A 72089-nucleotide genomic window follows, 5' to 3' on the forward strand; every position below is an offset into this window, starting at 1 on the left:
GCTAATGCACACTGCCTCACGTGCACACACACAAGCGCGGAAATGCACACAATATATACAGCGAGCTATTTATTTGTACATTTTGTAGATACGACAAAAGCAGACAGTTTTGATAGGCAGCTCGCTGATAGTCGGCGAAAGGGTGCCGCTAGCGAACGCACGAAATGACAGCTAAAGCAGCACCAGAGGCAGTACAGAGAATCTGATTCACGTACATCGCTCCTTCCAACAACTGCATGAATGGATGCCTGCCTCTGACACGCGCTGCCTGAATAGCTGTGTGGCTAAACTGCCCCATGCATGTCCCACACAGCCTGCTGCAGCTAGCTAGCGTTCATTTGTGTCTCCCGTTTGTCATAGCTTCACCGACAAACCATCTTCCCCATTAATTAGCCGCGGAATTTAATTCCGTTTGCATAATTCAGCAAAAATGATATACAGAGAGAGAGCTTCAAAATTATTCAGAAAATTTCGAAGCCAACATCAGCTCTGCATGTTATTGTTGTTGCTGCTACTGCGGCTTCTAGGAGAGGACTAGAAATACAGAAATTCAGTTTTTAAAGACAAACGGATAAAATCTGTTTAGCTGTTTACGATAAAGACAAATATAGAAAAGGGAAAACTTATAAGGGATATAGGCGCATAGTGACTAGTTAGGAAATGCGGAAAGAAAAAATATGTTTGCAGGTTATGAAATTCTTTAGACGGGCGTAACACAAACCTGGTAGCTCGTCAGATTTTATTACTGAAGGAGAATCGTAGTACTTTAATTTCAATCTCACGAAAACAGGACTGTTAATAGCACTATTAATGGCATTTCGTATGAAATCTGTAAAACGGAAGCGTGCCAATGTAACTTTTAAACTATTTTACTAATTCAATTCTAAATAACTGCATTGTATGGGTTTATAATATTCACATAATCGTGTCATACTTTGTGTTAATTTCCAGGCGAGTTGAGGTATTGAAGAAAAGGTAATCGGCTCCAAATCAGTCGAATTCGCCTTGATAACCGTTTGCCCGTCCATATATGTTTTCCTCTCAGTTTTTGCTTGACTACTTACTTACTTAGGTGGCCATAACAACCCGTTACCGAGTTACGGCCGACCTCACTAGCTCTCTCCAGGCGCCTCTGCTCCGCGCGCGCCTTCTCCAATTCTGTACACCAAGCGAGCATAGGGTTTCCTCCACCTGGTCTTTCCACCGGAGCAATAGGCGTTGGATGGCGATGCGTTGAACTACGTCAATGTCGGCGTAGAGCTCATACAGCTCGTGGTTCATTCTTGAACGGTAGTCTTCGCCAACGCGCACAGGACCGAAGATCTTACGAAGAACTTTTCTCTTGAACACCCCAAGAGCGGCTGCATCGCTTTGTGACACTACCCATGCCTCTGCGCCATAAAGCAACACGGGTGATGATAAGCGTCTTGTAAAGTGTCAGTTTAGTCATGCGAGAGAGGGCGCGACTACTCAATTGCTTACTTAGTCCATAGTAACACCTATTAGCAAGAGTGGTTGTCTGTTTGATCTCCAGGCTGATATCGTTGTTGCTGTTAACGGGGGTACCAAGATAAATAAATTGTGGCACAACTTCGAAGGTATAGTTGTCCGCAATGACGTGCGTTCCTAAACGCCGTGTGTTCCGCGTTGTAGACAGCATATACTTCGTTTTACCCTCGTTCACCGCCAGACCCATGCGTGATGATTCCTTTTCAATAGCAGAAAACGCAGCGGTGACATCTCGCTTACAGCGGCCGATAATGTCAATGTCATCGGCGTACGCAAGGAGCTGGACACATTTGTAGAAAATAGTGCCATTACGATGAGCACCTGCTTTTCGGAGCACCCCTTCCATCACAAAGTTGAAGAGGCTACATGACAGTGGATCGCCTTGTCTGAAACCTTGAACGGTATGGAATGGCTCGGAGAGGTTGTTTCCTACCTTGACGGAGCTGGTTGTATTGCTCAACGTCATTCTTCAAAGCCGTATGAACTTCGCTGGTATACCGAACTCAGACGTGTTGGCATACAGGCAATCCCTTATCGGGCTATCGAATGCAGCTTTATAGTCGACAAAGAGATGATGAGTGCCGACTTGCTTTTCATGGGTCCTTTCCAGGATTTGGCGTAATGTGAAGATCTGGTCGATGGTGGACTTACCACGTCTGAAGCCGCACTGATAAGCCCAGATCAGTGTGTTGGCAAACGGCTTAAGTCTGCCAAATAGGACGCTAGACAGGAGCTTGTAAACGATGGTTAGAAGACTGATGCCCCGGTAGTTGGTGCAGATCGTCGGGTCACCCTTCTTCAGTACAGGACAAAGAACATTGAGATTCCAATCGTCGGGCATGCTTTCTGCTAGTCATATTTTGCAGATGAGCTGATGCATGCTCCCTATCAGCACATCGCCGCCAGTTTGAACAATTCAGCGGGCAAGCCGTCAGCGCCAGCGGCTTTGTTATTTTTGAGCCGCTGAATGGCAACTCGTTGACATCAGGCAACTGTGAAGGCTTATCCAACATTTCAATCCCATTTTGCTGTATCCATTTTATACTCGTTCGGTTTCGCTGCTTGGAATCGGTGTCTTCTGGTAAAATCCAAGGTCGGCAAGTTTTACCAAACATCTTCGTAAATTACGGTAATAATATTTTTTGGAAAATTTGAATCACACTTTCATTTTTCGAAGAAACAGCTTTAATTCTGGACGTTCTCTGGATACTTAAAAGTTCCTTGAAGGGTTCGATTATCAGCAGTACAACAGGATTATCGTATACAACTACTTGCCCAAATGGAAGATTCATCTTTGAGTATAACGTTTGGTCAATTCCGTTCTGAATTTGCCTCTTTTTTCACGTGTAAGTGTTTTTTTTTTTCAAATGTGTGATAATGAGAACAGCGGTTTTTTAATCTGCTCCGGTCTTGAGTCTTTGAGATCTTTCAACTTTCCGTAATAATAAGTTACACTTTGTAATAAACAACTCAATGATCTTCTGACATTGCATTGAAGAGGCACTAGCTTTGCGCTTTGCTAACAAATTACGCAACGCATATGCGAAAAGGACATCCTTATTTAGCGGGACTTAAATTTTTTTCATACCGGAACTCTAAGTTTGAATTTTGTCGGTCACACTTCTATTCGGCTAATATTTATCGCTAGACGAGAGGGAAAAGCTGTCAAGTAAAGTTTTTTTTTTAATTTTACAGGAAAGAATAAAAATTTTTCAAAGTAATTTTCTTCCAAAGCTTATATTTTTTAGCATCTCTAATACAAAATTTAATATATTCTGAGCTTATCCAATACCAAAACTTTTGTATTCGAATTCATATTTTGAAATAGAAAAAGTTGATTACTTCTGAATGGAAACAGTTAGGGAGGTAATATTTTAGCAAGGGATGCATTATTTATTTTCGGTTTCTTGTTTCCAGCTGAGCGGTCGTGTCTTTCCTAGTCTTCAGTTTCTCTACTTCGGTGGGTATATATTCGCAATAAAGAAAGGTTAGTAATAGGCAGCTCATCAGCTTTTTTCGGAAATTTTAGACCCTAAATCTTCGATTATTTCTCTTTTTTTTTTAAGTGCGGAAAATTATAAGGAATTCGAAAATCGACGTTTCATAAAACATTCGAAAGCATTTTGGGTAAATTACACCCAGGACACTCAAGATATACGATATCGTGCTGAACGATAGACGAAAGGCGGTGGGTGAGATAGCAGGGGATGTGGGGATATTCGAAGAAAAGGCGAGACAAGTCGTGCTCAAATAAAGGCTGCATTCTCTGCGCATTTGCTGAATACCGATCAAAAGCAAATACTTGAATGACAGCCGCAGCAATGTTTGTACCGACACAACGAAGGTCTGACTGATTTTGTACAGCGATTTGGACAGAACATAGACGTAACACTACACGAACAGTCGAAGCAATGAGCTCGGGAAAGGATTCGGTTAATTAATTTGAAAAAAAGCAAAAAAAAACCAGAACAATTACGGGCAAATATTATTCTATCCTTCCTGGTTAGGCTTGAAGAAAAAAAATCCTCTTTCTTCAATACAGTGCAACTGCTTAAGATGGTGTCCTGGTAATGGAAAACTATGGTATTGTGGATACGATTTGCCCACCCATCCTCGTTTGACACTGTTATATTCCCATTCTTACCAAACTTCAAGAAATTTATTTTCTGGAAGCGCTTCGCTTGCATTGACGAAGTTGGGACCAGCGTTGATGGGTACATTCCAAGCCTTTTCTAGGCTGTCTCTGAACCAAGTGTGTTAGAAACATGAGATATTTTAGAAAAAATTAAATAACTTTTTATTTACAACACAGATCGCATTCTTTCATCCCCAATTTTCTTTTTTTTATTCTCTTTCATTACAAAATAGGCAAAAACTAAAATTGCCGGTGCATATATTACACCATATGAGGAGTTTGCCCGATTTTACGCCTTTTTATTATAATTCAACATTTACCGTGATCGATGACGCATGCACAGCGCTAAGCATCACTTTTTTCTTACGAAAACGTTAAAATTTTAAAATATAATCCTGATTCTAAACACTAAATATAATTAATTTATATTTCCGAATTTAAATAAGCTTCTAATATATAAGGATAAGGATAAGGCAGTTCGTTTGCCACATCGCAATCGAAAGTATTGGCGACTATATCTTGAGACCTATGGGTAAGGCTTTCTCAAGTGGCCCACAAAATTACCAAAGTGAATATTTTGCGATGAAATTCAGCCAGGACTGAGTTCTATCATCCAGAAGCACACTCAGAAAATTTTGTTGTAAAATTCTGCGAGCCTTGATGAGTTGAAAAAAGGGACTGACTGTAGTGCGCGTCTTTCTAGAAATTCTGAAATCGGAGGATTTGACAAAAACCTTCAAGAATTTCTGGTATTGCTTAATAGTAAAAACAATCGTACAGTTAAAATACATGTGCTCACTTTCATCCCAGACTCATGGACGATTAAACAAATTCGTGAATATTTTCATGTGTCTCGACGAATGGCCGCTGCAGGTAAAAAACTTCGGAAATCAAAAGGCATTGGATCGCAACCAGGGAGAAAAAAAGGTCGCCCAATCGATCCAAATTTAATTGAAGCTGTTCAGAATTTTTATAGGTCTGATGAAGTAAGTCGCATGACTGCAGGTGTTAAACAATATAAAACAGTAACAAATATAGGAGCTGGCCATCGTGAACAGAGAAGATTATTATCAGATAAAATCGAAAACATCCATAAAGAATTCCAAGAGAAATTTCCAGGAATATCACTTTCAAAATTTAAAAAGTTTCTATATCTGTTTCACTTTTTGTGTCCGTCCGTGAATTGTTGTTGTTTTTCAGCGAGAAATTTTAAGGGCATTTGCTGACTGAACTTACAATGTATAGATATGATATGTAAACATAAACGTGAGTAATAAAGAAGTATATATGAAACCTTACATGACAGCTTTTACAATCCTTTGAATACATTTGATTTAATTATCATTACGCATTTCCGCGACAGTCAAAGCGCAAATTCTGTTATACGTAAATTATTTATATGGCGAATCTTTAAAAACAAGTAAGCACCAGTAAAGGAAAGGTCGGCAAAACTGACATTCCGGAAGCATTTCGCGTTGAGACGTGTCCAAAACACAGTTTTTCGCAAGCCGCCCGCGAGCCGCCGTTTGTGTGTTCGTACGCGTCCGCGTAAGTCGAAGCGCGCATCCTGGCACAAAAAAATTAATTGTAATTAATCCTTTTCGAATTGCACGCATTTTTTTCCACACATAAGTGTACAGATGTTTATTACGTTAATATCTTTAAAAAATTTTCATCCCAGAGGGGCACAAATTAGTTAAATTTTTAATTGTTTATTAAAAAAAATTATTTACAACAACAAAACATCAAGTTTCGGAACAAAAATAACGTTTTTGGAAAATATCATCCTTTATCAATCTGCAGTTGAAAAATCGTTGTAATCGGATACTTACTTTACGAGAAATGTGATAAATATTCAAGCGCTGCAAAAAACTTCGATAGCTAATAAAAAAAAAAACTATTTAGAACTTTACAACAAAATTTTCTGAGTGTGCTTCTAGATGATAGAACTCAGTCCTGGCTGAATTTCATCGCAAAATATTCACTTTGGTAATTTTGTGGCCCACTTGAGAAAGCCTTACCCCTATGCAGTCTCTGAATCTTCATTTCACTTTAATGAAGATTAAACGATTTGAAATGATTTGTTGTCCGCAGTTCATAAGCCAACGGAGTGAAATAAAATTAAATAAACGTATTTCCAGGTAACAGATAATGTTTTAGGTCGCGATGTAGTACCCAAACTTAATTTAAACGCTCTTACTACTATTCAAATGACTTGTAATGACTTTCTTATTATTACGGTTACCGACATAGCTGAGGGGGCCCACTTACCACTCACTTTTTGGACTAACACATCAAATTATCCAAATAGTTCCAATACCGGGTGCCTTTGAGAAGACAATAATAAGCCGTCACGTGTATTTTTTGCATTTAACTACTGCTAGAGATGGTAGCATTTTTGGGCAATTAACACCGTATTTCGCCGAGCTTCGGGCAAACCACTCCATCCGCAAACTGAAGTTTGTGGGTCGTGCTAGGGCATTATTTCCAAATAAGCAGGATAGGATAGAGGGGAAAATCTGCACCACCTGTACCTCTCTCTTCACTGACGGCTCTAATATGAAACCGGGAGACTCAGCAAGGGTTTTCTCTTTAAACTGCCGAATACTGCAATAGCAGTAAAAAACAATAGTTTTTCAAGCAGAAGCCTTTGCGATCCTCAAGGCATGCAAAAGGCGTATGGAATGCCTGAGGGAGATATTAAAAGATGGAGCTACACGGAAACCCCAGAAAGTACCGGGAGCTCCACTCCATTGAATTTCCAAACTCTTAGCTGTATTTACCGACCATTGAACGATTGCCACACGCGCGGAAAAGCTAAGAAGTAGACTGTTCAGCACTTCCTCTAAAAATGTCCGGATGCGGTAGCTAGACGATTAAAGGCACAGGGTGCTCCTTTCTTCGACAGCCTGGGGCAGTGCTCTAACCTAAGTCCCATCAATCTTCTTCATTACATCAACAGCTCTGGCTGACTGTAGATATCTTCCTGTTGGAGGTCTCACAATGGTATCAAAACGGCCCTTTAGTGCTACTTGGGTAGTGCCAGAGTGGTACCTCACCTACCTACCTACTGCTAAGGCATGTATGAGAGATTTCATCAGAACGCATGCCACAAATTTAATGAGAAATTCGGCCTGAATATAATATTATTTGCGAATATACGCACGAATCATATACAAACGCAAGTGCTCGTATATTATTATTTCCTAGGTATTTCTCTATTATTTGGAACCCGAATATTTGACTCCTCTCAAACAGGCCAGTTACTTTGCAGCGACCTTTTTGTTAATTAAAAGTTAATTTTATTTACAAAAGCAATTCGATAGACTCGATGATCTACTATTTACTGTTATGAACGCACAATAATGATTTCGATACCAATTGAAATCCTTCTATAATGCGCTTGTCAGCGGCTGAAATTAATTATTCGTTCATTAAACACGAATCAGGCCACATATTAAATATTATTGTAAATTAAGTTTGCTCAAACAGAAGCAAATGAAAATTTCATAAGTGATTCCAGTCCAAACCAATTAATATTAAAATATACAAATTGAAAAAAAAGAAATAATTTATAACACCAACAACAAAAGTATGTATTATTACAAACATATATCAAAGAAAATGTTATTCAGTTGAAAATTTGTTTAATTTATTGCGCAACAAACAGCAGTCACATATAAAAAAACAATAAAGTTTTCATAATTAAAAGCTACATTGAATGCAAATTAATTTTCAGTGATTTTCGCGAAATAATTGTGATTGAAAATCTCTTTCGGCATGGAGGGAAAACATTAATAAAAGTTAATGCAATTTCGTGTACGCGTACGTGTAAATAGCTGATTATTCTTTTATATATGTATGTGCATGTGTATGGAAAAATTACATAAATAAATGTAATTTCATGTTTTGCATTTTCATATTTCAATACAGATTTTAACTATCAGATAATCAAAAGAATGTATGCGACGACGGATAAAATGAAAGACCTTCCAAATTTCTTTAGATGCAGCCAAAATGTATTTACTTAAATTTACTTAAATTATCGAGTTTCCTTGACGAATACCTTACGTTGTGGTTTTAAACTGAGCGACTGCGCTTTGGCTAAATGTATTTGTGCTTGATTAGATTGGGTTGGTAGCTAATTCGTTGCCCACTGTGGGCATCATTAAAAAAACACAGCCATAATGATCCAATACCAAAAAGTTATATGTGACCTGGTCTACGAAAAGGTACCTTACGTGCGAAAACTAGTTTTCGAGAAAACAGCAGTTAAAGTTTAAACTTCCAAAAACCCTTGTAAGTTATGAATACATTTTTTGTAACAAATTTTTTGAAAACAGACTTCATTATCGTATTCATTATACCTCAGACTGTCCAGGAATGGTTCAGTTTTTAATTTGCACAAATTATTGTCTTCGTTATTCTAATTTGTATCATGACAAAAAAATCAGTCTTTTTCGTATCTGTACTTTTCTTTTTTTTTTACTTTTAACAAACTTTTAAACAAATTATGACTTTCTGGTTTTCACCATTTTAAAGAGCCTTCCACACACTATTCGAATCAACAAAAAAGTGAAAAATGATTTTTTCATAGACCAGGTCACATATATTTTTGAGATCTAGAAGTCCAAGCAAATCAACTGATACAAAATTTACTTGAATTGAACTGAAGGCTAAAAGAAAAATAGTCACATTTTAACCCGTTACTAATACATTGGACCGAACATTAAAAGTCAACTGTTCACAGTAATATTTTCAAAATAAAATATAAGTCAAAGAACCACTTTTATAATAAAAGTAACAACCGAATATTTCGACGGCCTATGAGCCTCAGCGTGTCGCATAATGAACAGCCGCTACAACCGGATGGATCCTTGGATAAGAATGCAGAGAAAATAAGTTTAAATAAAGCAGCAACAGTATCGATGCTACGGAAGTATCGAAAATAAGTGCTCGATACTTATTTGTATAGGAATTATTATTATTATTTAGCAAAACTTACTTGAAATCAGGACTGAATGTAAAACTTGGAAAATTATTAAGCGAAGTCATTTGCATGCTTGGACAAGTGCAGTCTATCTATACTTTTACATTTATCATATAAATAGAAATATTTCATACACTTTTAAAATGATTTAAAAGATGCTGCTTGTAACCAGTTAGTAGTAGTAGTACAGGCTTGCCCATATTCGACGGACCTATGTGTTCTTTTTAAATCAAAGAAAAACACAATTTTTGTGATGTTGACGATAATAATCATTTTATTTGGTTCAAGTAGATTTGTAGACATCACTTTTTGAATATGATATCTCTTAAATGGCCGCATTGAGCCTGTACGGCGTACTGTGCCCATTTTGCAGCATTTTCCATACTTTTAGCTAACATTTGGGCTAGAATAGCGGCTATTTCCTCACGGATGTTGTTCTTGAGCTTTTCTGTGGTCTTTGACTTATTATAACCTTTGATTTTAAATATAAAGAAGAAGTCAGGTGGTGTTAAATCGGGCGAAAGCGGTGGCCAGTCAAAATCGCCGTTTTTCGACATCAAACGACGAGGAAACAATTTCTTCAAAAAATCGATTGTGATGCGAGCTGTGTGTGGTGCGAGCTGTGTGTGGTGGAGCGTCGTCTTGTTGAAACCAGAACTGCCTCATACGCTTTCGATGAATAATTGGCATCACAAAAGTGGTTATCATATCGCGATAACGCTCCTGATTGACGGTAACAGCTTGACCATCTTCATTTTCGAAGAAAAACGGCCCAATAATCGTTTTCACACTAACGCCGCACCAAACAGTGACTTTTTCGTCGTAAAGAGGTACCTCTTGAATTTCGTGAGGACTTTCAGTGGCGTAAATTCGGCAATTTTGCTTGTTTACCGTCCCATTCATAAGAAATGAACCTCATCGGACATGATGATTTTGTTCTTCTTCTTTTGACTTCTTTTGTTGAATGTAAATTTCAGCAATTTGGGAGCGCTCGCGTGGCGTGTACTGTTCCACGGTAACAATCTACTTGGACTGACACTTCCAACGCGGTATGTCATTAAGCGATCTGACGTCTCTGTCAAAAGATTAAGGGTTGCCAGATGGGTCCGTCGAATATGGGCAAACCTTTAGTATTTATTGCAAATAAAGGTAAATTACACAACATTTTGATAATTACTTATTATCGTATTATTAATATTTCATTGAGAAAAAAAATTAAAATACTTCAACGGCGTCCGGTTTTTAAAACCAGTTAAACTCTTTTAAATTATAGTTAAATTCTCTCTGTATCTAAAGGCGTATTTAATAAAAAGCAAAAGTTTATCCCAATTATCACTTTTCCCATTGAGAATCTCAATCAGTTTTGAGTCAATTAAAGTAAATTTTTCGAAAAAAAAACCTTGGTATTTTCTCTTAATGTTGGGCAGCACGCCAGGAAATTTGCTATGTTTTCAAGCTCGCCTAAGTTACACATTGAGCAAGTTTTATTTTCTGTGTCAAATCTGTTGTTATTTAAAATTACCATGCCACCTCTAACCCTCATTATCCAATGCTTGATTCTAAATCATATTTTCTTTAATAAACCAGGCCAGTAAAATTCCTTATATATTGTAATTCCTTGTAACCAATTAAGAAAAAATCTAATCCATTAAATCAAATTCTTACTCAAGAATTCCACTTAAGGAAGGCGCCAGCCTTTGAAAATAGACGCCCGCTTAGCCTAGATGTTGTCATCACACGTATAAATCTCTTTGATATTTTATAAAGCATTGGAACTATTCACTTAGTCTCGCCGTTCTTCTAACGCCTTACTGTTTAAGGCTCAAATGGATGCTGTTTTATAAATATCAAATAACAAAAGTCATCACAATGCTCTCACTACTCTTAATTTTTTGGCCCATTTGAATACGTTTGAATTCAGGATGCAAAGATGTAGGTAAATATGATTGAATTTTGATATTAAAAGTTTTAAAAAAATTAGTTCCAAGCTCTTTCTGAATAGTTTTTAACAAAGCACTAGAATATTAAAATGAGTCTACTGACTTTGTTTTACTGTCTTTAAATTTTTGCGAAGGTGATTTTGAAGCATTTTTTTTTAGATTTAAAGAAATGTGATACTGATTATCAATTGAGACTTATACAAATCACTAAAAATTTGTGTTATGCAGAAACTTCTTAAATCGTCCGAACCGAACAAAAACAATTTCTTACATTGTAAATAAATGAAATGAAAAGGAAGGAGTTTGAAATACTCAATTAAGAAGCACCAAACGAAGCAAAACATGCTCCATTTTTCATCACCCGTCACGATGTGATGAAGAAAATCCTTACTTTTTTGCTACTGGAGCAGTTGTTCACAGGCGAAAAAACGACGCTCAACATCCCTTGGTTTTAACTCATAAGGAACCCAATCCCCCTGTTTCTTAATCATTACCAAAGCATGCAATCGCTTGGAAATGGATTGGCGGGTAACTCCTGATACTGAAGCAAGCTCTTCTTGCGTTTGACACGGCTCCTTATTGAGCAATGCCTCCCCTTCAGCGTCTTCGAAGGTTTTTGGTCTTCCTTCACGCGGACAGTCGTCAATATTAAAATCACAGTCTTTGATGCGACGGAACCAATCCGGCACGTTGTTTCACTTAAAGCAGCATCTCCATAAACTTTTTGTAGCTCTCGATGCGCTTCAGCCGCCGTTTTTTTTCGAATGAAAGAGGAAAATCAACACTTCCCGCAAATGACGATTATTCGTCACAAAATCAGACATTTTCACAAAACCATAAGCATGACGTATGATACCAAAACAAAATCACTAAAGTGTCGAAGCAGCTTATTTACCATATGTCTAAGCTTGGCTTATGACGTTTAGATTATAATAGAATCGACAAGCACACACTGCTGGCGGCATCTATTGACAAACTTAGTTGCGCACCTAATAGAAAAAGTGCTTCGGAAATTATTAATTAATTATTGATTATAAACGCATGCAAATGTATAAGTAAATTTATTCTCATGGACAATATTTTCTAAAACAGTAGAGCCCTTTTTGACTGTAAATGTTTATGCTTGCTTGTCTTTCTCAAAACTTACGTAGAAACTTTCGTAGAAGTAAATTTTATTTACGTAGTTTCACGACAATTTTAATGTAAGGTACCTCCACAATTATGTGCTCTTGTGCTCCCTCCACATTTGCTTTGTTTTTGGGTTGTGTTACCACAAACTGTGCCAAAAACTGTTTTCGCCTCCTACCAACCTAGCACGTAGTTTCTGACAAACCTTGTTATTATTAGGAACGTTCCACATTCTAGCTACACAGGCACCATCATTCGCCTCTCACTCTTCTCGCCACAGAAAAGCACTTACTAATGTTTTGCCGTTGTCACACGCAGTCTTAACCACAGTATTTCAATGTTTAAAACCACTCGCTGGGCCATTGCGTAGCAGCTCACTTATGCCACCAAAGGCACCATACTCGTACTACTACCAACTTTCTATTTGTCTATTCGTTTCTAGTCAAATGTCCTTCCAATGTGGTTGCTGTCATGCACAACAAATTCAATTGGTCATCAAGCGACAAATGATATACCGACACGAACCTGAAAAAGTAGATGTAGTAATGGAAAAGAGCGAAGAGTAGGGAGTGTGTATGTATGTAAGTAAATTGCTGCATGCTGCGGCTCTAGCAGAACGTTGGTTGCTGTGGTTGAAAGTCGTTGTAAGTTGGCCAATTTTTGCAGCACTTCAACAGCAATGCATTTCCAGTATAACACCATCCGCTTGGTAATTACTTTGGTTCAGCTAGTCACTTAGTCAATCACTGGCAGTCATGCAGTTGGACAGCAGAGTTTATTTTTAATTTAATTATACAACTTTTAAAACATTTTCAAATTTAAAAATGTCAGAGTATTGAATAAGTAGGCAGCTGGTCCTTTAGGCAATACACGTAGTCGGGCTCTTGGTCACTCTCTTTCTGCCCTCACTCAAAACTCACCGCAATTGCGTCACACAGCAACTCACTGTTAATTATGCTCGAATAATCACATTAATTAGTGTACAAGTGCAGTACGATTGTAATTATTGATTGCGTAATTCATTGATTAAAATGTTGTTAGAAAAGTATTATGACTGTATGAGGCTTTTGTGGTGATTTTGGTTGATTTGGGTTGATTATTTTTTGTTGGTTAGTGCAATTGGCTAACCACAGACGGCCAAGCAAACAAATATAAATTTTGTTTCTACTGTGGTTTTTTTAGTTTTAATAACAAGGCTGTGTTTTCTATTATTTTTGCAGTCACTTGGTTTTTGTTTTTTTGATATTTTTTCATAATTGACAGGAGATGGCAATTATTACGCTTGCCTCTTTTGTTGAACAAATCACTCGCTCACATTGTAACATCCACGTAGCTGCAAATTTTCAATCATTTCAATTAAATGCGCACTGCAATTATTATTATAATGATTTCTTTATTTAAATATACTCATATATGCATACATACGCACAGTACATTAAATCAATGTTTTCATTAATTTAAGCTGCCATCAACTACTGCTTACACGCGCAAATGATTTACTTTTAATTTATTTATGGTGCAGTTTATTTTTTTAGTAGGATCGCACGCAGGGATTTTTTCATTGTTGCACGCACCCACACACGCTCTGTACCTGCATTAATCAGGCATGGCTTTAAAGTCATTTAAATTTAAAAAAATGCATTACAAGCATTTAATCATATGCAAAAGGGCAACAAGTATCTACAAAATATAAGTATTGGGTTGGGTAACAACTTCATAGCGTTTTTATATTTTCTTTTTTTTCACAACGATTTTTTTGTTGTTTGGCAAAGGGCAAGTATTCATTGGATAGAATTCTTACTGCTCTACAAAACCATGTTAATTGTATATTTGAGTTATTTAATATTTTTAATAGTTTCGAGGCTTAAAAATGGAATACGCAGGAGGCAAAAGTCAACATTTTCGACTCCTGCTCTTCTTTGCTTTTCGTCGGGGTCAAAAACCTTCCGGAGCAGCTCGGGACAATTGCAATGGATAAGGCACGTAAATGGTTTGCAAAGTTCAAAAATGGCGGTATCGACGTCAATGAAACGTCCCGCAGCCGAAGGAGAACGGTCGACCCAAATCAGTCGAGAATTGGCGAACAAAAGGAAATGCGATCATAAAACAATTATCAGACACCTTCAGTCAATGGGATTTACCAAAAAATTGAAAGCCTGGATGCCTCACGAACTCAACGAAAAAAACAAAGAAAGTCGCCTTCAAATTGCCTCTCAGCATTTTTAGAAGCTCTATATCGCCCAGCTACACCCACGGGAATGAGGCAATTGGACAAAATAGATCTGATCAACATGATCAAACCATACTCCTTCTCGACAACGCCAGGCTTACAGTTTTAGGCGGACTCTGAATGGCAGATATTTTTTATGAGGAGCTTTTTCATTGCAGAAATACACTCATCTCAGCAGCTTCTTCTCAGCTGCCCTTCTCCGGTCGAGTGTAGATTCAGATATTTATGCTCTCACTTTTTTGCTACTCTTGGAAAATTTTATCAGCAACTAACAAATATTTTCCAATACAAAGCCACTTTTTTCTTTTTCCCCCTGTTTAGTTCTTCTCCTTCTATTTTTCTCCCTTTACGGCATCACAATGGACAAATTTTTTTCTTTATCCAAGTCAACCCTCGCACGGACAACCATTTAAACTACATATTGTATTAATCGGACCCACGTGTCGTATGAGTAATCCAATGTAGACTGTGTACTCCATTTCATAGTGGTATTAGACAATGACAAGTAGATTAAGTGGCCCTTTTTTCTGGAAAAAATTCTGAATGTCACTATCCTGTTTTTGTTTAATGTACTTAAGAACAAAGAGGCGTGCATTTTTTTATGCAAGCAATAAAGTACTCCTACTAAGTACTAAGTCATAGTCATTTGATTGAATTTTTGCTACGCAAATTTGTTGTAAGGTCAATAGTGATTGTGCAACTTTAAGTGTGTGTTACCTCAATTTTTTTGACAACAGTCTAAAGTTTAAAATGAAAGATACTGAAGTAGGTACTTCACTTAAAAAAAACTTTTCATTCACGTAGCTATGCTTGGGAAAATGTCATTAGCTAAAATAAGGTTAAAAAAGTTCGATTGATTTGAATGAAGGATTTTCTGCAAGCTTTTAAAACCTTTACTTCCTTAAAATTAAGTAATAAAAAATATTAAGTTAATCAGCTTTTTGGAAGGTTTATAACTTTTGCAAACCCATTCGTCAATCATATTTGACACTTGTAAAATAGACAGCTGCAGTATTCGAGCAGGCAATAAGTGGAGCACATCATTTTTTTTTTTCTTTTGTATTTAGTACAAATGTTATTAAAGAACAAAATTGGATGACTAATTTTGTGCCAAATTGTGTTGGGTTCTTAGTTTCCGCCCTTTCTTAGCCAAATTTTCGAATTATTTAAACAATTAAATAATACATGACATTATGTGAAGTATGTGCTGCCATAGCCGAATGGGTTGGTGCGTGACTACCATTCAGAATTCAGAAAGAACGTAGGTTCGAAACTTGGTAAAAGACCAAAATGAAGAAAGAGTTTTTTCTAACAGCAGTCACCCTCTCGGCAGGCACTGATAAGCCTCCGACTGTATTTCTGCCATGAAAAATCTTTTCATAAAAAAGTATCTGTCGTTCGGAGTCGGCTTGAAACTGTAGGTCCCTCCATTTGTGGAAGAACATCATAACGCACGCCACAAATAAGAGGAGGAGCTCGGCTAAACACCCGAAAAGGTGTAAGCGCCAATTATAAATATATAATATATACACATATGTGCCATTGGAAGCTACAACTTTACTCCATCTTTCAGGCAGCATACGGACTCCTCTGCCAAAAAATTCGAGTTTTTTTGACTTTCTCCATTCACTGAGCAAGAAGTGAGCCGCTCTCCAAAAAAGTGTTCACTCATTTAATTCTAATGCAAAAAAAGCATATTCAGAGGATTTCTACGACAAATTCAAGTAAAAAGTTGTATCTGTATCAAATAAACTGTAAGTGATTCTTAATATAGAGCTGCATAAAAATAATAGATGTTCAGAAGCAAAAAAAAATTTAATAGAAAAAAAGTATCCGTTCACAACTATAAACATTAGAAAGTACCCAGAAAACAATTCAATACTAAACTTTGTCAATCAAGGTGATGACACAATCGTACTCGTGTATATATTGTACAATGACGTGTTGAAATAAGTTGAAACTATAACAGAGTATACTGTTATTGTTGTTTTGCCACAATGAAGCGAAGATGATTTAGCTTTGCTAATTCTATTTTCGATATCCCCCACAAAACCGACATCCTCGGTGGCCATGCTGTCAAGGTAGCAGAATTTGCCAACGGCTTCGAACTGTTGTACACCCACTATCAGAGGTTCCGATATGATGCCATTGAAGCGCCTTCGTTTTCCCCGACGTTGACTTTGAGGCCGGTTGCTTTCAACGTCTCCTGCATGGCTTGCAGCAATTTGAGGTCACATAGCTTGTATGCGACCAAACAGATGTCATCAGCGAATGCCAGGTATCTGAGGAAGGTGTTGGTTTTCGTTGCTAAAGGCGGTGCTTAAACTGTATTCGATGACAAGAAGAAAGAGAATTGGTGACAGGATGCAACCTTGTCGTACACAACTTAACACGTGAAAAGGGTCCGACAGTTTTCCTTTATGAAGGACGAAGCAACTTTAAAAGTGGATGTTACTTGTCTCCAATCGAATGCATTCCGTATAGAGAAAAACTCGGTAGATATACAGGGCAGGTGGGAAACAAAATACCACACGCGGACCGAAAACAAGCAAACAACTAGGCCGCCTAAGTAACATAAAGCGTTTTTCAGTACGAGCGCTTCAACTTTTTTTTTGAATAAAACACAAACGGTTTGACTTTTTTAACTAATTTTTTTTTTATTATCGAGTTTGGACATATACATTTAAGTATGAAATTCGATTTCTTTTGCATGACCACCGCGTGCACGTTTTACGAAGTCCAATCGTTGAACCCAATTTTTGACCACTCTTTTGCACAAATCGTCGCCGGCTTGTTACTGTAGACCAATGACTTCACATAACCCCAAAGAAAATAGTCTAGAGGCGTCAAATCACACGAGCGCGGCGGCCATTCGACCGGTCCATTTCTGGAAATAATGCGCTCATCGAACTTACTTTTCAACAAATCAATTGTAGCGTGTGCTGTGTGGCTTGTGGCCCCGTCCTGTTGTAACCACATGTCGTCTAAGTCCATACCATTCAATTGCGGCCAAAAATAATCGTTTATCATGTCGCGGTATCGATTTCCATTCACAGTAACGTGGCGATCGTTCTCGTCAACGAAAAAATATGGGCCAATTACGCCGCCGGCATGTAAACCGCACATTGGTTTTTCGGCAATCTCTCTTGGATTATCTTTCGCCCAAATGCGGAAATTCTGCTTATTGACGAATCCACTGAGGGGAAAATGTGCATCCTCATTGAAGATGAAGTGCGCGATATGCATTTTGATTTGAACGCCCGTTTTCATAATAAGCCTGAATAACTTTAACGCATTGCTCAAGTGTGTAGCGTTAAATAATGAAATGTATACTAATGAAGTTTACAAATGACAAGCGAAAAATAAAAAAATATTGCGTCGTTCGCCCTCCCTGTCGGAAAAAAGTTGAAAAACGCTTTACTTGTCGGAAATCTCATGCTAAGGATTCGCCAAATTCACCGCCGGTAAGGATTAGATGAGTTTAAATGTTGATAGAGTCAACCACCTGTTATTTTGTCCATTGCAAAATAGTTCGTTAAGTAGTGCTATACCAGTTCAATAGGTTACTGCTGATGGGAAGACTGACAATTGACATTTCGTCGGAAATAACCATATTTAAAATACCCGCTGCTATCATTGAAAATATGCGGAAGACGAAGCAAATTGAGAGTCATTTAGTGACATAGACCCTTCCATCTTATACATCATTTTAATACTCACAGTTCTGCATTTAATATCTAAGTAGTTTGCATAGCACTAATTTCTCATGTTTCCCCTTTTTACTGTATTTTTTAGCTATTTTTTAATTTAAATTAATTTTTCGGCTTTTCAACAGCTACTATCCCATTTTTCATAATTTATCACGACGTTTAGGCAAGTAAAGGTTAAAATATTGCTCTTTACATTTTGTACATATTATATTATATAATAGCATGTCAATATGCACATTTGTTAGTTGTTGTTGTTTTGTACTTACCACCAGCTGGCGCTACGCAATAAAATAAATGGGCCAGCACCAGAGCCCGGAATGGCGCGATGATCCTCATGACAACGGCTGCTTATTGCTGTTACTTCTACTGTTATTTTTTGTTGTATTTTTTTCGTTATTGTAAACGGCTACTCCAACACAGCCGCTGACAACTACAAATTATTAATTTTCTTTTGTTATTATTGTAGACCAGAGTTGTTGATCAATTTGCTCACACTGACGCTCTTTTTTTGCCCTGTTTTTGTTGTATTGGTGAAGCTTCGCTATCCTGTTTGCGCTCACACACTACGTTGCTTTTTCGTTATGCTCTCCTACGCTCTGCTCTGCTTGTAAGCTATTCGATTTCAATATTTGCTTGGCTCTCAAGACTGCCTTCTATTCTGCCTTTTCTATTTCCTGCTGCTACTTTCTTCACCGACACAAAATTGCTTTACGCTTCGCCGTTGTTTGTGCCATAAGTTGTTGTTGTTGCTGTAGTTTCTGTTGCTGATGCTGCTGCTGTTTTTGTTTTTTTGCTAGCTGTATTCTCTTATTGCTTTCCAATCCTTTTCTTTTCACATTTGCATTTGTGTTGTTCCTGTTGTTGTTATTCTGGTCGGTCCAACCTTTGTTGCTTTTGTTGCAACACATACGCACGGTGCTTATACAAACACACATATTTCACATATCCAATAATTTTTAGATTGTACGTCTAGTAGTTTGTTGCTGTTGCATTCATGAGTTGATTGCCGATGAGGAGAGAGAAGCAGAGCGAGAGAGTGAGTGTTAAATGTATGTTGGTATGAAATTTATGCATTCAATTAAGAAAAGATTGTTGTTGTAAGTGCTTTGATTCGTTTTTAATTTGCTTCCTTGTCGTTGATGTTGTTACTTTTGTTTACAGTTTTTAGTTTAGTGGGAAGAGAATTTCTTAGCTAAGACGAGCTGAGTAGTTCTACGCTTAGAAGTTTCAAGGTTTACAAACAACTGCTGGCAATTCCTTTCTGTTTTGGGTTGCGATTGAATTTTCATTTAATGGCAGGATATCTAAAAAAGGATAAAAAAATTTAGGAATTTAATTATATGATCTAATTTCTTATGTGTTGGTATAACAGTTGCAAAATTTAATTATTGTACAACAGCAGCATAAGAACTGGCTTGAGAATGTATACGTAAATAAAGCTGAATTATTAAGTAGCCAAGAAATAGAGAGAAAAAAATCAGCAGCAAAGTTTGATTTGGAAAGTAAATACCATCACTTTAAGCTAATCGAAATGGGAATCTTAAGCATTATTTAATAAAAAATACATATAAATACAAATCGAAAAAGATATTTAGGTAGCTCAAAAAATCGTGAACACATTCGCAGCGTACAATGCTTAAGGCACTCGCAAAATTCTTAATGCAGAACAACAGGGTGCTGATAATCTCATTCCTATTCGTTGGAAACCGGTCGTATTTGAAGGCGAACAAATTGATTAATAGAAACATTTGCGAAATTATACTTTGTAGGATTATTGTGAATATTTCTGGAATATAGGCTTTTCACATGTTTTTCTATTATTATAATTATTACGGTTATCCAAAAAATGTACTGAACTGAGACTGCAGTGTGTCTTCATAAAAGATCTTGGAGGTAAATATCCAAATAATTAAATTATATACCCATATTATAAAGACGTACTAGTCAATTCACTTTCGGGAAATAATAAATATTACAAGATTTATGCGGGCGAGTTTGTTCGAGCGTCATCTTTCGAGAACGTAGAATGCATGTCCATCACGATACCAGGCCCATAGAAATCAGGACCTGCACGCGTTAGATATAAATGCAGAGAAAATAAAATAAAATTTGTAAATTCTGCTCAAGCCAAAAAATGAAAATGGCACAAAATATATCCAAAAACTGTCATAACTTTGTTCCCCTCTACCAAAAACAAAAAATATCTTGAATTCCTTGAATGAAGAAAATGTGCAATGCGGGGAAGAGAAAAAATTATTGGAACTCAACGAGGATTTTGCGACACTTCAAGCTTGCACTTTGCCAGACTAGAATTTAATGCGCTATCGAATTGCACAACCATTTTTTTTTTTAATTCTGATAAAAAATTGAAATTTTGATGAAAATTTATTGAATTCTTATAAATCTTGTACAATGTTTGAGGCTTGGCTTAGTAAGGTTTTTATTTATTTATTTATTAGTATTCATCTCAGCAACCTTTGGCTATATTTCAGCATTGGATATAAGTAAGACAACAATAATTAAATATTATATCGAAAACATATTTCGAAGGCGAAGCATTTAAAATATGTGAGATAGAAAAGAAGTTACGTAAAAATAATAAGAACAAAATTTAAACTAAAGAGAAAAACAACAAAAGGCAAATTAGGTAAAGTACTTAACAATTAGTAAAATATTTTCGAAGCTTGGTTTTAAACTCACTGCTTAATATTGTCAGCTTGTGTGGTAGCAAAAGCAAAAAATTGAACTTCAGATGTTGATGACTTAAATCTGGTGTGTAAAATCTGAGATGATCTGATTGACTTGATGCGATGTAGTCTGTGCCTGAGATACAGACGTTGGTTCGAAATCAATATTTCGGGCACCACAGTAAAGCGCCTCAGTTTTAATAAATTTTCAAGAGGCAAAAGATAAATTACATTAAAAAACTGGCCACATTTTATATCTAACAATATTGTTTTATAATACAATCGTTTTTTTATTGCAGCTACTATCATAGCTAGCAAAAACTCACAGCCATTTAATAAATTAGGAAGCCAAAAAGCGTTGGCTAGCAATAATCTAATTCGCTCTGGGATACGTCATTAAATATGTGAAACTATATTACTAAAACAAAAGAATGTGCAAAAATGAACTAATATATATTTTTATAAAAAAAGAAAATTAAGAATTATTTAGTCGAAACTCGTCAATATCAGTATACGTTTTTTCTGATAACGTCTCTTCTTGGCAGAGAACGCCATGAAAAAGCTCCTCATAGAAAACCATATGCCTTTCGCAAACGGCATAAAACTGTAGGTACCTTTATTTGTGGAGAAGTAGGTACACCACATATATAAGGAGGAGCTCGACCAAACCCCAAATAGCGAGTATACGCGCCAATTATATCGTTTGATTTTTTAAGTGTCTGAGAACTTAAAATGAGAATGCAGCATAGAGAAATATTGTAGGAATGTATTCTGTGTTTTCGCAATTTGGTACATAATTTCAAGGCATTTATTTTTTTGAAAATCATATCCGACATATGTCCGCCGTGGCTAGGAGTTACGTTGCCATTTGACCAGTCTAATTTCTAACTACATTTTCCAGTAAATCTGGCCGTATGTCGTCAATGGTGGTTTCAATATTGCAATAAATTGATTGTTATATCTTCATTGTAATAGAGAGATTATGATTTTGTTTTAGTTAATACTATGCGTTGTACGTGTCAACCTCTTTAAAAACATGGACTAAAAAAGAGGTTGTCTGTAAAGTAGGTTTACTGGCGATAGTTTAACGTGACAACGTCATAAGAAAATATTGATGGAATGGTTGCAATTTTCAAAACAAAATTTTAATTTTATTTGTTTGATACATATTTTGTATGGATATAGAGGAGGAGGTAAATGGAATTGCAATGGAATAGGTCAAGTTACATTTACACAAAAGTGAAAAATGACGAAACATTTATCAAATTCATGAAAGATATCTTCAATTTCGATTGTGCATCAGACGTTAATAAGTCAACAACACTAAGAGGCACCATCATCGATTTGCCTTTTTCAAGACACTTTACACTCGAAATACTCCCTTTCATTTCCTATTTTTCTACCATCGTCCTATTCTCAACAGAGAAATGGTTCATTACCATGCACACAGGAAGAAGGCATATGCAAATACAAGTATGTGAATTTATATACAAATGCGCATATACATACATATATATTCTCACTCAAGTAGGAGAAAGCCAGATGTCGAACGTTGCCGAACGCGGCGGCCGATTGTGCTCTTTGCCGTTCGTTCCGCGCTCTCGCTTGCAGTTCAAGCACATTAGCTTACATTTGCTTGCGTACGGAATAGATTCGTATATTTGATATGTCCATATGACTTGTATGCATCTTTAAATATAGATTTGTTCTTTTTGAAAATTGCGCGAAATTGTATATGTATGTATATGCATGTTTGTATACATATATTAGTATACAACATATCTTATAAGGTATATGGTAAATATTACCATACTTTTTTTCCTTCATATATAATAAAAAAATTAATAATAATAACATTAAAACAACAGGTATTATTAACAAACTTGGTTTTATTTTAAATTCTACAAGTAAATCAAATTAATAATAATCAATAAGAAGGCATATGCAAATACAAATACGTGAATTTATATATGTACATATGCGCATATACATACATATATACGCTCACTTAAGTAGGAGCGAGCAAGATGTCGAACGCTGCCGTTCGTTTGCTTTGTTCGTTCCGCGCTTTCGCTTGCAGTTCATTCAAGGTAACGGCAATGAGCAAGGTAACGACAAATGAGCAAGGTAACGACAAATGAGCAAGGTAACACTAATGATCAAGGTAACGACACATTTTTTCGTGCGTGCAGCCTGTTAAATCGAATTGTAAGACGTTATCACGTCAAAAGTAATATAAAATTGCTATAATATAAACAGTTGATTTAAACAGCTGACGCACGTTTCGTGTTTTGTTTCACTGTCAAACATCTTCAATTTGGTCTATAATTTAACCATGAATCGTCTTACAAACGAACAACGCTAGCAAATCATTGAATTTTATTATAAAAATGCGTGTTCTGTTAAGAAAGTTATTGCGCGCTTCTTCCATTTTATGGTCAGTTTAATCGACCCACTGAAGCGGCTATTCGAGTGATTCGAGCTATTGTGACTAAATTTAGAACAAATTTACATTATTGGACATCAAACCTCCAACACGCTTACATAGAGTGCGAACTGAAGAAAATATCGCAGCTGTATCGGCCAGTGTTAATGATGACCATCAATTATCGATTCTACGCCGTTCGCAGCAATTGGGCCGCTTTTACTCAACAACGTGGAAAATTTTGCGAAAGGATTTAGGCGTGAAGCCTTTCAAAACACAGCTGGTGCAAGAATTGAAACCGAACGACCTACCGCAACGCAGAATTTTTGGTGAATGGGCTCTTGGGAAGTTGGCCGAAGATCCACTTTTTTATCGAAAAATTGTGTTCAGCGACGAAGCTCATTTTTGGATCAATGGATACGTAAATAAGCAGAATGGTCGATTTGAATGAAGATCAGCCAGAAGAATTGCAAGAGCTTCCAAAATATCCAGAAAGGTCACAGTTTGGTGCGGTTTATGGGCTGGAAGTATCATTGGACCGTACTTCTTCAAAGATGCTGCGAATCTTAACGTAACTGTGAATGGTGAGCGCTACCGTGAAATGATATCCAACTTTTTTTTGCCCAAAACGCAAGAGCTTGACTTGCATGACATGTGGTTTCAGCAAGACGGTGTCACATGCCACACAGCACGCGTAACAATGGACTTGTTGAGAGGCGAGTTCGGTGAAAATTTTATTTCACGTTCGGGTCCTGTCAATTGGCCACCCATATCGTGCGATGTAACGCCTTTAGATTGTTTTTTGTGGGGCTATGTTAAAGCTCATGTCTATTCAGACAAGCCTGCTTCAATTAACGCATTGGAAGACAACATTAAAGCATTTATATGTGAGATACCGGCCGAAACATTGGAAAGAGTATGCCAAAATTGGACTAAACGGATGGACCATTTGAAGCGCAGTCGCGGTCAACATTTGCAGGATATAATCTTCAAACATTAAATAAATCTTCGATTTAAATAAAAATTTCATGCATTTTTCTGAATTTTACGTGTGTTTTTTTTGAAAAACTTTCCTATAGCTCTTAAAAATTCACCCTTTATATATAAAAAAACTTCAAAATAAGTTCCCGTTCTATTTAATTCCTCTCTGAAGTTTATTTTTATCAAAATTAGTACAAAACTTGTATGCTATATTTTTCCTTAAAAAAATTGAAAATCTTCTCGATACGGCCAAGATCACCTTTAGGATATGTGAAGTAACGTTGCCTTTTAAGCCTTAATTAAACCATAAAAATTCATTCATTAAAGCCGTTTTGTTTTTTAATTTATCTTGCTAACAATTCTCTAAAATTCACCGAGAGAAGCTCTGTCGATGGCTGTTCAACGCAGTGTAGACTACATACATTGCCTTTCTTGCAACATCACAACCTCTGGCAAGCATTTCACATTTTCCTAAATGCAATCTAATTTTTGCCGAAAAGTCAAATGAGCTAAAAATTTACTTTTGCATTCAAACCCACTGAACATTGCTTGCGGAAAATGAAAAACACAATAAAATCCAAAAAGAGAATCTTGCTTAATTGTAGCGAAAATGCACTTCCTTTCAATTCTTGTACACCAGTGCTGGCAATGTCGAAATGAATAAGCAACTGCTGGCACAGCCGAACAGCCTAGTTGGCTGTCTGACATTATGGCCAACACACAACAATAACATTTTCACTTGATGTCAACTCATCTGCTGGCAACAACACAAAAGCACATAAATATGATTGCAAATGCAGCTGCCAAGCTTCTTTGTAAACCTCTGCAACGAACGAAGCAACCATCCGCCCAACTCCTCACTGCTTGCCTGCCTGCCCGCCTGAGTGCTTGTTGTTGCAATGGCTGATGTGCTTCCTGTTTCATTGGAGTGCATTCATTACGTTCTCCCAGTGACTTTCAAGCAATTCAATTGACGTTCCTCTGCTATGTGGCATTGGCTTTTGTCTGTGCTGCGGCTAAATTCCAAAAATGATTTGCCCTCCATGAAGAAGGTTCTTTTATATGAAATGATAGTTCAGAAAGTTTTGCACTTTTTCGGATTGGCATTTAATGTTTGACATTTAGAGATTCTTCAGCGACGCTGCACTCCACCGCTTTCCCTCCGCTTTGCTTCCGCTCCTGACTCACTCATTTTAGCTGCAATTGCAAGTTACGGCAACGTAGTTGCATTCAAGTTGAGTTCAAGTCAAGTTTCATTGGTTTCATGCGGTATGGAACTGTTAAATCTTGCATTCAAATTTAACTATTTAGCTATTCAGGCTGCTTCAGGGCTCTCAAAGTCACTGCTAAATTGTTGTATGCACTTGAATATGAATGCTGGTATACAGAGACTCACACTGTTAGATGGCTGCCGTTGCTAATGATCGACGTTTTTTCTCGAACTACATAAAAATTGCAGGCGAATTAAATTTAATTCCATCGACAAATAACAAAATCCTAACCAAAATAATGCTGAACAAAAAGTGCTAAAAAACTATAAATCAAAGGCCAGACGAAAAAATATGGCGCTAATGCAACCAATGAAAAATATATTCTTTTACATTTTAACATTTTGTAAATATCGTTTGGCCATCTAAAAAAAGAGACCATTAAATATGAGCTAATAATTACTACTGAAGCTTTCAGCATTTTTTAATTTTTTTTTTTAGTTTTTGCATTTAAATAACATAAAATCAATTGTAATATTTTAATAAACTGTGACGCATTAATAAAACACCAAATGGTAAATATTTGCGCAAATTTCAGTTATTTTAATAATTTGTTATTTTTCATTTAATTTAATTAATTGAGATGAAGTCAGAATTACATAACTTCAAAAGTGTTGAAATTTAAAGCCATGGAATTAATTTCCATAAAACGCTTGTAGAAATAGGAAATTATGAAGCACATAAAAACTTGACACGTTTCAGTTTAATTTGCTATACAATAGACACTTTGTACAGGGTGGCCCTCTAGCCCATCTCCGAAAACAATTTAATTTATGAACAGCGCGTGAAATAATAACTGTCGCACAAAAAGTTCTTCGCTTATTTCAGAATCACCTTTCCATAGAAATTTATTTATTCCTGCTTATTGCCAGCTATACAAGAAATTCACATTTCAGTTGATAGTAAATTTGGTAGTGCGGCATGGATGTGAAACGTGAATTTATTTTGGAACTGAATTATTTTAGAACTTATGAAATTGTGAAGTCCATGAAAAGGCTTAAAGTGAGTGGAAGATTTATCCAGTGGAAGTATGAAAATAAAGAACAGAACAAAAAACTGAACAAGAGCGATCCCTCTGAACTAAGAGGGTGATTAAAGCTATGCGAGCGTCTTGATGTTGCTCCACGAATATAAGTAAAGTAATAGGTGCGTAATCATATGGCTTATAATACTGAGCATTTGTCATGTTATTATGATTCGGAAAGACGTAAAGCGTTCACTGTAAAATAAACTATCGATCTGTGGAGTAAAAATGTGTTTATATTTCTTAAAAAAAAAAGAAAAAAGGAACAAAAAAAAAAATGGTGATGCTAATAGGTTCCTAGAAGTTCTAAGCATTTTTTTCTCCTTTCTTTGAGACGCCAAAGTTTAAATATGAAATCGAGGTCACAAAAATATACTAAAAATGTTGGTCAATAAGAGGGGCAACTGCCGAGGAAATGGCTAATACCTTGAACAGAAGCGCCTTCAGCATAATAACTGTCGCATTTTATTTAAATAATAACGGTAAAAATAGCACATCAGCTATAAATAAATATACTATTTAACACATATTTTATCCATCAAGTGCAATTCTTTGATCTTAGATTTTTTTGAATTTTACTCAATGTGTTGACAAAACTTTCGCAGGCGGCACGGAAGACTGCACTCGATATTTTGATCAAAATGTATAACAATTAATTTTTGAAACTACCCAAGTTATGCATGCTGTTTATTTGCCCAAGTTTGCTAAACTATAGTGCCAATTGTTGTAATCGAATGGGCTAGAGTCTAAAGAAGACGGAGGCCATTCTCTCGCTGATTTGTAATTTTGAAAATTTTCTCGACACCAATTTTGCAGAAGTCTGGCTTTTTGTGTGCAGGAGCAGATCCTTGTTTGAAGTCAAATGGTCTTATCCAATCCATTTCCATTGAATGGGGTTTCAAATGATATAATATATTAATATTCTGATTTATTTTGGTGGCTTTATCAATAAAAAGAAGTGAAAGTGAAAAGTGCCACTTTTGCCAAATGCGTGCCTTGCCATCATAGGAGAAATATTCCGGAACCGTTATACATTTTTCTTGGCTCTAGAAATGTCGGTCATTGTGGCTTCGTACACATGACTATTTTGACGATTATGGAGTTGTTGTAATAAAAGCAGGTTTTCGCTAGAAAAGATGATTTCTGATTCTGCATAAATCCTCAGCAGCACTTTGCATCTTTAATTTTTCTCATAATCCTTAAACTTGAGGTCTTAAGTATCAAATGTCTGGTCTGGTAGCTCATTTAAAAAATTAAAGCGAGCTTTCCTATCAAAAGCATCGAGGTCTGAAAACATTGGCGAAAGAGCAAATCAGTGCCAAGGGCTCAGAATATACGCTTACTGCAATTATATTAATTCCTCAGCGGGAATGACCAGTATAAGCAAAAATGGCTTTCTCGGCGGTACCTTCACCTTGTGGCTTTTTTATATTATGAATCACAACGATTACTCTCCTCCCGCCCACCCAACATGCGTGCTATAGGTCGCAAGATGCTCGGAATATTCTCATTTTGGCCAAGAAAGGCAAGCGCCGATATTTAAAAGTGTTCAGTTACAGAAACAAAAGCCATCAGCTGACCAAAAAGCTGGAGATGCACCATCGTCAATCGGTTCCTGAGAGAGGGTAGTATATCAGAACAAAAATTGATATTCGAGAGAGAGAATTAAGGTCGACTTTTGCAAACAAATAGGCTGGAAAACGAAATTAATAACTAAAAAATTTACTCAACTCTAAACTTGCCCAATTTAGTTTCATAATAAAATATTGAAAATCAGATAGACTTTTGCGCATATTGCATGATCAAGGCTGAGATATGGTAGGAATGCAGGGATAAAACCATATAGTGGTGCTTTGATTGGACACCTCTTGAAGCAGGCCAATTTCGGATGGCCAGTGGAAGTAAGATAAGAACAAGAACCTCACTTCTAATTTCAGATAAAGTTTCACAGGAGAAACCCTCTACAGGGGTATCCATTGTAAACAGAGTTATCATTTTATTGAAAGAAAAATTAACTATTTACGTTTTAATAAAACAGTAAGAAGAACGAATGTATTGCTAAATAGGATAATACACAGCACTAAAGAATTGTAAGGCAGGGACTTATTGAAACAGTTTTGGCAATTTTTTATTACTCATTTCTTCTTCTTGATTGGCGCGCTAGCCGCTAACGCGACTTTGGTCGATTTTAACGAAGCGCGCCAGTCGTTTCTTTCTAGCGCTAACCGGCGCCAGGTGAACACACCAAGTGAAGCCAAGTCGTTCTTCACTTGATCTTTCCAACGCAAAGGAGGCCTTCCTCCCTTTCCTAACTCTGCTACCACCAGCTGATACCGCATCGAATACTTTCAGAGCCGGAGCGTTTGTATCCATTCGGACGACATGATCCAGCCAACGTAGCCGCTGGATCTTTATTCGCTGCGCTATATATACTCGTATATCGTCGTAAAGCTGATACAGCTCATCATTCCATCGCCTGCGATATTCGTCGTTGTCAACGTACAAAGGTCCAAAAATCTTGCGCACAATCTTTCTCTCAAACACTCCAAGCGTCGTTTCATTGGATATTGTCATTGTCCACGCTTCTGCGTCATGCGTTAGGACGGGTACGATGAGAGCCTTGTAGAGTGTTAGTTTTGTTCGTCGAAAGAGGACTTTACTACGCTTTACCTTACTTTTATTAATTATGAATTTATAGTTAGTTCTCTTACAAAAATCATATAAATCCAAGCTTCAAACCTGGTTCACATTTGAAAAAAAAAATTAACAAATTCACATAAAAATTGTACCCTCTTTTATCAGAATCTTTGGAAAAACTTCAAGTATGCAGTTTTATAGCCCATTGAATTTCGATATAACAAAATACAAGTTTCAACTGGCTCAAAAATCGTGTTGGTTTTTGAACTTTTTTTTTTTGTTGACGGCGTTGGGTGTTCTCGTCCTTATAAAAAATATTTCGAGCACTTATCAAAAAAAAAAAAAAAAGCCAAAAAAAAAACCAAAAAAAACTTCAATTCAGAGGCAGAAAATTCAACTATTTTTTTACGCTTTTACAAAACCAAAAGTAATCGAACTTGATGTTCGTAAAGGGTGTTTTTTTTTTTAACTTGAGAACTTAAAAACGATAGCACAAAACAGAATTTTCGTTCCAGTAAAGTTTTTGTGATAATCTGACAAATGATTTCATGGTATTTATTATTTGAATATAACATCCGCCCCGGTTAGGAGTTACAAATCCCATACGATCTGTCCGATTCTTGACTACTTTTTTGAATAAATAAAAAAATAAATCTAAATGACCCCCGTCAGTTAAAATGCAACGTAGACGATGGTAATTAGGCTTCAATTCTTGCACGATTTGTATTTTATAGGCACGTAAGCCAAGATCCTTACGTTAAATTTTCCACGTAGTCGAAGGGCAAGGCCAACACCCCATCTGTGCGTATGTATATTTTTGAAAATAATTCATAGGGAAATTTTAAATGCTCTATATTTGGTTTGGTGAGAAGTATATTAGAAGAAAAAATTATTAGCAGCTGAATACATTATATTTCGTTTCATATCGGTATTAATATCACAGAGAGATTATAAGTTTAAATACCCCTTTTTTGTCATTAAAAAATTAATTGAGAAGAAAATGAAAAACTGAGTATGTTGCACTACTATGTAAAATCCATTGTTTCACGTGCATTTTAACTTTTTATGTAATAGATAGATAGGAAATTAACCCGCAGTTACTCGTGCTGGCTGTAAATTGCATCGAACTATTGCAAACAAATATGGCTTATATGGTAATTTTACCCTAAATAGTCGCCAACTGTTCAAACAGTTGAATGTACTGAACCGCTTCATCGGCTGAGGCATTGTTATGAGTTTCATTTGTACCGTTGAGCCAAAAGGACACCGCGCGTAACGCCGCACTAAGACAAGTGCGCAAGTAAGGGTAGTGAATGGCATAGACAGACGTTAAAAGTAATCTTATAGCTACTTTAGTAAATCACAAATTATCGTATTCAACGGTTACACTTTTTTATTTTACTTTTTTTCATAACGACCATCTATAGGTTTCCATGGCTGCTAAGCGCGAAGCAGTCTACTTTGTGGCATTTACCTTGTGTTATTCTTATGACAATATCGGCACTTGATAGAATATATTAGATTGACTTTTCGTTTTTTGTGAATTTCATTGTCGATTTATTCCCGCAGCCAGCAACATCTTTAAGCTGGAGTTTAGTTTAACTGCGCAACTGAGTGAAAATTTTCAGTACCATTAGATTACTTATAATCTTCGTCTTTCTGTTAAGTTTGCAAGAAACCAGCTCGCATTTAAATCAGCATGAGAAATATTTTTTAAAGTTTTGGTTCGGAATCTTTTTTCTATAAATTATATTATTTTGGGTTTCGTGAGGACACTAAGTACTTTTCTAATTTTTTATTTGTTTTCTATTGCAATTTCCCACTACCAAATTTGCGATGATTATATAATGAAAAACTGACGGAAAAATACACGCAACATACGCCGAGGTCTCAGAAACGCTTTCGAACGAAAAAATAACCGTCGTCATAAAACAAATGATGATAGCACGCGCACGCGAACAAACCACGCGAAGAAGTGAGTGAACAAATAAACCGCCAAAGAGGCGATTTAAACTGGACTAGCCAAGCACATTTGTTGAGCAGCCAGTTAGCATGACTGCAGCAACTATAAGAGCAAAAATATTTAAAAAAAATCATATTACGAAAACGCGGAAGAAGTAGATCTGGGCAAGAGCAGCGAAATATAGTGCAGCAGCAAAAAAGAGAGGTGGGAATTGTTTAGTATTCCGAAAGAGGTTTGCTAAAGCTGCAATCAGAAGTCAGGGGCTAGTAACGGCAACGAAGGCAACGTAGGTGACCGCAAGACAACTCGACAGGGGGCGCAATAATGCGATGGCGGCGACGGTGGTGGCAATCGTAGCAATAGCAGCAATGGCAGCCAGTAACAAATCACTTTGCTATGATAAATTGCTGAAATGCAACACTGACAGTGGCAATCAGTGGCGAGCGCAGCTGCGGAATAATGTTGCTAAACGTTGTTATTGCTATTGTAGTTGTATTCTGCGCTATGTTTCATTATAGCAGCAGTAGTTATGATGGCTTTTGCTGTTATTTTTGCTGTTGCTGTTGCTGTTGTGGGTTGCCACACTAACTGGCGCTCTTGCATCGCTCATTTATTTACGTCTGACCACTGCTCTTGCAATTATTATTGTTGTTTTGCTATTTACACTGTCCCAGCTCGACTCTCGAATGGTTTAATTGTTGCCTCTGTTGGTGTTACTGTTGTTGCTGATGCTGCTCTTGCTGCTGGCTCCCGAACAACATAATCAATTATGCTAATTGTGCACAACTATTAAATCTAAATGGAAGCATTAACAGCTAAACTCAGCCTTCAAACTGTGGGTGAAAGAGAAATGCTGTGGGGCTGGAGTGATGCTGACGTTACTTGAATGCATTTACATACTCATATGTGCATTGTGGTATTGACTAGACGCATGTGAGTATGTGGGTATGAACTTTTTATGCAGAACGGTGAAAAATATTTCATTGGTATCTGAGATGTACATGATCAGAAACGTTCATATTTGAGTTGGCGATTTCAAGTTTTTCCACGTGTGGAGATGCCTACAGTTGTATGCTGCCCTCGAACAGCAGATGGGTTTTTATGAGCAGATTTTCAAAAGGTTTTGTCAAAAATACTCTCGAAGGTTTGACATCGCGAGGTGAGGTACGAGCACAACTGGAAAAAACCTTTTTCTGTAATTTTTCGATTGTTGCCCAAGGTGGATTTTAAACCCTTGCGCGCATAAAGCACGCACCAATCCAATGGCTGCTCTATGCCTGTATAAATAAGTCAGTCCATATTTTTACAATCTTCACAAAATTTTTCGTAGTACATTTTTTTCCGTAATATTTTATAAAAACACAGTTCATTGCATAACAAAGATCTAATAAATCCAAGTTCTAAGCCTTGTACAAAATTCACAGAAATTCAACAAATTAATCAGAATTTTCTAACTTAAAACTTAAACTGTTTAAAAACGTTCGAGTATGCAGTTTTATACGGCATTAAATTTTGGTAGAAAAGTGGATTTAAAATGGCTAAAAAAACGCGCTGATTTTAGAAAGTTTGTTTGCATACGATGTTCAAAAATGAATGCCATATTAGAAAAGTCTTTTCAATTTAATTTATTTAAATGTAAATTTTTATATGTTTTAGAAACCATTTATGAAACAACATCAATTTCTACTTTATTGGATCAAAATTTAAGAGGCTATAAAACTGAAGCCGCAAATTTTACTTAAAATTCGGATTAAAAAGTATGAAATTTTAATGAAAATTTTTTGTCTTTTAACTTGCGCAAAGTTTCACACTGGGATTTATAAAATTCGTGTAGGAAAATGAACTTTATTTTCATTAAAAATTTATTAAAGTAAATACGAAGTAAATAAATTATCATCTTACATGAGTCTTACTACCTGTAATAAAAAAAACTAAAACTGAAAAATGTTTAATCATTATTCATTTACCAATGTTTGCGATCAAATTAAATAAAATTGCAAAAATTATCATTATTTCAAAATTGAAAAATATCACTTAAAAAGTTGTATATTTGATCAAAAATATGTAATTCCATATAAGGTTGCATTTTCTGAGAGATTGATTAAAAATCGAAATATGATGCTTAATAGCATTTTTTATAGATACCGTTCTAAAATTCATAAAGACCACCAAAAAATGCATATGCACACATATGTAATAATATTATCTGGCAGATCATTTTGTGAGATAGTTTTTTGAATCTCGTGTTCCTAATTTAGTATATATAATATATCTGTTTAGGAAAGTGCTAATGCAAAAACCATTGAAACCTCGCAGGTTCAGCTCTTGTGTTAAACTGGAAGAGAGTGTTGGAACGATAACAAGGGCACTTAATAAAGCACCTTGGTGAAACAAGGAGCTGGGATCGAAAAGGCGAAGTGTATTAGAATTCTATAAGTTGGTACGGGTAGCCGACAATGAATCCTGCTGGGAAGAATATAATGATCTACGACGAACATATAAGAAAGAGGTACGTAGGGCCAAAAGATCATGGAATCATGGAAAGACTTCTGTGGCAGTATAGAAAGTACAAACGAAGCGGCTAGGCTCAGGAAACTGTTATCGAAACATTCCACCACGCCCAATTTAATTCGCAAAACTAACGGAGATTGGACTGATAGTTGTGAAGAATTACTACAAGATCTAGTCATTACACATTTTCCAGGATGCATAGACTACTCAGATCACAATCCCAAGAGAGATAACGTAACAAACATCACGGAAGTGTTTATTACCATCAAAAAAATAGAATAGGCATTAACAACTTTTCACCCATTTAAATCGCCAGGCAAATACGGAATTTTTCCAGTCATGCTCCAAAGGATGAGCGATCTTTTCGGGACCATGGCTAAAAGCGATATACACAGGATGTCTGAGGCTTAATTACATGCCTGTTATCTGGAGAGAAGCAAGAGTTGTATTTATACCGAAAGCGGGCAAGAACAACCCGATACTCTCAAAAGAATATAGGCCCATTAGTTTGAACTCATTTCTACTGAAAACGCTTGAGAAAATCCTTGACGCACGCATCAGAGAAAATAGAATGTCAGACTTTATATCTAAGGCACAACACGCATATACTAATAGCAGATCCACAGAGACTGTGGTACACTCACTAGTGTTAATTATAGAGAAAGCTCTAGAGTACAAGGAATATGCTTTAGAAATATTTCTAGACATTAGTGGTGCATTCAACAATGTGTCGAGAGAAGCCATTTTATGGGGCTTAAATACAACAAACACAGAACCCGCTGTTTACACATGGATAAAGAACCTGTTAGGTTGTAGAATAATAAGGGCGGAATGGAACGAAGCTAAACTCACTAAAGCAGCATGCGAGGGTACGCCACAGGGTGTTGTTCTATCGCCACATCTCTGGATACTCGCTGTTAATGAGTTACTAAAGAAATTTGAAGGTATGGCATTGAATTTAATAGCATATGCAGATGACATAGCCATAGTAGTGGCAGGCAAATACCTAAACACCGTGAGTGACGTAATGAATAATACAATCGCAGCAGTGCACGAATTGACCACACAGGCAGGCCTAGGGATACATTCTGATAAAACGGATATGATACTTTTTACTAGAAGGTACAAGATCCCTTATTGGCAACCCCCGAAGCTAAACGACAAGGAACTAACTCTTAAAAACCTCTTAAAGCACTTGGGGTGATTTTGGACAGTAAACTATCATGGAAGTACAATATATTAGAGATGAAGTAAAAGGCCAGCAACGCACTATACGCATGTAAAAAGATGCTGGGAGTTACATGGGGTCTATCTCCTGCTATAATGTATTAGTGCTACTCAGCTATAGTAAAGCCAATATTACTATACGGTGCTCTGGTGTGGTTGACTGCGCTAAGAAAACCGGCATATAAAAAGCCTATGGAAAGTATTCAATGTCACAACAAGTGCATTGAGAACTAATCCAACGGCAGCGCTTGAAAGAATACTCAACTTGTCACCGATTGATATTGCGGCGGAATGTCTAGCAGCTAAATCCGCCGTAAGACTAAGCGCGACAGGCGAATTTACCTATAAAACATTCGGACATAGCTCAATATATTTATATATACAGGGCCCGTCATCTATCGTTACGGATTTTAACTAGGTATTATTTGAAGAATGGTAACACTTAGCTGTCTTCTGATTTGACAGAAAATTAGTTTTATTTTTCCGCTGAACGAAAATGGTTGTGTATACGCTCAAAGGAAGGACCACCCAATGCGTTTTCGCTTCGCTTCATGGGCTTGGGATCGACTTGAAGAAGATGAAGACTTTTACCGAAAAATCATCTTTTCGGATGAAGCTCATTTCCATCTCGGCGGGTATGTTAACAAGCACAATTGCCGCATTTGGGGCTCAGAAAACCCGCATGCACTCGAAGAAAAGCCGATGCATTCACAACGAGTCACTGTTTGGTGCGGATTTTGGTCGAGAGGCATCATTGGTCCATTTTTCTTCGAAAATGAGCGAGGAGTGGCCGTAACCGTCAATGGAGAGCGTTACCGGGCCATGTTGAACGAATTTTTGTTCCGAGAAATTGAAGAGGAGGATATTGGTGGCATTTGGTTCCAACAAGATGGCGCTACTTGCCACACAGCGAATGCTACGATCAATCTTTTGCGCACTGTCTTCGAAGAAATTCTGATATCGTTTGGCCGCCTCGGAGCTGCGATTTGACGCCGTTGGATTATTATCTTTGGGGTGCCGTCAAAGACCAGTGTTATGCCAACAAACCAGCAACAATTGATGCACTGAAGACCAACATAGACATCGCGTAGCTGAAATACAGCCGCATACAATCGAAAATGTGTTGAAAAATTGGACCGATCGTATGGGATGGTGCATGGCTAGCCGAGGTAGCCATATGAATGAAGTTGTATTCCATCATTAACCGGAAGGATTGTACTTCAAAATAAAAAAAAAACAGTTTGGAAAATTATTGAGTAGTTTCTTTTTTATAGCATTTTTAATTCCGTAAAGTTATAATATATGGCGGACCTTTCATATAACATATATATTCGAAACTGATCTGCGTTAAATATCGTAAGCTTGTAATTACTAAATTAGGCACAAGAGATTCAAAAAAGTACATCAACAATGATCTGCTAGATAATTCTCAAATGACGGTACTTTAATAATTCAAAGTTGCACAAAACAAATAAAACTATTTTGAAACTAAGTTATCTCGACTGTAGAAATTCAGTGACTTTCTTTTCTATTCTGTAAAATGTTCACCAAATTTGACCAAAAAGTGATATCTGAATTAGAAGAATCAAAATTTGAGTTAATTGAACCAGTGAAAGGGGAAGTGGCAGTTATTGCCATAGAGGTGAGAGGTACATACTTTGAATAATCAAAGGGGCTTACTTCTGGAGTTAGCTTAATTTTCTTGGGACTTAGATGAAGATTTTTACGCAAAATTTGCCACAATATGGATTGAATGGCATAAAACTGGCTGATGGTTTTGCCAATGAGCAAAGCAAAATATGCGTTACTGGTCAACATAAGCCACAAAAAGTGATTTTAGGATATAGACTTCCTGATGGAGGTCTATTTGGAGCGTGTTTTTTCGCGAATCTTATCCATATCGATATAGGGCCATATGGAAAGACTACGACTGGCCAAAACCACATAAATCATATGTGGTTGCCCGTGCCACTCAGCTAGTAAAAAAATGTGTCTACTGAGGGGATTATATAATGATGTATGTAATACAGGGAAATGCTAAAGTCAAATAGTCGCTGCGTGTTATGTGACTTAGCAACGTTGGAATTCCATAAAAATACCTCAAGTCATAAATTTATGCCAATAATATCATGAATATCAAAACTTCCAAATCTCGTCGATATGTGTAAACGGGTGATGTGAAATGAAATACCCTTTATTTCATATTGAAAAGCACACAATAATTTATTTTAGCTCACTCCTTAAGTAAAGAAACATTTTACCGACTGACGGATTTTTCTCTGCCGAATACAATATTAAGAAATTCTGATTAAAGCATTGATTTTCGCTTACACCTCACTTTCGAAATTGCCCCTGCAGTAGCTCGCAAGAGCACATACATATATATGCATTGATTACGACTTATCTATGCCATTCGATGTTGGCGAAGGACAGAAAGCAATTACGATGCCCATAGTTAGCGCATAGTAAGCACGACACACACACACACACATACAAAGCATGTTTGCTATTCATATGCATACATCTGTTCACCCAAATACATTTGTTCATTCTTAAATATAGTTACATACATATTGAGATCTACAGGCACCTCCTATGTTTTTAACGTTTGCTTCACAAAAACAGAAAAAAGCAAAAACACTTGTCAATTAATTGTTGGCATTGCAGCGACAGCAAATTGGTGCCAAAAATTTGCTGACTTTGCTTGCCTTTCAATCGTGCTTTTCATTCGTGTCGCCATCGTCAGCGCCCATAACCTATATATGTATGTATGTGCATATCTGCATCTAGCAACATGTTGTTCCATGTACTTGTATTTGTACGTATTGACGCCTCTAGATTAGTGCCCATGTAGAGCATAATATCCTGCTTTGTTTTATGCCTCCACTCCCATTTTCTTTTCCGTATATGTATAAAAGTATGTATGTGTACGAATGTGTGTGGTCAAGGGCTCATTTAAATTATGCATGAATATTGGCTGTGAATGATTTTTGCTGTCGACTCAAATGATTATTGTCTCTTATAGTCAGTAGCTACAAAGGTACGTGCACATGTGTAGGTGTACACGTATATTTCCATTATTACTATGTGAATATAGCAAAGAGGAAATGATGAAAATAAATGCAAGGGGTGTGTGTACTTATACAGAATCTGTAAAATTACTCGATAGGGGCATTCAAGAATAAACATTTTGTGTACATATTGGTGTGCTACGATTGCGCGATTTTACCTGACTGGGGTTTGTGGTTTACAAACCCTTTTTCTGTGCTTATTTTGTAGCAGATTCCTAAGAATTTTTAAGAAAATACTTAACTTTTTGGTAATACAATTAAGTAAAAAATGGTAAATGCACAGTTTTAGGTAGAGATCACCTTCTCAATGACCTTAAAGCCACTTTTTATAGTACGAAAGGAAAGACATGTACGCTGTCAAGACTGCAATAAGAATCTCTGCAAATCTCTCCGGAAATTATGTTGATCTAGCGTTAATTGAGAACAGACACATCATGAAGAACTAGTAACATACAATTCTCCCGGCACATTTGAAAATATCTCCCACTTGACAGAATTTTAAAGTTCAGAAGAACGTTGTCTACTTAGCACAACCAGCATAAATACCCAGTCAGTTAGACTAGATGTCAGGCGAAAAGCAATTGTTTCGGCCAAGTGATACTTTGCGAGAGCCAAAAGCCCTACCGCACGACATCACGTCATACAAATTATTTGTGATGCTGATTAGTGTAAAAACTCTTGGTTTAAGAGGTTAAGAATTTAAAATGTTTATAGAACGCAGAATTATTTTTGGAATGATTTTTTTTTTTATTATAGTCTAATAGATAATTTCATGGCATTTATTTTTTGAATATGATATCCAGCATATTTGCGCCGCGATTACGAGTTACATGGTTCTTTCGATCTGTCCAATTCCTGACTACTTTTGCCAATAAATAAAAATAATAAATCTAAATAAGCCCAGTCAGTTAAAATGAGACGCAAAAGAGTGTCATTTGACTTGAATTCTTGCACGAGCTCTATTTTATATGCACGTAAGTCAAGATACTTGTGCAGAATTTTCCACGTAGTCGAAGGGCAAGGCCAACAAGTTGAGAACGACGACGAATGGACCATTCGGCGACTTCTTGAACTTCGCTCTATGAACTTTGCGAACAAATGTTTTTTTGTTAAGTAAATTTCCTCAATTTGGAAGCGTTATTCTGACGTTAAACGATTAGTGATGACTTGTCACATCTTACTGAACGGAAATGTCAACACAGTTTGCCATTCTCAACCGTCAAACCATACGGTAGTTATTGATATCGATAGTTTTTCCTAAGCTGAAAATTTCTTTCTTAATTTCTTAATTTTCTTTAAATCTATCCGATCTCCGAAGCAATCTGAGTATATTTTGTGGTGCCAAGGAGCTAAGATGGTCGCTTCTTAACACATCAGTGCCAAAGACCTCAAATCTGATTCCAGTGAAGGCGGGGCAGATGCACAGGAAGTGGTCCGCAGTCTCATCTTCGTGTTCAGTAACATTTTTGTAAAATTGTTCTACTGAGCGCTTTTGCAACTCCTATTTGATTTTTCAAAAATTTTCAGAGCATTATTGACATAAAAGCATAAACATAAACAAAGAAGCAAATATAAAGGATATTTGATTTATTTCTTAATTTATTATTATTTATGGCTGGTTCAATAAAAACCCCTTGTTAGCACGCATTAAAAAAAAAACATCGAAATGCTTTATGGGAAAATTCTACCAGTTTTCTAAAATTATAAAAACATCAACATCAAACATTTCACAAGGGAAGACTGCATCAAAATAGCACGGATGAGAGTTGGAGTAACAACACTACTTGAACGAAGGAAGAAATAAGCAATAAGTACATTTCAGAACTAACCAAATCCAACTGTGCGTTAAAATTTGAACGTAGCTTTAGGTCGCATGCAGCTGGTTAATAAGTATTGTACAAGGTGGCGCAAAATTAATCATCCAATGTTGTTTTTTGAATCATTTTTACGAATAATTTTGAGTGATGGAAATCTTTGTTTGACCTTTACTTGTTCGTCTGTTTGTATACTGCTGCTGTCTAGTTCACAAGATTTTATTTTTTTTTATATCTCCCCTTTATTTATTACAGTCTGTTATATATTATGATAGCAATATGTAATTTTTGTACAATTAGGGTATATTATGTTCTATTACCAATGTAAGAAGAATCTGTTATTATTATTATGACTATTTTTTTTTTGTTTTTTTTTTTTTTTTTTTGTAATAACACTGTAAATCTTATAGTTAGATTAGTGGTGTGAGTCGCTTTAATCTTCGTTTGATATTTTCTGCCGGTACTATTGTTCGCATTTGTTCGTTTTGGTGGACTGACAGTCGCTGTATATGCTTAGTGCTACATTTTGTGATTGTTTCTTGGATAGTGTCTACGTTTAAGTCACGATGTGTGGCTTCATTGGAAATAAACCAACCAGCATTTGTTATATTTCGTAATATTTTGGATTGTGTTCGCTGGATGAGCTGAAGATTTGTGTTTTTAGCCGTTCCCCATATTTCACAAGTGGCATACGAGTATATGACTGACGTACGAAGCCATTTGGAAAAATTATTAATTTTGCGCCACCTTGTGTAAACAACTCGAGAAAAGACAATGGCTAATAATAAACTTTGTTACAACGAAAAACCAACAGAAGCCGTTAATAATTTGACTAAAACCCGACAGTGGGGCTGGATATATCTGACATAGTATCTGCCATAAAGTATTTACTGACGACAGCATTTTGGTCCAGTCCGTAACAGACGTGCACGCTTCTTAACTAGTAGCGATGAATAGTTGCACAATTAACATTTTTTCTTAATTTCAATTTTTTATTTTTACAAGTTTTATACTTCTGGACTGAATTTTCACTTTAAACAATTTTTTTTTTTTTTTAATAAAAATGAATGGTTTTTGTTTTATAAATACTTATGTAGTATGGATTTCATTATTACCCCTGCCGCACGGTTTTTTGGGAAAATATTTAGAGTTTTTTCATCTTATACGATTTTATAAAGTTTTGGAACACATTCCCAAATTGGCCGTATGTCGAATGTAATTTTTCACGATATTTTTTTACATGAATTTGTAAGGAACGTATCTACCGTGCGAAAACAGAGTTGGGTGCATATATGGGGAAATATTTATTTTTTTATTAGTGGCTTTATTTGTTCAAACTATATTAGTGGCCTTGGAGTTTCTTGTTTTCGATTTTTAATTTGTGAGCTCAAGGCTGACTTAACAATAAAACAACAATGTGCATCTGTTCGGAAATTTCATTCGTTAAATTGTCATCTTCCATAATTAGTCGACTGAGTACATCCAGTATAAGTATAAGTTGTGTGTACATTTGTAATTATTCAAATATATATTTATGATTTTCAGACCTGTCATATTCAGACCTTCTAATTGAGGTCGAGATATCGAAACATAAATGACAAAAAGTATTACAAATAAAACAAATAAGCTTGAGCTCACAAAATGGAATTACGAAAGTGTTTCTTTATTTTTCTTTGAAAATCAACTAAACAGTTGTTCAGGTTTAATTTATGTCTTTACTAACATCGCCCTTTCTTTAGCTCATCTAAAACACAACATTCTGTAATTGGCATTGAGACAGTCACTACCAGTCATTGCTTTCAGCCACTCAACTCATCAGTTTTCGCAATAATTCGCTCAACAACTGTATTTTCAACTAAAGGGTGGTTAAGTTTTAAGGGCCGATGTTAAATGTAAACCACACCTAAACGTCAACCTTTTTTTTTTGCATTTTATTTGACATTTTTCAATTTCAGACTAATTTAATTTGAACCATGGAAAGATACACAGTCGAGCAACGCGTTAAAGTTATTCAGGCTTGTTATGAAAACGGGCGTTCAAACCAAAATGCATATCGTCATCTTCAGTGATGAGGCACATTTTCACCCCAGCGGATTTTCCAATAAGCAGAATTGCCGCATTTGGGCGAATGATAATCCAAGAGTGATTGCCGAAAAACCAATGCACCCACAAAGAGTGACTGTTTGGGGCGTTTTATGGGCCGGCGGCATCATTGGGCCGTATTTTTTCCAAAATGAGGCCGGTCAGGCAGTTACTGTGAATAGTGTTCGCTATCGTGAGATGGTAACGAACTTTTTATGGCCCAAATTGGAAGATATGAATGTGGACGATATGTGGTTTCAACAGGACGGTGCCACTTGTCACACAACTAACGAAACAATGGCTCTTTTGCGTGAAAAATTTGATGGCCGAATAATCTCACATCGCGGCGATGTCAATTGGCCGCCAAGATCATGTCATTTGACACCGTTGGACTTCTTTCTTTGGAGTTATTTGAAAGAAAAAGTGTACGTCGATAAGTCAGCAACAATTCAAGAGCTAAAGGATGAGATAATTCGGCACAATAACGGCATAGAACCTCAATTATGTCTCAGCGTCATCGAAAATTTGGACCATCGGATGGAGGTGTGCCGCCGAGGCCGCGGCGGCCCTTTGGCCAATACTTTGTTCAATAATTTCCTAAACACATTGTATTTTATTCAAAATCAACACCGGCCCTTAAAACTTAACCACCCTTTACAATGCAACACATAAACAGGATAGCTTCAACAACATAAAATTAAGCAATTACCGCCACTGCTGGTGCCACCAGTGAGATCGCCCTGGCTGATGTAAAATGCCATATGTGCCTGGCTTCTAAGACACTGAGTGCCAATTGCTTTTATGCTATGTCAATTTGCCAACTCAAGCAATAAGTGGTAAGAGCAAATATATGCACAACTGTATGTATGTAAATAACTGCTAACTACGGCGCTGCATTTGACTCACCGTCGAACTTACGTAGATTATGTATCCATGTGTATGTAAATACATATAAGGGTGGGATCATTAGTATTTGTGCAAACCATTGATTTGCTTGCTTGATTGCTCAAACATTTTCTTTTATTTGACTCAAGACGCTCGACGCACACACTGCAAACGCCGATTAGTACTCCAGGAGACTGTCGGTGGCACAATCTTTGATTAGCATTAAACCAATATTGGCACTGCTATTGTTGTTGGGCATATTAACATGCACACCCAGACACGTTATGGTATGCGTAATTGCAGCGTGCGTGTTCGTATGCTTCTGAGCAAATTGAACTGATAGAGTAATTCAGATGAACTGCTGTAGACAGTAAAAATAGCATGAAAAAATTAAAAGAAAAGTACTTTGATAAAGTAAAATACAGATTACTCAATCCAGTTTTTTTTTATAACATAAGGGGTTCGTCTGGCGTAACAGCAATGTTTTGTTGACACTTTCTTAGTACTTCATTTTATTTTATTATTATTTTTTTTTTTACAAACAATTAATGACTCATTTCATGTTTTCAGCAGACATTTCTTAACTTTTCAAAACTCCGCGCAAATTGCGTGTATTTCAAAATATACAGACGAATCAACTTCAGACATCTGGAACGGCCACCGCGCCAAAAAAGTTAGCTGAGGTCTGCCGTGACAGCACTTATTTGCCAACCTGTAAACAAAAACTCAACCAACGTTTTAATTTGCAAAGAAATAAATTATTCTTTGCTCTATTGCCAGCGGAGTTTTAAATTTTAAAACAAGAATATAATCACCTTGAATCCTAATTTTGATTTTAGTGCTAATGAACTTATCAAAAATGGTTTGGATAAGGAAGCTCGTAAATTGGCACGAGGTAGCAGAAAAAAGTTCAGTATCACAGAAACTGTTACAAGCACATAATTTTTTTTTTTAATTTAAATGGTCTCGCTTTTTATAAAATTGCGTAAATTTCAAATAAGCAAGTGAGTAGATAGCATAAATGTGTACCTTATGGATTTAAAAACATGCTTTAACTGATAAGATGGGCCTTAACCTTCGGTAGACATATCTCCTTTTTTCGACGTAAATGACACACAGAGGTAAATTTCACCCAATCACTTTCTTATATCTGCACAAATTCGGTGCGCACCACCTACTGAGAACTAGAATTCGAAGAGTAAAATCGGAGCTACTGAAATACAATTAACGATATATTTCCAGATGTTAGAAAAAAACAAGAAGGGACTTTTTGGTCCCACAATCGGAAAATTCAGCCGCCACAACGAAACATCCGGTAACGGACAGAGGTTGGTCGACTTCGCCGGGGCTCGAAACATCGTAGTCTGCAGCACCAGATTCCAGCATAAGAAGATGCACCAAGCTACCTGGCTGTCTCCTGATCGAGAAAAGCGAAACCAGATCGATCATGTTGTGATAGATGGAAGACACGCTTCTAGTGTTTTAGATGTACGTACGATCCGAGGATCCAATATCGACTCGGATCATTACCTTGTTGCGGCCAAACCGCGCACACGCGTCTGTGCAGCAAAAAACGTACATCTACCTACGCAAAGAATGTTCGACATCAAAAAGCTGCAATCAGAACAGGCAGCCAGAAGATTCGTCACTCGACGCTCACTCCTGGTCTCAAAGAGTTCTGCCTAACAATTCGGCATGCACAAACAATCCCCTCTCTACGTAGGGGAGCCCGAAAAAACAATTGGTGCCACGAGGAATGTCATTATTATTATTAGAAGGCCATTACGCACTGCGACCAGAGTTGATCTATTGTGCAAGACCTATTTTTGTAACCCTAGAGTTTAAGACTTTTTATAAATTTTAGCACTATTGTGGGTTTGTTGTTCCAAAGATTACATGGAGATACTACGATACCACCAAGGTGGTGAAGTCTTTGTCTGCCCAGCGCAGGACATTCACAAAGCACATGTTCTGAGCTTTCTATATCCATTTCGCAAAAGCGGCAGACATTGGTCTCTGATAGACCAATGTTATTTAAATGATACCTCAGGCTGCAGTGACCTGTGAGGTATCCTGTTAAAAGACGCAGATCTACTCTGTTTAGTGAGAGTAGCTTGTCTGATATTCCTTTGTTGGGATTAAGAAATTGTTTGGCTTGACGCTGACCGGCACAATTTAGCCAGTGTGCAGCAAATTTCCTTTCTTCCCATTTCCTGAGGAATTCATTAATGTGGCTTTTCGTGAGTCCACAGAAAGGCTCAGGACCAGTAAGTTGCATATTTGCTCCTTGTTTTGCGAGGTTATCAGCCATTTCATTCCCCTCATGCCCTTCAGGTCCCGGAATCCAGACTGGGGTTACTGTGTTGAGGTTTCCTAACGTGTTGAGAAGGTTTAGTCAATCATTTACCAATTTAGAGGTGATAGTTGCTGATAGAAGGGCTTTTAGAGCCGCTTGGCTATCTGAAATTATGTAGATGTGAGTACCTCTCATTTTCCTGCGAAGGCATTCTCTCACACATATTTCAATGGCATGTATTTCTGCCTGGAATATTGTTGGGTAGAGTCCCATCGGAATCGATTTTTTAAATTTAGGCCCATTGATTCCTGCCCCTGCTCTACCATCTTCCAGCTTGGATCCATCAGTGAACCATAATTGAGATCCAGGCTTGAAATTGATAGAATTAGTTCTCCAAGTTGTTCGTTCATTAATAATAATTCGGAAGTTTCTGTAGAGAATGGGTTTGGGAGATATTGTATCCACCCTGTGTAGTATAGGAGTGTGTCGAAAGTCTTCTAAGATCTTTAGATGTCCTCTCATATCTCCACTTTTAAGATCGGCGTTGCCTTTTAGTCTTAAGGCACTCAATCTTGCTTCTTTTTCAATTAAGATGGGAAGCGGTGGTATATCTAGGAGCACGCCCAAAGCGTCAGTTGGGCATGTTTTCATTGCTCCTGTTATACCGATGCAGATGAGGCGGTACAATTTGTTAAGGTCGCTTGCCGCCTTTCGTTGCTTAACTTTGGGCCACCATGCTATGGAAGCATAAGTGACTATAGGCTTAACAACTGTAGTGAATGTCCAGTAGGTCATTCTGGGGCTGAGCCCCCATGTTTTACCAAAAAGCCTTGTGCAGGCATAGAATGCCCTTGTGGCTTTTACAGTAACTTTTTCAAGATGCGAGTTCCAGGTAAGCGCTTTGTCAAGGTTGATACCAAGGTAGTTCGCCTCTGTGGAGAGTTGTAGAGTCGATTCATTCAGGACAGGACATTTGATGTTGATATTCCTTTTCCTGGTGAACGGCACTAGCGCAGTTTTAGATGGGTTGATAGAGAGCCCTTTGTCAGTGCACCATTTGTTTATTATGTTGAGGGCTTGTTGCATGCGGTTAGAGATGGTCTCTTCATGCCAGCCCACTATATATACTACCAGGTCATCAGCATAGCCCTGGGTGTGGAATACTAGGTTGTCAGGAATGTCATACTGCCGCAGAAAGAAAAAAATGCTGCCTATAGAGCCCCGCTGCGGTCGGGCGCAAAGCGAGCCATATGGGACCGCTACCGAGAGCTAAGAAAAGAAGAGAGACGTATTATCAGACAGAAAAAACGAGAGACCGATATACGTGAGTGTGAGGAGCTTCAGCAAATTCTACCAGAAAGTTGGGCGGCTTACAGAAGGTTTTAAGACCGGGGCGTTTTCCAGTAAGAGCAAAGACGGCGACCTGGTGATTGACATTCAGAACATACTTAAGTTATGGAGGGAACACTTCTCGAGCCAGGTAAATAGTGACAACTGCGCATTTCACAAAATATGTAAAGATCCCGATACCCCAATCGCTGACGACAAAACTGTCATTTCGTTGACGAGGTGAGAATAGCAATAATGCGGCTAAAGAACAACAAAGCCGCGGGCGTCGATCTCCAAACTGAATAAAGAGGCAAAGCAAATGGGTCTGGTGGTGAACGAAGACAAAACGAAGTACCTCCTGTCTTCAAACAAACAGTCGGCGCACTCGCGTATCAGCCCCACGTCATTGTTGACAGTTATGATTTCGAGGTTGTAAAAGACTTCGTTCATTTAGGAACCAGTATTAAATCCAACGTAGAATCTCTCTTGCCAACAAGTGCTATTTTGGACTAATTGGCAAATGAGTAGTAAATTCCTCTCTCGACGAACAAAACTAACACTCTGCAAGGCTCTCATCATGCCCATCCCAACGTATGGCGCAGAAGCGTGGGGGATGACAACATCCGATGAAGCGACACTTGGAGAGTTTGAGAGAAAAACTCTGCGTATGATTTTTGGACCTTTGCACGTTGGCAACGGCGAATATCGCAAGCGATAGAATGATGAGCTGTATGAGCTTTACGACATAGCGCAGCGAATAAAGATCCAGCTGGCTGGGTCATGTCGTCCGAATGGATACAAACGCTCCGGCTTTGAAAGTATTCTATGCGGTACCAGCTGGTGGTAGCAGAGGAAGAGGGCGGCCTCCTCTGCGTTGGAAAGATCAGGTGGAGAAGGACTTGGTTTCACTTGGTGTGAAGGCGCTTTGTTAAACTCGGCCAAAATCGCGTAAGCGGTAATCGCGCAAATTAAGAAGAAGAAATAAATAAACTACAACCTGTCAAATATTTTGTGAGGTGACTCACAGCCAGTGTGTCTTCCGAAGGTTAATATCCTAAAGTGACCTAACATTTTTAACAAAATTGGTTTAATAATATTTTAAGCTGTGTAGTCAGCTAACAATGGTCAGAAATCGAATTTTTGATTACTGTTAGAATTACTGTATATACCATCTATATCACTCTTAAAAAATATATCGATATCACAATTTTCAAAATGGGGGTAATTCTAGCCAGATCTATCAAAATTAGGCATAGGGGGTTCAATCTTGATAAACTAGTTAAATATACAAATTTTTATTTGAAACATGGCATTCAATTTTATGATAGGCTACAGAGGAGAAGAGGCATGTCACTGCACATCCACCTCGGGACAAAATTACATCACTTAATATTTTAATCAGTGTTGAATAGTTTCCAGAAAAATAAGAAAAATTCCAAAAAATTTTCAAACCAATTTGACGGTTTTTACTTAAAATTTATAGGAGAATTTTTGGTACGCAGTTTTATGAAGTTTGTAGAATTTCTATAATTTTTTAATAAATTTGAAATTTCTATAAAAATAATAACGAAAATTTGCAAAAGAAAAAAAAAGTAAAAATTTCTAAAAATATTAATTTGCTATAATAAATCACTTAAACATTGAAACTTGGTGGGAGGTCACAGCAGAGATTGCTTTAAATGATATCCTAAGAACGCCATAAATTTAGCGGTGATACCAGCAGGGCTAATTCGCTTTTGAAGAAAATGAATTCGAAAGTTCAATAAACTCCGCGCCTAGCACGACCTACCACCAATCCTGAAGAGAAAGAAATTGCGAAAACTTGCTTTTTCCACGATTTCAGATACATTTTAGCAGCAAATTACGTGGAATCAGAAAACAAAAATGGTTTAATTAAATTTTCTTCTCATAAACTCAGAAACCCACACTAGCGCGTTGATTAAAAAGTACCCACTTTGAATTTTGTATCAGGTCTGCTATTTTTATTTTAACTTTACTCTTGCAATTAACAAAACTAAAGTTTTAAGTGTAGCATAGTTCTCATTTGTAGTACATTGTCTCTTTTAATACTCCCACGCACTGGCGCCTTGAAACACACTCATCTCGCGCCTGCACACAAACCCACACACACAGATTTCACCGCTGCAGCACAAATCTACTCTCAACTTCTCGTCGTCGTCCGCAACGCACTTAACGCTACGCGCACCACTACTTCCTGTGAGTGAGATCACTGCAGGTGTTCGGCCATTTGGCATTTTCATAAATCAATTTTACGCCAAAAGCTTTCCAAAAACACTACAAATTCAACGCCTAGTCTCTAATGTGTTTTCTCAAAACCCAAGCAGCGCACTGCTGCTACGGGCCAATAAATATATCAGCACAACACTTTTCGATTTTATTTGTAGATATGTACGTACCATACATAGGTATGTATGAGTTGACTAAGACAGTGCAGCAGCATGTCACACCCACCTAACTTATATATGTATTAGTTAAGAGGCTGTGCAGCCGCATGTCACACCCACCTAACTTACTTGAATAGTATTTGCAGAATGCATGTGTATGTGCATACCGGTTGTGTGGTGCTGCTCTGCGCCAATGCTTAGTCGTACGGATAGTTTCGGCAGACAGGCGAAATGTGCACTAAAAGTTGCCTGTAAAATTTATAACCTTCAAGTGAATTTATTTGCTCTTTCTGCTTTTTTCTAGTATGTTTCACACATACATATAAATACTTCACTTTTTCAATTTTTTTACTTTTTCATCTTACGAATATTCTAGTTTTGAGTTCCACTTTCACATTACCAAAAGTTTTCGTATATTTATGGTCTGAAAGAAAAGTTCTAATTTACGGCCGATTGAAATGTTACAAATTTTGGGTGGAGTGTAAGGCATTGTGAAGTCAAAATGTGCAAGGTGATTAAAGGGTTAAGTTTATGGTGGGTAGTGAGCAAAACTGACGGGTCTTTTTGACGGGTAGTCAGAATCTAATAATGACCAGCATATCATTTGAAAAGCCTTGGCCTCAAGAATAATAATATTATACTTATAGATATTGGTTTAACCACATATTTATGACTGCTGATGAAAGTGGAAAAAGTATTATTTTAGCTATTCCCTTAGCTGCTAGGAGGGGTATTTTTGAACCTTGATTACCTCGTGCACGTTTATTGAATGTTCGGATGAAAGCATCCATACTCCGTGTACATTTAGCCCTGCCATAAGTTCTGTTGCAAGTTAAGTCCGTTATAGATATGGAATTATAATAGATTTTTTAATGACGTTAGTTTTATTTAAACATGTAATTATTAAAACCAAAAAATTTTAAATTTCCATTCGAAATGGTCTCCATTTGATTTTACACAAGCCTCAAACGATTAGGCCATCCAGCTATTGCAGCACGCACGGTTTCCATCGATATTGAGACCCTCCAAATTTCTGTGAGGTTTTTGGCAGACCATATTCTCCAATTCTGACCAAAAACAGTAGTCCAATTGCTTCAAATCTGGACTTCTAGACGGCCAATCTTTGACGGCCATGAACCCTGAAATGTTGTTTTTTAGCCACTGCTGGGTGGTTCTTACCTTATGGACTGGAGCCGAATCTTGCTACAAGATCCAACGTTTTCCATACCACCGCTAAACTGCTTCACCACGCCTTCTAAGACATCCTCCAGGTACACTTTTTCCTCGGTCTGAACCCCTTTTTCTCAGAAGTGAAGAGATGAAACGCCTTTGCAAGACACTCCCCACCAATGGTGGCCACGCTTAACCCTTGGAGCAACATTTTTTGCGTCTTCAAAAGCTTTAGCATAGATTTTGTCGTTTTTGCTTGTTAAAAACTTCTTCAACTTGGAACACTTTCTCATCTGTGATAATAATATCATATTTTCATGCTTGCATCTGTCGAGTTTAATTCTCCTCAAGCGCTTTGTCAAGAGATGACCAATTGAGCGACGGGAGGCTTTCATGTGGAGATCATCTCTAATTAATCTTGACATAGATCTGGTCGATACATTCATTTCCCTGGACATGATTTTCTACTTTCCAAGGGGATTTCTTTCTCGAACGGCTTTTATAGCTGCACTGGTTCAAACCTTGCGAAGACAACCACTTTATTTTCTGTCGGTCACTTCAGACATTTGCGAAAAACGATTGATCGTGCGTAAACACATTCTCAAAATATTAAGTTTTTTCAGCCCTTCATAAATCTCACTTGCACTTTTATCACAATTTCGTAATGCAATCACTGCAATACAATTTTCCTCAGCTCTCCACTCCATTGTCAAGCAAACCTATACGTTTTAGTATCACTTAAAATTTTTACGAAAATCAATTCTTACCATTCCTCAGCTTTTTGCACTAAAAATATCTAAAACATGGTAATGACATGAGTATCAAACCTGAAAGTCCAAAATGTCCGTAAACATTCTCAGTATCCTTAGAGGGTATTGTAAGATGCTTGAACCTACTTTGATTATACCTCCCAGTAGGGACGTCGCCTGGCCTAGCGCCATAATTTGGTGCCAGCTCACGTTTCTTAGCCTAAGCTTAGTTTTAGATCTTTAGCAAAATACCTCTGCCAATTGCAATTGCTTCCACATTCTTTGATATTCATTCATTCTTGCTATTATTCCTGTTTACTTTTTGGCATTTTAGCTGGCATTTTCATTATTGTCAATTATGTACGAGTATACTCTTTCTGCCCTACTCCTCACCTAAAGTTACCATAGTGCTCGACACGCCAGCTGTATTAAGATTGATAGAAAAGATACGCAAAATATCGACAGAGAACAAAGGTAACAGCGGTAGGGGTGGTGGGTGAGTATAAGAGCCAAACCTACATACAGCGAAGCATTCCTACGAGAAATAATTGCAATTGTGACGGCGGGACACCACTTCATTTCTCACTCCCCACATCGGCCTCTAATTCACGAAAGTCCAACGACACCGTACCTTCAGCGCCACCAAAGGACAGCTGATGTATAAACACAAAATTTAAATATCCCTTTACCACCATTACCGCCCGGGTACACACCACATATTCGTCAAACTTACAGGTAAAGCTTTAGGGCGGCAGAGGTTATGTTACAGCTATAACTATGCAGGTGTCATAGGAATTGATTTTCTGACCGATGTAGTCCGTTCCGTATATTTTAATATGTATTGCATGTTTTCGCTCTAAAGTGTCGATTTGGTCAGGTAATTTGCGTTTGGATTTGCGACTGCCAACTCTTTTTATCGGTTTTACCTTTTTGCTGCCACTTCCGTTTAACCTTTATATTAATTGTCATTTCATTAATAGCTGCAATCTGGTTTTATGGGCAAGCAAAAATTAATTTTCATATTCGAAAATGCAAAATTGAAAAAAATTATTCTTGTCGGATTTTGATGTCTAACTGTTGGGAGTTGTCCCAACAAATATTATATTTGCCTATTACCAAATGCATTGTACTAAAGTGAAAAATATACAAGAGCTGATATATATAGGTATGCAACCTGAGAATTTTTTAAAATAAGTTCCAAACTTGTAAACTTCTATAACAATATTTTGCATATGCTCTATTATTATTTTACATATTTTCTGTGAAAAGAAGGAAGTTAGTACTTGTTTATGAACAAAATTCATAATCATTATTATGTACTTTAAAGGGATTAAGAAACAGAAATCACCATATCAAATGACTTTTATATTAATAGCTCGTGAAAAAAATTGCATAAAAGTACTTTATGTACGCCATGAAATTATCTTCCAGATTATAATAAAAAAAATCATTCCAACAATATTTCTGATTTCTATTATCATTTTATGTTCTCAAGGGCTTAAGAAAACACCCGTTATTAGCTCCTATCCGTGGTTAAATTCGAATGTCATTCTGTTTAACCTTCCTATACTCGCGCATTGGTCTCTGAGACCGAGGAAACACATTTTCGTAATTATTTTTATGCACGAAAATCTGGAGAAGCCGAGCTCTATGCCAGCTGTCGGGTTTGTGGCTAACTTCGTTTTGGTGCACGCTGTGCGTTCGCGCGAAGCGTATGTGTTGTAGCATTTGGCGCTAATCGGTCCGTAAGACCGACCCGAGTATAAGTGCAAGTTTTAGTGTAAGTATTAATGTAATATATTTTTTGAATTTATATATTTTTTACAAACTTTGAATACTTTATAACTTATGTATAGTAAAATATATGTATGTATGTTGCTCTATATTACATTTTTATCGATTCCGTTAATCTGTTTAGATTATACCTGTGGGCAAAAAGTAAGGTGAATTTATTTGTCAAACTTCGCGGGATTAAAATTTCGCTCTAGTTATTTTTTTCATGAGTTGGCAGCACTGTCAATAACATCTGAGCCAACTTTCATGTGAATGTCATTATCAGTAATATATTAAGAGTGCATTTTTCGATTTTTACAATGTCTGATTTGATTGAGCAGAGAAGTGCCATCAAATTTTGTTTGCGGAATGAAATTTCGGCTGCGGAAACGTTTAGCATGTTGCAGAAGGCATTTGGTGATTCCACCATGTCGCAGAAAAATGTCTTTAAATGGTACAACGACTTCAAAGAGGGTCGAGAACGTGTTGATGACTTGGAGCTCTCCGGACGACCATCGACGTCAACAGATGACAAACACGTCAATAAAGTGAAGGAGTTAGTGCTCAAAAATCGTCGGTTGACTGTTAAAGAACTTACTATATCAGAAGGATCTGCGAAAACCATTTTGAAAGTGCATTTGGGCCTACGAAAAGTCAAATCTAGTTTGGTACCGAAAACTCTCAATTTCTTGGAAAAAAGTCGTCGCGTTGATGTGTGGGAAACAATGCTTTCAGACTATCAGGACAAGCTCAAATGCATCATTACGGGAGATGAGACTTGGATTTATGCTTACGACCCTGAAACTACCGACCAATCAAGCGAATATCGTGCTAAAGGCGAAGTCAGACCGAAAAGAGCACGTCAAAGTCGTTCAAAAGCGTTATGCGTCGTTTACGTGAAGCAATTCGTCTAAAAAGACCAGAATTATGGGCGAACAACTCTTGGTTTTTGCATTACGATAATGCACCGTCTCACACTGCACTCGTTCTTCGTGACCATTTTGCCAAAAATTCCCCGCATATCGTTCCGCAACCACCGTATTCGCCTGATTTGGCTCCGTGTGATTTCTGGCTATTCCCAAAACTCAAGAGACCACTCCGGGGAACGCGTTTCGAGTCGATTGAGGAGATAAAAGCTGAGTCGAAGAAGGTGCTGATGGCTATACCGGAAATGGACTATTTGGCATGTTTCGGGGATTGGGAAAATCGTTGGCGTAAGTGTATTTCATCGAGAGGAGATTATTTTGAAGGGGATGAAATTGATTTACAAGAATAAATAAAGATTTTTCATTTTACAACCAAATTCTCCTTACTTCTTGCCAACAGTGCATAGTATATATATATGTATGTATCTGTCTATAATTTTCAAAGTGGCCTGAGTCATGTTTTTCTTGTTACGAGACAATTAACGGATAAACATATAAATTGAGACATATTCCTTTATTATTATAAGTGTTTTATGTGACCTTAAATTATGAAAATTTATTACGAATGCAAAGTGGCATACTAATTTCGCACAAAATTGCTTTTTTATAAACTTTAAAACTAATTCATTTTAACCTTTATTAACTTTCAGATTCATAAGATGTTTTTATAAGATCGAAGAGGTAAAAGGTAGTAGGCATTTTTTATATTTGTCTGCTGATGCTGGCCCTCTGGTTTAGTATAAATATAATGGATACAAATCAATATTCCGAAATTTTTTTCGTGAAAGTTGAAAAACGTAGGATGCAGTATCATCAAAAGATGATGCGTATGTGCATATCAGCACGGTTACCTTAGGTTGTTCTAGTTGCCCACTCAGGCTCATACCCCTTTGTGATGCCGCATATGGAACATTTCTTTATCTCTCCTAAAAGTATATTCGATGTATGTCTACTCATCAGTCAGTTGAATGCCATGTCTTGTTAGTTCATTCCTCCTGCAGCTCCCCTCGACGCTAGTGAGCAGGAACCCAAGTTACTTTTGGGTGAAATGGCTCAGGCATTCCGTTAAAAATATACGGCAATTATTGGCTACCTTAGAGGTTGTCCGCTGCCTTGTGAGAGATTTTAACGTCTCCTCACCAGCAGTGAAAATGTGTTATAGATATCGATTCATACTATACTAATTATACGAATTTTATTATTGCCATCAGAGTAGTAACAATACATCCGCTAATTTTGGAGAATTCGAAAAAATATTGTACAACAATAAAAAATTGTAAAGCTAACATTCGATGGATATCGTATTTTTCCTATATGTTAAGCTCGAAATCCCGATTTGAGGTACCAAGCTGCTCTGGATCAAGGAATGCATTAAAAGTAAATTTCAATTTTGATATCTCACATTTCGCTGGCGGACGAGCGAACTACCTGACTGAGCTTATCCGGTGAAAAAGTCATGAAAGCCTTTTCCACATTTTCTCTGGGGAACGAAAATAGGATATTTGTTATATATGTGCAACGGGTGTACCTTCAATCGAATAATTAAGTTCATTGAATCTTTGGTGTTTTCGCCACAAACCATAGGTGGGCATCCTTATACCTGTAACTCATTGAAGTTAGTAAAGCGGGAAAACTAATACTTACAAACGTTATTTAATTGTTGCAACTATGGAAATGTGTACACGTGCATATGTATATACGCATAGTAATACTCTACCACAACTCCTGTACTTCATTCCGTTAGGAAAAATTACTCATACGCCACCGGACTACATTCACTCACTGTAAAATCAGCAATATGAATAAAAAAGTAGCAAATAAGTAGAAACCAAACTCTAACAATAACAACAATCAAATAAATACATTTTCACTTAGCGGTAGGGCATTCGTGGTCCAACAACCACGATAACAATTGTGAAATATACTGAAAATAATTCACCAAATCCGATATATAACTGTAAATTCCATTTATTTACACTTACACACACATTTATGTGCGAGTGCGCGTGCATAAAATCAAAAATATAAATCAAAGTGCATTTTGGTCGTTGGTTTGTCGTTTGCTTTTGCGGAGCGACGCTGGTTGACTGACTTGTAGTTGTTATTGCTTATTGCCACAGCAACAAGCACAAAGTTTCTGTACAAGCATGGTGCACTAATTGATTTATGCCACACGACGACAATTAGAGCGCTACCAAACTTTTGTAACTGGGTTTTTATGCTCTATTTCAGCATACGGATTAGGGCAGAGCAACTTTTTTTGCATTTAGCTTTTCCACACCATTTCTAGCTGGATTTTATAAAGGGTAGGATGTTAGAAAGAATTAATTCCGCTTTCGAAACGCACTCTGGAATAGGCAACTGGGTTTTTATTACAATAATGCAGATCCTAAATTTGAAAATAAAATCTCTGATATAACTTTTTATATGAGAGTTGTATTTATAACGTGATCCCTCAGCAATATTTAAAATGACTCAGAATAAAGTAAAGTAACTAAACAATCCTACTGTCTAAACTCAAATTGACTATTTTTAAAATCCAATAGACCCTTTCCAAAAATAAATTGACTATTCTAAAATTGGTTATTTTAAAACAAATTGACTATTCTAACATCTGATTTACCCTTTCTAAAATCCAAGTGACTTTTCTAAAATCCAATTGAACTTTTCTAAAACCCAAGTGACTTTTCTAAAATTTAATTGACTATTCTAAAATCCAAGTAGCTTTTCTAAAATTTAATTGAGTATTCTAAAATCTAACTGAACTTTTCTAAAATCCCATTTAACTTTCTAGAATAAAATTCTACATGCAACTGCAAATACGCTGAAACAGATTTGCTTGCAGGAAATTGGTCAAGATTTTTATATTTCAAAAACAACCAGTTCCTGTAGAGAATGGAAGAAGGACTAGCAGAACAGGCTGGGCTTTTATGCAAACTAAAGTCTATATGAATAAACCAAGCAAGCTGAAGCACACCATTTGAGTCAAAATTTTAGCTTGTTTTATTTAAAAAAAAATCTAAGCGTGTCTCAGGCCTAAGCCTTTGAAATATCCCCATGCCTAAGTAAAGTTAATGACACAGTATGTATTTTATAAATTAACACAAGTAATACTTAGAAAATATTTATTTTTATGGATCCATTTTCACTACCATCCACTACATCAGTAGCATTTTTTGGTTGAAACAATTGCGGGGGCTATCTCAGCACACGAAGCTTTGAAAGGCACCAAAGGAATTAAAGAAAATTGTTGAAAAAATGAGAATTTTAAATTGGAGTAAAAACTAACTCGTGAATTTAAACTATTTAATTTTATTTATAGAAAAATTTATTTATTAGATCAACCCGTTTCAACTTTTAATTTTTATTCTGTCCCTATCAAAGCAAAAACAGACGATGCAAATGTCTTTTTTCTGCTTCCAGTGAGAATGCATTTTTTAAGTATATCACTGCATCGCAAGCTATCTAAAATCTCATTTCGAATGAAAGTGACTGTTAATTCATGATTTATGTAATGCCATTTGTCAAACCTCAACACATGTGGCAGCCACATGTCACAAAAAATAAAAGTGTAACCACAAGTTACGCGCTAGTTATGATGGTTGAAACGGGGTGGACTGCAATGGACTAAACTGCCACTTAAATAGCTGTTGCATGTATAAGGTATATATTTAAGTGGTTAATATTGGCGTGAGGGAATAACAGAGGTTTGTTGATTTTAGTTTTTTCCGATTTCTTACGCCACTTGACAGTTGTTTCTTGACAAAAACTGAAGACTGAAAACTGAATGTGGGAAACGAATAAAAGAATTGGTACGAAAGTTACGACATTAACTTGGCTCTCACACTTTTGTAAGTGATAAGATGTTTCCAATCTTCCCTCCATTTCCTTACCTTTGCCATTTAAAATTTATAAATTCTCAAACATTCTAATATCTGTAAATCTTCATTATAGATTAAATAAATATTACGGCAGATATTTCAAACATCCAGGCAATAAATAGGTGTTCTAAGACCTTGGAGCTTGGTCGGATTAGTAAATATAAGCTATCGTGGTACGATAATTCGCGTCTTTTCATAAGCTACCCAGCTAAGTATCACGACGAATTCCACTTAAGAGAATCCGGATCATTTTTATGGGCGCTAGTTGCACTGGTTTAAAAGTTCTGTTTTAGTAGTACGAAGGGGATGAAGCATTAACAGTTTGATATATTCCTCTTCTTTTTGTACAAAATACATTCGGGATGCTTAAAAAAGATTAAGAAGGTTACTTCCTTGCAAGGAAAATACAAGTAAACAAAAAAATTTCAAAGAAAATTCAAATACCGTTATATATTCTATAGAACTTTGCTGTTTGGAAAATGTCAGCATTTCAGATGAAATATTTATGGAGAATGAAGGTTCTGTAATTAATAACAGAAATCGATATTTCAAATAAAAGTCGGTGTTTAAGCCAAATACGTAGCATTAACATTTTTTACACAAACTCTTATTCAATTTGAAACTTATCTCTGAAATAGAAGCTTTTCCAGTTTGGTTGGCTGGTTTAAGGGTGACCCCGCATCGGAGTGTCACATAGACCGCAAGTTGGGTCCGTTGTGTTGCCCTAGAGCTCATTATATTGTATGATTTCCCCACCTAACCGAGATTTTTATAATAGATTTTGGTCAAAGATATTAATTCGTTTCGAGCATTTGATGAGAGATTCGATTTTCAGGTCCGAGAGTACTGAAAGATTGTCAATTGTTAGAGAGCCTAGAAGAGCGAGTCGACTTCTGGCTAGACCGGGACAACTGCACAGCAAATGCCTGCTCGATACTTCCTCATCTTCGTCTTCGCAGTATCTGCACAGGTCGTCTTGAGGAACCCCGAGCCGACGTGCGTGAGTGCCCAAGAGGCAGTGGCCGGTGATAAGAGATATTATATGCCTTAGTTCGTGTTTCGAAACTCTTATAAGGGTTTTTGTCTGTTTCAGGGGATGGCCAGATTTGTCTGGTCGTAACGCAAGAAGTTTCCACTCGCCACCTCCGATCAGTAATGCTGATTTTCCAGTTTACTTCATATAACTTCATGTACCAATTACAAAAGCCTGTGCTGCCGAACTAACGACGAAAAAAAAAACGCATAGATAAGATCTTAAATTGAACCAGATCTCTATCTGTTTTACTTGCATGCAAAGTTTTTGTCCGGATCCTCATCATTGACCACTGCAATACAACTATTGAGAAGTATTGTACAATACGCTGCACAGTAGGTGGAAAAAACTAGTAGAAGCCATCCCCTTAACTCGAAATTTAACTTATGGAAACAAATGGAAGAGGTTTCAATCTCTAAATTTGAATGCATTTTTAACAATAAGTCTTCTGGAAGATATTATACCTATACTCCAAAAACGGGTTAATGACAGACCTAATTTTATTAGAAGTATAATTTTTAACTGCTGTATAATAGAGGCACAAAATTAAAGATCCAATTTTAATGTTGAATAACTTTTCTACTAAATAAAAGAATTACTTTAAGCAACGAAAATCTTTATTTTGACCTTTACGAAATCCATTTCTTATTTCTAGTTTACAAGAGTCAGATATGATTGGCATACGAGGTCCATGTGAAAATAATACATCCTATACTAGAGTGATTAATTTTGCGCCAGCTTGACAATAGTTCTTCGGCAAATAATTGTAACAAAAGTACCAAAAAAATTTTGCAAGTGAGTGTGACGCTATAGTTCTTTAGAGTATTTCTTGGATTTTAAATTTTTCATTTTATTCGATTGGGCGTATGGGTGATATTTACTACAACTGTGCCCTTCAAAATATGCTAAAATAGGAACTCCGATGTACATAATTGCAAAGTTTCTACGCGCAAATACGATCCTGACTAGTCTGGAAGTAGTCTCTGCTTTGATATAATAGGGCCATAAAATACCAAGATCGGGCACAGAACGTCTTACTTCGGCTCAAACTGGCTATGTTTTTTGAATGGTATCGCGTATAAAAATTATAAATCGCACAGACTGGGCTACTGACACTATCTAACGCAGAAGTTTCTATGTTTTTTTTTATGTATACAGAGTTCATAGAGTATTTGAGGATATCCATATAGGTGGATAGAACTTCCCGAAACCAATATTTTTCTTTTTCCTCCTTTTCAGATAAGACATGGAGCACTACAACTTAACTCAAGAAATAAAGAGACATGCAGTTATCGTCACTATATGTGCAAATCAGAACGATTTAGAAATCTTTAACTTTAAGGACCAATGACGATTTTTGCGAGGGGCGTTAATAGTTCTCAGGCTTTATCCGTCGGATTGTTGATGAAGATATCCGACATAAGTCCAATTTTTTCATTAGTTTACGCTCGACTTTTCAAATTGATTGTTAAATATCTCGGAACCAGCCGGTTTCGAGCTCCAATTCGTTTATATGTTTTTGCTATTATACCTGTAAATGGAAGGACAACAATTTTAATTGGAGTTCTTAACTAGATTCTTAAGTGAATTTTCTGAAAATCTGAAAAAAGATGTGAAAGCAAAATTTAAATACTTAAACTTGAATATGTAAAAATTGTAACTAAGTTTAACAGGAAAATTTCTGATGTTAAAAATTATACTTTTTGGATGAGCTCCTTTTATGTTTAGACGCTCGGAAGAATATAAAGCTGACCATCAAACTGAAGACCCTTTTAGATTTCCTGGGTATCTTACTAAATATTTCCTTCCCAATAGCTTAAAAATTACGAGGGGTGCCTTTTATATTTCGGAATTTGGCAACCCTGGTGTTGTGATCTGGCAACTGACAGTTGTATCGCAAAGTTTGACATTTTCTGGCTTTTACGTACTCAGAACGTTTTGAAATACCAGCGCTATTTGTGTTGTTTACAGTAACTTAAAAGATTCATCTCGGTCCAAAAATGGAATTAAATCGTGAACATTTTCGTGCGATTATTTTTTACAACTTTGGATTAACTCAGCAATATTGCATGGATGAACTTTATTAATTTTTTGACGATGAAGCTCCATCAAGGACCAGTGTTTATCGATGATATGGGGAAGGCAATCGTGGTCGTAGTTCACTCGAGGACGAATTTCGTGAAGGTCATCCAAAATCAGTTGTTGTTCCGAAAACCATTGATGCTGTGCGCGAACTGATATTGCAAGATCGTCATGTGACCTATCGTGAGATTGAGACAATCGTAGGCATTAGTGGGACCAGCATACATTCAATATTGCATAAACATTTGACTGTCAAAAAAATTTGTTCGCGTTGGTTCCCACACAATTTGTCAATCGCTCAAAAAAAGGGTCGTGTCGATTGGTCGAAGGAAATGCTCAAAAAATACGATCGCGGGGCTTCGAAACACGTCTATGACATCGTGACAGGTGATGAATCATGGATTTACACGTATGAGCCCGAAAGTAAACAGCAGTCGACTGTATGTGTGTTTCAAGATGAGCCAAATCCAACAAAAGTTGTTCGCGCACGAAGCACTTCCAAGCAAATGGTCGCTTGTTTTTTCGGAAAAACTGGACATGTCGCAACCGTACCACTAGAACAACGCAGAACAGTAAATTCTGAGTGGTACACAGCCATTTGTTTGCCAGTTGTCTTCCAAGAAATTAGGAAAACCAATCGCCAAAGACGGATCACTCTTCACCAGGACAATGCGAGCTCTCACACATCGGCTCAAATAACTGCATTTTTGAGCACCCAAAACATCGAATTAATGGGTCATCCGCCGTTTAGTCCTGACTTGGCACCGAATGACTTATTTTTATTCGCGTACGTAAAAAACAAACTGAGAGGTCAACGTTTTTCGACACCTGAAGAAGCGGTTGCGGCATTCAGAATGCATATTTTGGAGGTACCTCTTTCAGAGTGGCAAAAGTGCTTCGATAATTGGTTCAAACGTATGCAAAAGTGTATAGATCTTCATGGAGAATATTTTGAAAAATAATAAAGTGATTTTCGATGATTAAAATTTGTTTTTGTTCTCTAGTCCCGACATATAAAAGGCACCCCTCGTATAACTTTCGACAAACTCATCTTTTGCCGCCGTTCGTCCAACGAACGCCGCGCAGTGGGTAATGAGCCTGAAAATTTGTTTCAGATTTTCTTTCTGAAATTTATTACTTATTGAACTATATTCAAATATAAACAAAATATAAAAAATAGTTATTTGTTTCAAGAGACAGCGCTCTAAAACGGACATCACTCTAGCAGACTATTTAGTCTTCATCACAAGAGGTGGGTGTCAATCTATTAAAAATGTTATATTAATATATAATTTATTCTCGGCCTAGTAAACATAAATATTTTATTTAAATCAATTTATCTTCTTTTCGTGCCGTTTTTAATTCAATGGACTGCATCTGTTTTTCTTTTCCGACGGTTTTGTTGTGAAGTAGCACTAATTATTTCTATACTAACTGGTTGGGATTAATACCTTTTCCAGCTACAATTTTCTGCAATTCTTCTTGTAAAAACCCATTTTACAAACGAATCTATTTTTCTGAATAGTGCAAGCAATACAAATTATATTTAAATAACGAACTTTTAAACAACTTCATAGATGACGGCATACATACATCGATAGTTTAAGGGAAAAAACGAATAAAAACCTTGCACTCAAACGAGGAAATGAAACCATTCTTAGTTGATATGAGTCTTTTTTAGGATATCTGCTCTCAATTTGTGTATAAATCAGCTTGCACACTCTTGTAATTTGTATGATACTAGGACTTTTCCTTACCTTTTTCGGTTTTCAAAACCGTTTGTGTTTAAGCTTGTATGGGAGGTGTGCGTAAAAATGAACCGATTGCAGCCATTTTAAAGTTCTTTACTTATTAAAGCTGATAATATTAGAGGCACTTTTCCCAATAGGGTTTTTTTTCAGCATTCATTAATATTTCATCATGAAAAGACGTTTTATAATCGTGCAATTCTATTACGAAAATTGATGGCGCCAATGTAACAGTGAATGGCGAACGCTATCACGGCCCGTTAAACGGCTTTTTGATGCCGGAAATTGAAACGTGTAATCTCCACAACATTTGGTTCCAACACAACGCGCCTACTTGCCATACAGCTCGTGAAAGAATGGATTTACTGCGTCGTCGTTTTGGTGAGCAATTTATTTCTCGTCTCGGACCAGTGGATTGGCTACCATAAATATATGCGTTCTTGATGTTATGTTTATATGGGAGGCATGAGTTGAAGTTAATCAATTTTTTTCATTTTTGGAGTTTTTACTTTCTATATTTTGTTTAAATATATGGATGAAATTTTGTAGTTCTACATTCATCATTTTTAAGCATTTTTTGAAGTTGGGCTTGTATGTGATATAATTGGCGCTTACACTTAGTGTTTTACCGAGCCCCTCATCCTATTTGTGGTGTGCGTCATGATGTTGTTCCTCAAATGAAAGAACCTACAGTTTAAGCTGGAGGTTTTCCGTTGCCTACCGAGGGTCGGCTGCTATTAGAAAATCTTTTTCTATCATTTTGGTGTTTCATTCACGTAGATTCGAACCTACGCACTTCCGAATGGTAGTCACGCACCAACCCATTTAGCTACGGCGGCCGGAAAAGGAAAATATCTACGCCTACTCCTTTCAATTTTCACCAAAAAAAAAAAATAAAGCTGAATCACTGTGAGATTTTCTTTATTATTTCGTATAATTTTGCTGCCCGGAAGTAGTTTTTGTAATTGTAAGCAATGGCTTATATTACTTTAACTGGCACATAATTCCCTCGCCGCACTTCCGTTATACAACGCTACGCGAAAACACAAAAAAATATTTTTTCTCTCAGCGCATCCGGTAATGTTAAGACCAGAAAGACTTTTTTATTATTTTTATAATTTTTTTTTTTTTTTTTTTTTTTTTTTTTTGAAAAGTATGTTCTCTTTAATAAACATCTCTTAGTCCACACATAATTCTGACGCTTACATTTTATGGCATTTTTCCCACTAGTAAGTCAAGTTAACTTTTATTTTTACACCTTCGAATTTACCCATCCTAATGTTCTGTCTAAACGCCAATACACAACATCAGCCGTCGACTGTCCCTCAGCACCTATTCGTTCATTTATTCATTCATGCGACGTGTTCACACCACTAAATTTATTTGCGAATGGCGTATTTTACTTTTTACACACAAACACAAATTTATAATTCTATATGTATGTATGTATGCGCATGCGGTAGAGAAGAGCATGAACAATAATGCACTACAATGCTGCTCGTCGCTGCCATTCATTGTGGCCATTTTCAGTGCCACTAACACTAACCCCTTTACCGTTTACATACATTTCCTCCTCACCTCAGCACCCCTTGACCCTTTCATTCTACTGCAAACACATATCATTACATTGTTTTGTGCCCATCAATTCATCACACGCTCATTCGCTCATTCACTTTTTTCATTTACCCTTCAACGATTTATGCTTGCATTTGTCCACTGTGACTTTAAATTCCTATTGTTGTTATTGTTGTGCTGTCATTAATCAAACAACTTAACGCTATGGCATAAAATTTCTGACTTGCAAAATTTATATACTGCATGGCATAGCAAAATTTCACAATTTTTATTTTAAGTGAATATTTAGTAAATTTTAGGTATTTTTGGGTTCGGTGGCTGGTTATACACATTGGCTAAAAATAAATAAATGCGCTTATATGTATGTGCATACATTTACATTTCGTATTCAAATTTTGGTGAGGCTTTTTGTTATTGTATGAATTTGCTGTCGCCTAGTCTGTTGACTGGTTAGCCTCGCTTGGTTGGTTAGTTTTGAGCTGTCATTGTAAATTTTCGTAAGCCGGCGGTTTCCATACAAATACCTACAGACCCACAACTCACGCATATGTATGTATGTGTAAGTGCGCAGCACGACTCTTGCGTTCGCCTGTTGGTAAATACAACTATTTTATTTTTTTGTATTTGTGTGCATAAATTGCCAATTTGTTTATGAAAAACGACAAACCGCAGTGCTTAGTTAACTGTGAATTTATAGCATTTGTCGGTTGCATTTGATTTAGCAAAATAAAGGGATATATTGTTAATAAATTTTAAAAGCAAAACTAAACGAGTGCATTTGGTGTTTAATGTTTATCTATTTGTTGGCATTTTGTAGCTAATGATTAGAAAAAATTCCATAATTTTTATACAAAAATATACGAAATTTTGTGTGATTTAACAAATGAAATCAAATATATAAAGCAAAAAGAGTTAATATAATCATAATTTGTATATTAGAAGAATTGAAGGATGAAGCGGTAGCTGACGATTTTGGCTGTATGACTCTCACGCAAACCCCACTGTGAACTTTAAACGCCAAACTATAGAAGAAGTTATTACTGATATCATTATACCCGACACTGTCAAGGGCAACCTTCTAAGTTTATTTCAGCAATAAAAAAGCTTCTCACAAAAATCACCTGCCCTTTCTTTGATAACATAAATCTATTAAGGGCTAGGCTGTGCCAGCGGTTTGCTTAGGCATAGCATCAGGGCCACCCTTGTTGGAGAAATCAGTCTGGAGATTTCAGACTAATATTTGCAAACGACTGGGGGGATGTTCGCTTAGTATCTCGCCTCCAATCTGAGATAGCGTGTTTCCATCGGCCTTTTTTCCAGACTGTACTTTAGCGTTGCACTTCACTAATATCTGCCCGCCTCAGTGGGTATCTGTGGGCCTATTGTGCTACTGCGGACAGTAGCAAAGTGAACCTTCTCGAGGGATTCTATTATGGATGAAATGAGTTAGGAAAAATAATAAAGCGAGGGATTTACAAACCTCGTCTCAACTGGCCGATCTGGTGGAGCTACACCTCCAGCATCGCCAGGTACTAACTCCAAAACAGAGAGTAGCAAGTCTCATGGAGGGCAAAGATACCAAAGTACCTAATAAATATGGATAATAATAATAATAATATTAGTTATTTAAGAATCTGCATTAATCCTTCACATGTATTTTAAAAATTACATTAAGCCCTACAACGGTGACTATGCCTTTCATTCCAACAAATGCCAGTAGGTGTGTCCGGCTAACTTTAGGCAAGCTGCAATGCACTCAGATTGAATGTATCTTAGTATGGCTTTTCTGTAAAGGCCTTAGATTTGTCCAAGCAAAGTCAGTTGCCAGTTCGGAGAGAGCTGACTTCACAAATTATCTGCACGGTAGCCTCTCGTCAGGTGAATATTTCTTGAAACTGCGCCGCAGATGAATAAGCAGAGAAAGACTCAAATTATTTATGGAATGAAAGCCGTAACCGCTAATTTCCTTCATAAAGTTATACTTTTTATTTTCATCAAGCTATTTCATGTCGAGTGATCAAATTATTTTGAACAATGTCGTCAATTATTTTTAAAATTAGTTCATCCCAGGCCCGAGTATAATAAAAAATAAATTAGAAATTAATAAATTAGAATTTTGAAAAAAGTTTAATAATTCTGAGATTTATTCTATGTTGAAAATTTGGTATGGAATTTTAGAAAGTAGCATTTCTTCCGTATTTTTTAACATTTTTATATTTATTTATATATATGAGCTAGCCAGTTAGGGTCCTTATTTTCCACTTCTTGAAAACAGAGGCAACATTGGAAATCCTATGGCAAATTGCTACTTAAGGATTAAAAATAATATTCTCCAGGAGGCCAATAGGTCACGTGTGTTACTACCAGGCTAATTTGGCCGCAAATATATAAGAGAAGATCAGAAGAGTTACTTAACCACTCAAGAGAGAACATCTCGAAGGTCATCGCTTGTGTCATCGGTCATTGGCTGTTAGGTAGGCACCCTTCTAGGCTAGGAATATTTTCGCATATTTTCCTTTGTAACCGTTCAGCATTAGGTAGGAGTAGCGCAAGGTTGTTGGGAAAATATCATTTTGACTTTATTCCAGCACCGAATAGTTCCGTAAGCTATAAAACCTATCCTACGCTTCATAAGGAGCCTAATTGGCTCCATGAACACTAACAGTAAGGTTCCCGTGTTATACAGTGGTATCAGAACAGACCTGCATGGTCTAAGAGAGTTTGGCTACTCTAAGCCGACTGCCACAAAAACCTAACCTAACCTAACCTAACCTGCAATAAAATACACTTAACAAAAAAATTGTTTTTAGAAAAAGGATTTTTTTATAATATTTTATATTATTAGCTGAAACAATGCTTAGCAGTCCCCATAGATTCAAATGTATAAATAATAATTTCTATGCAACTTTCAAGCATAATCTTGGTCATTAATGAAAAAGTAAAAAAAATCTGAGAGGGGCTGTTTGAAAAATGGCCACAAAGCAAAATTTGCCAAAAGTTTTAACAAAGAAAAAAAAAAACAAAATAAAAATACTTCACAAAAATAAATTGTTTAAAAAGTAAAAAAAAAAAATTTACAAAAAAATATAAAAATATTAAAAATAACTCTACACCAATATTTCCAACATTGAATAAATTTATAAAATTTTTAAAAAGTTGTTTCAGTTTACTTTTATTATGTATTAGGAGTATTGGAATTTAACTTAATTGTTTTTGTTAAAAATTCTTTTGTAATATAGTAAGTAGTCAGTAAGAATAATTGTTTATTGTTTAAAAAAATATAAAATAAAAATAAAAATAAAACTAAAAAAAATTAGCTAATTTTTATAAAAGTTCACGACTTGGCATGGAATCGATCTCCTTATTCTTCAAGTTCCGCATTTAAATCAACAAAAAGGCAAATGTTCAGATGGTCTGAGAAACGTTTCAGTATTAGAAGTCAATGGAAAAGGTATAACCCGCTGACATATAGTAATGGTCTCCCCATCAGTTTCCACAATAAACATGGCCTTGTTATTGGTATGCATTTTCAATTCAGTGATTTTTTAACACAGCTGTAGTAACGAGAACAAAGCGAAGAGTGGCACACCCTATATATGCCAGTGTCTGTTCTAAATACCAAAAATTCAGCATTAAAGCGAACTAATTAATGATTGACTAATTGACTTGTGTTCTCTCAGTAATTTTTTTATCAGGTTGTGAATGCCGTTAAACATCGTGTAAATATGATTCGATGAAATTGTTCTTCTCCTAATCAAAAAATTTGTAACTAAGTTGCTGACATTTTCGATCGACGAAAGGCATCACTCCAATCATTTGCGCATAGCTCAGGAATCACACCTTGACCGTGACATTAATTTTTGCAGCAAAGAATATTTTCGAGTACATAAATACCCAAGCAGGGAAACAATCCGGACCTCTTATCCATATTCCATCGATTTTATTTTTTTTATTTTTCTTTTTATTTTTCTTTTTAATAATAAAACGTTTTATCAATTTAAAGACTAAAAATCTTGTAATTAGACGTACTCAACTTGTCCAGAATCTCGCTGCGCATTTCCCAAAGATAGATTTATGTGGCCTAGCCTGGGATCAACTACTAAACAATTTATTTGCTTAAAGCAAATGACTCTGCAAAGAGGTACACTTTTTTAATTTTTTCATGCATTTTTATGTATTCTCAACTTTTTCAAAGCCCACCAAATTAATTTGTATTTCATCTCGTTAGCATTTTTTTTAAATAACCACATTTCCAAATAAGCAAAGTATATACAATTCTGGATTTCCGTAATGAACTCAAACGCAGCTCAAGGCAGACATACCTGGCCGCAAGTACAGTATATCTTTAGCAAAAAAATCACCAAATTGCGGTTATATGCAGCTTAAAACCTTTTTCATTAACAGACGACTATGCACACTCCGCTGCAATTATTTGGGGCAATGCAAAAATGTAAAAGCCATTCAGTTCGGCAGCAGCGACATTTACAAACGAATACCGGAGCAAGCGAAAGCGAACGGAAATCGCATATGAAGCAAATGGAAATGGAAACGGAAAAGAAGTAAAATTAAAGAAGTTCAAAGACTCTTTACAAATGTATCGTAAACGGTAGCCACCACTAAAAGTGCCCCGGTAAATGGCATTGCATTTTTTCTTTTTTTTTTTCAACAATATATTCTCCACTGTCCTGCTTACAATTTTTGTTGTCCACATTCAATTGCTATGGCAGTACTGGCGCTTGCTGATCGCGTTTTCTGACCTCCTGTCTTCTCAGTCTCTTATCCTACTGTTAGCCGGTTCATTGGCGCATAATCCAGTGGAAAATTCAATTTATTCCACACATCTTGTGAATGACCTTTTTCGAGTGGATTGTCCTTTTTTGGAGTTTTGCATTTTCTTTTCACTGTCATGCTCTGTACTCTTCCATAGTTTTCTGTTGCGGTTCGTCTGCTTTTCTTGAGTGGGAATTATTTTAGTTTTTAATTTGTTTTTCCGCTCTATTATACTGACATGTGCGAGAATGTATGCAGATAGCAGCTGACCACAGACTTCAGCCATGTGCGCGATTCAAAAATAAAATTCTATTTTATTTGCATTTGTAAATGACTGCGGTGCTGGTTAACCCTGGCGCTGACAGTTTACCATTTGCACAAGCATCTAGCGCAGAGGATACCGGCATACATTCACAGATGAGTTTATGTGCATAGCCTGTAGGAAAAATAACTAAGCAGGCGATTAAAGGAATATTTTTTAAAAATTTGGCAAAAAGCCAACAGCTGTAAACCACATGGCCCAACGCTTGTTTTTGGCTCAGGCGGACATATCAAATTCAAACACTTTGGAAGTAGCAATGCGCGCTGGAGCCATAAGAAAAACTTTCTTAACATTTGGGTTCAACTGGTCAGCCTTCGAATATGATTCACGAATTATTTCACGCAATTTGCGAAGTGAAGGAGCAAGGCAGTTTCATTAGTTTTGATTAAAACACTTAATTTCATTCATCACAATCAATAGCTCAGCGTCTTTGTTAGACTTGCACTCAGTTTATTAATTGGGTTGTCGAAAAATAGATCAATGTTAAAATTATCTACTATTTTAGCACGGCCATGTGGAGCAAAAATGCTGTTTTGAAACTTGTTCATCACTCCTAAGCACTCTTAAAACTACATTCATTACGTTGTCTCTCGACAAAAAATTCCCTACCAGATATATCGTTAAATGTATATGTAGATATGTATATGTCTCTCTGCTTTTTTACATCCATCCAGATACAAATGTGCAAATGAGTATTTGGCTTTTTGCGCTAGTTCGCAATGCAAAATGAAATTAAATAGTTTAGTGACCAACAACAGTTATTTCTTATTTTCGTTCTTGTTTTTTTTTTTTGGTAAGCGGCGAATCAGTATACGGGAAGCGTTTGATAGCAGCGCTTTGATTAGCTTTTTATATGAATTTTCGTTGTCTCCCTATTCTCCCACCAAATACGAGTATATCGCTTAATTGGTTGAAATATATTTAAAAAGTTTTATTTTTATTTTTGTGAACAATAGAATTAATTGAATTTGGAGGTGTTATGGTTTAATAAAGCCTCCTTTTTTAATTTCGTAAATAGTTCTAATAATATTTTGAGACTGATCCACAAAACAAAAAAAACAGAATGCAAAAATTGCTTTAATTTTGGCTTAGCAGAGATTCTGTGCATTGGAGAATCGGCCACAACTGACTGGTGGGTTCCAAACGACCTCCTTCATTCGCTGTTTTTATAATTTTCTCAAAATTAAGTAGCTTGCATGCCTGTTAAGGTATTCCTATGTCATTGCCTGTGTACACTTTAGTCAGCTTGAATAGAAAAAATGTAGATATCATCCCCAGTTATCACATCTCACCAGTATCACAGCTTTTACTATTGCCATCAGTTTAGCCTGAAAAACGCTGCAGTAATTAAGTAACTGAAAGGCGATATAGATCCCCAGTGTATGAATGGATGGACGCGCCCTATCTTACATCACCCTGCTCCCACTCTTCTCGTGAGGGTAGAAGGTCGTGAATGTTGTGAATGGTGTGGTGACAGTTGTTGGCGGAAGTGTGTAATCAACCAGTCCGAGAAGCTCCATAATACCAGATAGATTATTACTTAGGGTGGGCAACCTTATTGTCGCATTGCTAGCGATTGGGTAAGCAATTAAGGAATTGAAGGCCCACGTGAGAAAAATATACGTTAAAAATTTATATTGCTTCTTGTTGTTGTCATGTGCAGCATGGAACATTCCCAATAGATTTCTGGGTAATGCGGCTGACATGAAAGTGCTTGGCCGAATCTAAATCCGCGTGGTTCGAGCAACATAAAACCGACTGTCGGGGAAATGAGATTTAGAGCACTCATTTTCTTCAATTTTAGTAGGTCTTCCAAATTTGTAACCACAACTGTTCCGAAACGCAGATATATAGATAATTAGCGCTAACACGCTTTTTGGGTGTTGGTCGAGCTCCTCCTCTTATTTGTGTTGCTCATCTTGATGTTGATCCGCAAATGGAGAGACCTCCAGTTTCAAGCCGACACCGAACGGCAGATATTTTTATGAGGAGCTTTTTAATGGTAGAAATACACTAGGAGACTTGCCATTGCCTGTCGAGGGGCGACCGCTATTAGAAAAATGTTTTTCTTAATTTTAGTGTTTCATGGAGATTAGAACCTACGTTCTCCGAATTCCGAATGGTGGTCACGCACCAACCCATTCGGTTACGGCGAACCGCAGATAGTGTTGATGATAACCATTTCATGGTAGTAATGCAGGCAATGGGTTTCGTTTATGGTAATCATATTATTATAAACTTGTTTCTTTTCTTCCCATTTACCATTCCGAGATTATTAGAAAAGTTCCGCAAATCGCTTAATATCTATCGCGTAGGAATACTATACGCTTGAATTCACAAATCGATGAACTCCCTATAACAAGAATTTGAGAGAAATTATAATATATTATATTCTTTTGAAAGTACAAATTCAAACCTATGATATTGCAATCGCATCTTGGATCTGACGGCATGTGGAAAGTATTAAATGAAATATACTTGGAGTAATTGCTAATCTTGGCGGCCGCCGTAGCCTAATGGGTTGGTGCGTGATTACCATTCGGAATTCACAGAGAGGTCGTTGGTTCGAATCTCGGTGAAAGCAAAATTAATAAAAACATTTTTCTTATAGCGGTCGCCCCTCGGCAGGCAACGGCAAACCTCCGAGTGTATTTCTGCCATGAAAAAGCTCCTCATAAAAATATCTGCCGTTCGGAGTCAGCTTGAAACTGTAGGTCCCTCCATTTGTGGAACAACATCAAGACGCACACCACAAATAGGAGGAGGAGCTCGGCCAAACACCTAACAGAAGTGTACGCGCCAATTATTTTTTTTTTTTTTAATTGCTAATCTTACTAAATTTTTTTCGTGATCAGGGTAGTTAATTGATTTGGCAAGTAAAAGTAAATTATTAGTTCAAATTAAGTCTTCGAATTATTCTTTTATTGCGAAAAAAAATAATTTTATGAATATAATGAATAATTTTGCAGACATAGTAGTCTACCTGATACACTTTTGCGTATACTTATGACACTAAATTCGGTGTCGTCGTTAAAACCATACTTAAATTGTACCAGATGGGGTTTTGACTTTTCTAATTTTATCCAGTGCATTTTGAGCCAATAAACTGATATCCCTGTAACTGATACCTTTCTGTTAGTGATACAATTTTCTAAAGTACTTGTAGGGAAACAGTCCTGATGCATCATGTGAACCGTATGAAACGATGCTTTCTTTTTACAGGTTTTTATTAAATTATACTAGTTCCAATCATCTGGCGAAAAGATATGCCGAACATTTTTTGCTTGCGATTCTATGATAGCAAGTTGTGCAT

Source organism: Anastrepha obliqua, chromosome 2 (genome assembly GCF_027943255.1).
Source record: "Anastrepha obliqua isolate idAnaObli1 chromosome 2, idAnaObli1_1.0, whole genome shotgun sequence".
In the NCBI taxonomy this organism is placed as follows: domain Eukaryota; kingdom Metazoa; phylum Arthropoda; class Insecta; order Diptera; family Tephritidae; genus Anastrepha; species Anastrepha obliqua.